Source organism: Lycium barbarum, chromosome 5 (assembly GCF_019175385.1).
Source record: "Lycium barbarum isolate Lr01 chromosome 5, ASM1917538v2, whole genome shotgun sequence".
NCBI classification, from domain to species: Eukaryota; Viridiplantae; Streptophyta; class Magnoliopsida; order Solanales; family Solanaceae; genus Lycium; species Lycium barbarum.
In genome coordinates this window covers 22,615,633-22,687,721 of record NC_083341.1, presented here as the reverse complement: position 1 = coordinate 22,687,721, position 72,089 = coordinate 22,615,633, and the positions used below count along the sequence as shown (strand labels likewise).

Below are 72,089 nucleotides of genomic sequence, written 5' to 3'. Positions count from 1 at the left end.
TATGGACAGTAGTTCCACCTCTATTTCTACTTCTCCACCTTCTTCCCCATCACCATCTTTACATCAACCTATATCAACTCTTCCTTCACCTGCTCTCCCAGATCCTATCCCCCCCAATTCCCCTCCTATTGAACAGCCTCTAAGCAGATCTAATAGATAGAACAAAGGGGTCCTACCTAGTCACATACATGACTTCATTTGCAATAATGTTTTTGTCACTGATGTTACTTCCACATTTCTAATAGTTTCTTCTTCTCCTCCTACACATCCTTTTACCTCTCTTTCCATTCACAACTAGGCCTTAATGCATTTCATATCTCAGATTTCAGAACCTACTCATTACTCCTAGGCCTGTCAACACCTAGGATGGCAAAATGCCATTAATTCTGAACCTGCAGGCTTTATTAATCACTAATCAAACTTGGGATGTGGTACTTCTACCTCATGGAAGAAATTCTTACCTTGTACATGGATCTACAAGGTTAAGAAAAATACTGATGAGACTAGGAAAAGACTTAAAGTTGGACTGCTTATAAGAGGTGATATACAAAAAAAGGGAATAGACTATACTGAAACTTTTTCCTTTGTTGTTAAAATGACAACCATTAGATGTTTGTTATCCTTTGCAGTAAAAAACAATTGGCTAGTTTCTCAGCTTGATGTAAGCAATGCTTTTCTTCATGGAGACCGCTACATGAAATTTCCTAAAGGAATGACACCACTCAGGTCCTCAAGGAAATGGTATGCAAGGTTGGCAGGGGCTCTCAATTTTAAAGTTTTCTCTTCCTCCCTTAATGATTATTCATTATTTTTTAAGACAACTGAGACTTCTATATCAATTGTAGCAGTTTATGTTGATTATCTACTATTATCTGGTGGCAATGCACAACAACTTGATGATCTAAAGTCATTCATACATTCAGAATTTAAAATAAAGGATCTTGGATAGATTCATTATTTTTTAGGAATGGAAATCATGAGGGAACAAGCTAGTTTGACTATCATACAAAGCAAGTTTACAAGGGATTTACTTACAGAATTTGATTGCTCAAAGTTTCAAAGGTTTCTTCTCCACTCGACCCATCCATCAAATTAACTGCTGATTCAGGTACTACCTTGCTTAATCGTAATATATATCATCGTTTGATTGGCAAATTAAACTACTTAACCCATACCATACCCAATCTATCATTCACAGTTTTGACCTTTTAGCCAATACATTCAAAACCCAAACCTTTCACATTTCACTGGAGCTCTTCGAGTCCTTCATTATCTTTGATCCAATCCCATACAAGGTCTCTTCCTCAATTCAACCCCAAATTTCTCTCTTTTATCATTTTGCGATGCCGAGTAGGTGGCTTGTCAAGATTTCCGTAAATCTGTGAGTCGTTTCTCCATCAGTTTGGGAGGCTTTCCCATTAGTTGGAAGTCGAAAAAACAAGATTCCGTCTCTCTTTCTTCGGCAGAGGCTGAGTACCGTTCCATGGGTCACCTTGTTTTTGAGCTTACTTGGCTCACCCATCTTCTCACTGATTGATCCGTTGAACCATCAATTTTCATACGAACTTACTCCGGCAATCAAGCTGTGATTCACATTGCTTGGAATCCAGTATTCCACTAACGGACAAAGCACGTCAAACTTGACCGTCACTTTGTTCGTCAACAATTTCTTTCTGGCCTGATTTCCCTCTCTTTTGTTCCTTCAAATTCTCAGCTCGCCGACCTCTTCACCAAACCATTATCTGGTCTTTCTTTCCAATCGATTCTTGGCAAGTTGGGTATCCCTTCCTTCCCCTCCACCTTGAGAGGTAATGTTAGAGAAAAGATGTTTATCTCACACAAAGAAGAACAATCGAAGAAGAAAGCCAAGTCTGCCATTGATATTATCGACCAAAGCAACACACACAAGTCGATGCCTTAAAAGAAAGGAATGGGCCAGTCTGTTTATGACAACTTAGGCCAAACCGTGTTGGACTTAATTGATATGCAAAGGAATTCTGATAGTGGAGTATCAAATTAGGTAGGACATTATACACTAGGTTGGTTTTCATTGGTACAAGTGTAAATACATTAGTTTTATTTACAATATATTTCCAGCTATATACATGTATAAATAGTGGTAGGAATCTGTAAATTGTTGACCAAGAAATACAGAAAATTCTCCAAACATTCTTTCTTGTATTACATCATAATATAGGTTGCATATGCGATATATATATATATATATATATATATATATATATATATATATATATATATATATATATATATATATATATATATATTTATATTTATATATATATATGTGTGATGAATGATACAAAGTAGGCCCAACCATCCGTTTGAGAATACTTAGTTATTATTTCAAAATAAAAATTCATTTACTTGATGAAATTAAAAAGGGTGAATGACATATAAATAAATACATAATAAGAAAAGTATATATGGAATATGACGAAACTTTTTTAATTTACAAGACATAATGAATTTTCATATTTCATACAAACGGATACTACCTTGCTACATTCTTTTGAGTGCATACTGTGATCCAGAGACATCTACCAGACCTCATATTTAGTGTGAGGCCTGCTGTAACACCTCGTAAATTTGGGTTAGGTGTGAATGTGTAAAACTAGTGTTAAGATGATATTATATCTATATGAAGATCATAAGGGCTCTTAAACTCGCCTAAGTTTCGGTAGTTCTGTCTTCTGGGCCATTTTCGTGAAAATTTATTAAGAATTTGAGAAAACTTAAAACATAAACGTTGTATCCCTTTGAAATAGATTTCCAACGTTATATTGTGGATCCCAAACAGAGCTTTGTGCAAGAAGTTATGCCCATTTTACTGAACGCTGTCGACTGAGTATAAAAGTGACAGGGGAGCTTGCCGAGCTCGCCCCAAAGAGAGGCAACGGCTCACCTTGGACCGCACTCAGCGAGGAAGGGGTCCAAACGTGGGAAAAATTAATGAAAATCGTCTAAGTGTAAAATGGACAAGGGAGCTCGCCGAGCTCGCCCCAAAGCGAGGCAGGGGCAAGCCATAGACCGCGCTCGGCGAGCTAGGGGGTCCAAAATGCCCCATGCTATAAATTCAACACTTAACTCAAAATTTTAGTTATGAAACCTTACAACTTCATTCTAAAGCGCTAACTAGTCGTTTTCCTCCTCTCCTCATCCTCCCACGTCAAGGTAAAATCGCTCTAACGATTCCTAAGTAATTCCAACAATTATTCATGATTAGTAACATGATTCTTCGACAAATCATAGGATTTCCAAGGTACATCCTACCGAAGTGATTCAAAGCTAGGGTTTTGGGTATTCTTCGCTAAGAAGGTGAATTGTTAAGATACGTAAAGCATAATTAAGGTATGTCTCTTTTGGAAACATTGTTTTGAATGTATAGACCTTTTAAAATTTCTTCATTGAATAAAAAGGTGAACTTTCAGGCTTTTGAACTCTATTTCATGCTTTGATTGTGGTTGATGTGTGTCAGGGAACAAACCCACATTAAACCTTGATTGTATTGTCCTCTATATACATATATGAAATCATAATCAATTCTTTCATAAGAGATGATCAATAATGATGGTTAATTATTGGTACTGACGTTTTATAATGAACTATGAAAATGGAATCTCGTTTAAAGAAGTGGAAACGTTTTCAAGATTATCTATGAAATTATGTATCTTTGTAATGGCATAATGAACCTTGATGCTAATGGTTGATGTGACTACCTTGAGGTGAATTGTGATTCGACTTCTATGCTATGAACTATGTTGTTGTGTTTGGCCTAGCTACTCGGGAGGAAGGGTAGTCACTATGTATTCTAGTGTGGTAATGCCTAGCCATTTGGGGAGGAAGAGTGGCCACTGCCGAGTTCGCCACCCGGGGTGCGGTTTATGCCTAGCTATTCGGGAGGAAGGATAGCTATCAAGAATTGCATATTTCGGTGTGGTGCGCTGTGTTTAGGGAACCTCTAAGGTCATCCCTTCGATGCTATTGATTCTCGGGCTTGTATTGGAAAGTGTGATATCCTTATCCTTTTATGGAACTGTTGTTGATAATCATGATCAATTTAAAAAGCATATTGGAAAGTTGTAACTCGATAAAAGGATTTATAATCAGTTTTGATAATTCTTATTGAGATACACAAGCTGAATATCTGATTTCACATTGTTTCATACTATCCTCAGAACTGATTACTTTAACTATTTTTCTACTTTATTTTCATATTACTTTTTGTCCCCAGGGCACTCACTGCGTACAAAGTACTCAGGCATACCATTGTTGTTTTTGATGGTATGTTAGGTAATGGAGAAGAGCAGGTTCTTGATACTCAAAACGCTTAGGAAGGAATTGTTGTTGCTGCTGACTTGGTAAGCCCACATGTTCATTCGTGGGACACCCCTTATCATACTTATTTACTATTCTAGTTTTTTTTTCCGGGTTTTGTGTCCCGATGTGTCAGACAATTACTCTCTTATCTTAGAAGCTCCATAGTACACATGCTTGTGGGTAGTTTTTGTGTTTTGTTTAACTCTTGGGCGTTCGTCACATTTTGATTAAGTTTTATAATATTAAAGACTTCCCCTGATTTAATTCATATATCATGATTTGGTTGTATTTATTTTATAAACCGTTGGAGGTGAATATTGTACTTGGCTGGTTCAAGTGTTGTTATTGCATCTTTTAGGTTCTTCCGATGTTGTTCGTGACGTCGGATGCCGTTCACGTCTAAGGTGGATTTTGGGGTGTGCCAAGCTTGGTATCAGAGCCTAGGTTTATACGTTTCCTAGGATGTGTCTGTGTCTGTGGAGCTGTGTCTAGTGAAGTCTTCATTATATAAACTGGCCACCTGTATAGATGAATGACTACCAAGACATTTTAGGTGTTTCTCATTCTTCTTGATTCTAGATTGTGATATAAAGCTTGAACTTCTTTTAGGATCATTCTGACGTGTTTGTTACTCGTGCTTTATAAAGATAACTTTAACTCATGTTGCAGATGCTAACCAAGTGAACAATGGTGTTACGGAATGCACATTGTTATGATATGTAATTTGACGGATGGTACAAAGTCGCTGAAACTGTATTGTAGGAGTTCTGTGTATATGGTCATTGTAGGGTTTGGTTGTTGATAAATTGAGACAGGTATAAAAACAAAAGTAGTCCTGGTTACAGGGGAAACTCTGCCAAAATCTTATTACACTGAAAGGAATAATTATGGTGTGATATGTTTCAAGTACTGGAGGTTAGGGTAAAGGGAACAATTGAGGGTCTCTTGTAGTGAATTAAGAATTATCGTACATTGAGGTTATATTCTTATTTGGTTAGAAGATCTGTACTATCTTGATGTTTAGTGGAAGAACTCTATTTTAGGCTTGAAACTCGAAAACAACCGCTTGTGGAATAATGATTTAAGAAGATGATATAGTTGATTTTGGCTTTAATATGTTATTTTTATTTTTGGCATGAGATAAGTTAAGCTTGAATCATGTGTTGTTGAATTAGCCTCCTTGTCGGAGTATATTGTCTAGATTGATATATTGTGCTCTTCCTAGTCAAAGCATATACGTGTTGAACCTTTGAGTATCTAACTCTTGGGAAAGTGAGATGAAGGTAGAAACCCCTTTACTTCGTTTGAGACTTGAGTATTCTAGTCCTTAGAATCCCCGTGAGGACTATATTGTTCTTATTTGGGTGTTAGTTGTATTTTTGTCTTTCCGAGGTCATTTAGTACAAAGGAAGCTCGACTTCATGAATTGGCTCGTATAGAGGTGGCTGAAGCCTCAGATGTTGTGGTCATAGGTATTCTCACTATTTGGTCTCTTGATGCGTATTCGTCGATCGATCTAGGTTCGAAATCTTTCTGATGTGACTTCGTACTTTACCCTTGATTTTGGTAGGGAACCCGAACAATTGTTGGAAACTTTTTTTCTTCTATGATTACCCCTGCTAGTGTCCTTGTCGCTTCTAGAATATATAGAGACTGCGTCGTTGTAGTTAAGGTTCATGAGACTACTTTTGATGTGTTTGAATTAAAAATAGCGAACCTTGATGTGATTAGGGGAATATACTGGCCTTCTGAGTGTTATGAAACTCTGGATTGCCAATCAGAAATAGTTAGGCTTGAATTTTCCTGGTGGACCCGTTATAGAGTGAAAAAGTGATTTTGCTAAAACCTCAAGGTAGATTTATGTCGTATCTTAAGACTTACGGGGTGAACTCGAAGGGGCGTAGTTATATCTAGTTGTTGTAGTGTCACTCAAGCTGTGTTACCTTCATTTATTCCCTACTGCAGGTATGTGTTGAACCTTTCGATTGTGTATTCCCTGTGAAAGTTTAGATTAGAGGTACGAATCCCTCGTCCATGTGTTTAGGATTGAATGATGCATTAATTATGTGGTTAGTCATATGTCATCTCTAAGAATGATCCTCTTCACTAAAGAAATCTAGAAATTCTGAAATTTGAGGTTTAGTGAAAAATCTTAGGCCATGACTTTCTTTTGGGGACGAATGATCCTAAGGGGGGGATAATGTTACACTCCGTAAATTTGGATTAGGTGTGAATGTGTAAAACTAGTGTTAAGATGATGTTCTATCTATATGAATCCATTCGAGATGAATCCGGGTGGAAGGTAGTTGTTTTGAAGTCAAACCAACTAGTGAAGTTCTTAAGGGCTCTTAAACTCTCCTAAGTTTCGGTAGGTCTGTCGTCTGGGCCATTTTCGTGAAATTATGTTACGAATTTGAGAAAACTTAAAACATAAAAATTGTAGCCCTTTGAAATAGATTTCCAAAGGTATATTGTAGAGCCCGAACGGAGCTCTGTGCTAGAAGTTATGCTGATTTTACTAAACGTTGTCGACTGAGTGTAAAAGTGACAGAGGAGCTCCCCGAGCTCGCCCCAAAGCGAGGCAAGGGCTCGCCTTGGACCGCGCTCAGTGAGGTAGGGTTCCAAAAGTGGGAAACATTCAAGAAAATTGTTTAAGTGTAAAACGGACAAGGGAGCTCGCCGAGCTCGCCCCAAAGCGAGGCTGGGGCAAACCTTAGACTGCGCTCGGCGAGCTAAGGGGTCCAAAATGCCCCATGCTATAAATTCAACACTTAACTCGAAATTTCAGTTATTAGACATTACAACTTCATTCTAAATCCCTAAGCAGCCATTTTCCTCCTCTCCTCATCCTCCTACGTCAAGGTAAGATCGCTCTAACGATTCCTAAGTAATTCCAACAATTATTCATGATTAGTAACATGATTCTTCGACAAAGCATAGGATTTCCAAGGTAAATCCTACCTAAGTGATTCAAAGCTAGGGTTTTCGGTGTTCTTCGCTAAGAAGGTGAATTGTTACGATACGTAAAGCATAATTAAGGTATGCCTCTTTTGAAATCCTTGTTTTGAATGAATATCTCCTTTTAAAAGTTCTTCATTGAATAAAAAAGTGAACTTTTCAGGCTTTTGAACTCTATTTCATGCTTTGATTGTGGTTGATGTGTGTGAGGGGACAAACCCACATTTAATCTTGATTGTATTATCCTCTATATACGTATATGAAATCATAATCATTTTCATCCACAAGAGATGATCAATAATGATGGTTAATTATTGGTACTGATGTTTTATAATGAACTACGAAAATGGAATCTTGTTTAAAGAAGTGGAAACATTTTCAAGATTATCTATGAAATTATGTATCTTTGTAATGGCATAATCAACCTTAATGCTAATGGTTGATGTGACTACCTTGAGGTGAATTGTGATTCGGATTTTGTGCTATGAACTATGTTGTTGTATTTGGCCTAGCTACTCGGGAAGAAGGGTGGTCACTTTGTATTCTAGTGTGGTAATGCCTAGCCATTTGGGAGGAAGAGTGGCCACTGCCGGGTTCGCCACCCGGGGTGCGGTTTATGCCTAGCTATTCGGGAGGAAGGATAGCCATCGAGAATTACATATTTTGGTGTGGTGCGCTGTGTTTAGGGAACCTCTAAGGTCATCCCTTCGATGCTATTGATTCTTGGGCCTGTATTGGCAAGTGTGATATCCTTATCCTTTTGTAGAACTGTTGTTGATAGTCATGATCAATTTAAAAAGCATATTGGAAAGTTGTAACTCGACAAAAGGCTTTATAATATGTTTTGATAATTCTTATTAAGATACACAAGCTGAATAACTGATTTCACGTTGTTTCATACTATCCTCAGAACTGATTACTTTAACTATTATTGAACTTTATTTTCATATTACTTTTTGTCCCCAAGGCACTCACTGGGTACGAAGTGCTCATGCATATCATTGTTGTTTTTTATGGTATGTTAAGTAACGGAGAAGAGCACGTTCTTGATACTCAAAACGCTTAGGAAGGAATTGTTGTTGCTGCTGACTTGGTGAGCCCACATGTTCATTCGTGGGACACCCCTTATCATACTTATTTACTATTCTAGTTTTTTTTCCGGGCTGTGCCCCGATGTGTCAGACAATTACTCTCTTATCTTAGAAGCTCCATAGTACACATGCTTGTGGGTAGTTGTTGAGTTTGGTTTATTAAGTTTTATAATGTTAAAGACTTCCGCTGATTTAACTCATATATCATGATTTGATTGTATTCATTTTATAATCTGTTGGAGGTGAATATTGAACCTGGCGGGTTCAAGTGTTGTTATTGCATCTTTTAGGTTCTTCCAATATTGTTCATGACGTTGGATGCCGGTCACGTCTAGGGTGAGTTTTGGGGCGTGACATTCGCTTCCGACAGATTAGGGGGTGAGTTTCTATCCATGCCAGGCCTTCCGATGTTCTTCTCTTATTGATGTCTACTTTCAGTCCAAACATTACTTATGTGATTTCAGACAGTTGTTATTTCCTTAGACAATTTAGGTTTTAATGTCCTTGTACGATGACTTTCGGATCTTTAGGGATGTAATAGTTAGATTTTCGCACTTTTATTTATTGATGGTATGACTAGACAGTTTTATGATTTAATTCTGGTTATCAATTTATAATTGTTTAAAATGATTTGATAATTGGGTAAGGGTTTGGTTCGCCCAACTAGGGGATTTATGTGGGTGCCACTCACGGCTACTTGGGTCGTGACATATACTCAAACAACTGATATATGCAAAAAGAAGCTGTCCATCCCAAGTTATTTAAACAAAGAAGGGTTTTATAACTAACAGGGCTCATTTTGAAAAGAATAACAAAAGAAAAGGCCTAAACAGAAACCAACTCATAACACATACAGAAGAAAAGCTCAAAGAAGCAAACCAATAAGAACCAGGCCCAACTTAAACCATTATGATGCACAATTAACAATTCTAAGGCCACATAAATGATACACCTCATGTATTCTTCGATATACAAGCTCATGTATGCCAGAGGTATACTGGAACTGTATACATCTAGTATACTTAGGTATATCTCCTATATACTCAAACAAAAATCAACACTTGGATTCAGGCAAAACAGGTTCCAATCCATTTGGCATGCCATGACACTATCTTAAGATGTACAAAGATGAATATCGTAGAAGGAAGCATAATATTCAGAAAATCATATGCGCATAAAGGGGTTCACACTTAGTCAAAGTTGTACATTAATCATGCTCAGATTTACCAACAGAAAGTCTCAAAGAGAAGGGGAATAGATGCAGTATGACATAAGTAAAACACCTACAGATACAAGTATTAGGCAGAACCAGTTTAATCTGAGCAGCCAATTATAAGACAAGTTCTTTTAATCTTTTTCTTAACACATAGGCATACATATCAAGTGATTTACTCTTACGTGGTCACAAGAAGAACTAAGTAAGCATGGTTTCACATAAGAGACTAGCAAATACCAACATTCTTTCAGATTTAAACATGTACTTCTAGTGAATATACATGTAACAGGTTCATGTGATATTCTTAAAGGACAACAACTATATGCAGTAGTGAGTAAAACATGTTCAAATTCAACAGAGAATGCAAATCTTGACATACAACTGACATTTTTAGCATTAACTTATAAGTCATTTAGAACCCTAAGGAGAACATAATAAGCTAAGTATAGATGTGCTAATGATGCAGACATGGCTGTGCAGCTTGATATAAGTGAAATGGGACAGAGAACATGCTCATATGCTGGCCTCATGTGAGAAACTCAATTCCTTTTAAACTGTATAATCAAGTGATACATGATTTAGCCCAAATGAAGGTCACAGTATAGTTAAGCAAGTTACAAACCTTAAATATGCATAACTAATAATTATAAACATGCAAATCACATTTAAGCAGCCATAGACATGCATTTTAATTCATACAACAACTTCACAAGTTAATTTAAATTCTGCTAACCACAAAAGAACTAAAATTTGTAAGCAGGTCTGCCTTAGACGTGTGATTGATCATATACAGAGAAAACAGAAGGAATCTTAAGTCAAAACAGGCCTACTTTAGATTAGGTATGATATGTGCATAGTTAGGCAACTACTAATTAGTTAGGCATAATCAACAGACCATACATTCATACTAAACCAATGTGATTAACTGAAGCTAAACATGATTCACAAATTACTAAAATGTAAACTAATCACATATCTTGACATGACAAACAGATTATACATCTTGGACCAATCAAATAGTTAATCAAAGCAAAATTTAAACATTTTACTAAACACGCAATTAACTAAGGTGGGATTGATCACTAAAACAGGATCATGAACTAATCATATACTTAAGATAGAGCATTGAACTAACAATATATACTAATTACATGATTAACATGATTATAAACTAAATTAAACTTGACGGATTTGGCCTTTAATTTAGTAATCATATTAAATTGGCCTTTAATTTAGTACGTCACCTCTATGGAGGACTTTCAGGAAATATCAAAGGTTCATTCTGTTATACCCCATTTTAACCGGGTTGAAACGAAGTACAACATATTGGAGATTCCTGTATTGCTTCGATTAAAGAGTCGCCACCTAATTGATTTTACGGTGAATTAGGACACCTAATCATTAACTAAGGTAAAGTTAAAACTAAACCTCCGTTAATGGTCTGCTTAACCAATGTGATTCTGGGTAAGGGTTCTATATCATTCTAAAGGGAAGGGGTTAGGCATCCTTTAGAATCCATTAAATACGGTTATCCGGCCAAACTTAGGTTAATTAATTAAGATTTAAAATTTAAGAAAATAGCCTTGAAAAAATAAAAAGAAAAAGGATAACTTATAATTAACAAAATTTAAAATACTATTATGTGAATGATGCACTCTATATGGTGAAACTAAGTACTTAATGTTCAGAGCGGTAATCCTAAATGATAGAATCTACCCCTTTCTAATCCTACATGAATCGTAGGTTCTCCACCTAATTTTAAACTGCACACAATCCAAAACACAGACAAATTAGCAATCATAAAGATGGATGAGAGGAAATGAATGATAAGAAAAAGAGAATAAAATGTTGCAGGAGATCTCTGACGAGTTTCGCCTGCCCGAGGTGATTTAAGAATTGCGACACGAGATGACTCTATGGATGGGTGTGCCGAGTCTCATCTTGAGACTTTATTTTGATAAAGTCCCGAATTAAGACTCCGTTTGCTCCGATGTGTACATGTAAGAGAAAGGGGAAAAGAGATAAAGATTAGCATCCGATTATGACAAAGCTATTATTGTTCTAAGAAAAGTAACAGATTAATTAGGTACAAATGAACAGACTCTTTGGTGCACAATATACCATCAGCTCTTATCTAAGGGAAATAACAATCAGCACAGCAACTATGGCATAATCAACTTTAAGAAGCCATGGTATTATGCCAGACATCCTGAACATTTAATACAACATATTGAAATCCTTACTAGCTCGCTTGATCAAACAACATCTAAATCCGCCTACTTAATCAATTCTAACAAAAACAACCTGTAAATCATGATTAACTAGAACACGACCAATATATATAGTGCACACCCAGCATAAACAGCCTAGACCAAATGACTTCTAAAGCATGTTTATACGAGCAGACTAAACATAGTATACTGTCCAATGAATGCAACAACAAACTAATCACCACTATTAAATTAGTTCACATAATCACTAATTAAGTTACTAGTTAAATTGATTCATATAATATTTACTCCTTTTCAATCTAAAATCAAGATTGAACACGAATACGACTCAACACGGACCAACTATTCTAACACATATACATATGTTTAGACTACGTACACAAATCACACAGAAACAGTAAAATGAACTAACACCGAAAAAAAAAATATTTAGCTAATTAACTCATCACATGAACATCCTTAATCACAAAAAAAAATGGCAAATTTAAGCTAACACATAGCAACTAAAGAAACGAGAAAAATGCAAAAAAATAGATGAAAAGGGGAATTACCTGCTTCGGGTGCAGCGAAGTGAGGCGCGGGGTCTCCGATTCACACTCGAATATTATCAAATCCGAGCTCGCGGTGCTCGAATTCACAGCGACGACAAGACAAGCAAATGCAAATTGGATCTAGTATTTTGACCCAATATTAGAACAAGATTTCGGCTGCTAAAGAAACTGATTTTAAGGAATTCTACGCGGCTAAAAGGACTTGTATTTTAGAGATTTTTTGGGATTTCGAAGAAAACAAAAGAAAACTCGTTTCGGAACTTGATTTTCAAGGGGGCTTTCTATTCCAGCTCTAATTCTTGGGGAATTTCGTGACTCCAAAAAACCTCCCCTTTTGCAATTCAACTAACCACTATTTATAGGGTTTTTGCTCTTTTGGCGTTGAAGAAAGAGGGAGGAGCGGGAGAGAGAGAAGAGTGGGGGACAAGCGGGGAACAGGGACAAGTGGAGGAAGCGGAGAAGAAGGAGGAAAAGGGGGGGAAGTGGGAGCGGCGGCGAGGGAGCGGGAAAGGAGAAGAGGCGGCTAGGGTTTTTTTTGGGGGGTGAAGGGAGGCGGAGATGAAGGAGAAAGGAAAAAGGGGGCGGAAATGAAGATAAGGGAACGTTTCCCTTATTTTGCTGAGAAATGAATTGGACCCGGTCCATTTGTGGACCGGGTCAAATTTTAGACTGGGTATTTCAAAGAACGGACTATTAAATTAAACATGGACTGATCTAAAAATTGAGATAAAAAGTATGGTCTAGTCCAAAAAATATTAGGAATTAATCGGACTTTGGTTTGGGGTCCGGTAAGTCAATATACGGACTAAGTGCAAGAAATAGTTTGGCCTCTAAATTTGAATAAAAGACCCATTTTGATTAACGATGTACTAAGGGTGCCAGAATATCACCTGGTACGAAAAAATGTGTAATTGTAAAAGACCCGGATAATAAAGTTATATCATGTCGCAAAGACCGCGCAATAATATTTTAACAATAAATAAAGCTATCATTTTAAATGTGCGAAAAAAATAAAATGCGATGCGTACGCGGGAATTGATAAAATGTCGATAAATGCCAGTTCAATAATACTAAATAACAGCAGCAAATAAATAGCGGTAGTGATACTGTTAATAACAATAATGATAATGGTAATAATGACAACGTTGATGATAAATGGTGATAAAAAACAATAATAGATATAATAACAATAGTAAATAACAAATATTGATAATAAAAAATGATAATAATTAATAAAGCTAATAAAGATGATAGTAATTAATAATAAATAATAAATAACAATTATTGAAAATAACAAAAATGATAATAAATTAACAATAATAGGGGTAATAATAAAATAATAATGATGATAATAATAAGAGAGATAATGATGATAATAATAATAATAATAATAGATAACAATTATTGATAAAATAATGATAATAATTAATAATGAAAATAACGATGATAATGATGATTAATAAATTGATAACAAATAACGCTGATAATAATGATTAGTAATAATAATAATAATAATAATAATAATAATAATAATAATAATAATAATAATAATAATGAAAATTGAAATAACAAAAATAATAATAATTAATGACAATTAGTAATAATGGTAATTTAAGAATAATAATAATAATAGTAATTATTATTAATAATAATAATAATAGTGATAATAATAATAGTTGCAACAGAATAATGAAACGCTGTTATTGATAGGGACTAATAACTATAGTAAACATAATATATATTATTATTATTATTATTTTTTATTTAAAATATTAGAAGCGCAAATATATATTTTGGAGGAGAGGCGGGACAAAATTGGGTGTCAACAACTTGTCCCTCTTTGCCTGATAATGATGAAAGAATTTTCGGGCAAAGACGTTGACTTAGTAGCCTATTTTGTCCCGGCTAGAGGATTATGAAGGACTAAGGGTAAAGAAAATTACGGCCGAACTCTGGTCTCTGAATCGCCTACATATCTCGGGCTGCACGAGAATCAGGCTGTGTGTAGTTCTGGATGACTACGACACCTATGACTGGCAAATCACGATTGGTGCGAATCTTTGCAAAATATTGTCCCAGTGTCGAATTATGATGACACTGAGTATTGTGATAGAACTCTGAAAATTGAGTGTGCTCGAACGCGAACGGGATATTTGGAATTGGAGCTGAGTGTTCGAGGTAGATCTTTGACCCTTGTCGGGAAGTCTGCTTATCCTTCCCGACGTATTGCCCCAGTTCGCTGCCGAAGAAATAGTTCCACGTTGCTCTAAAGCTCCTGCGAAACTTTAAACTAGAAAAAAATAGTCAGTAAAAATAAATATTGAAGTAAAGCGATGCAAGTGCGGTGCAATGCGGCTACGAGCATACGCAGAGGCATTTGAAAATAAATAAGCGAGGCAGGTGGGGTGCGATGCCTTATGCGGAAATTTTCAAAGGGCGGTGCGAATTCCAAAAGGCGGTGCATGGCCCATGTAACATATGAAAAGCGGTGCTCAGCCTTATGCAGAAATTTAAATGGGCGTTGCATGGCCCAAGCAATATATGAAAGCGATGCAAAGGGCGGTGCGCAGCCCATGCATCATATGAAAGGCGGTGCACAGCCTTACGCAGAAATTTAAAAGGGCGGTGCATGGCCCATGTAATATATGAAAGGCGGTGCACAGCCTTATGCAGAAATTTAAAAGGGCGGTGCATGGCCCAGGCAATATATGAAAGCGATGCAAAGGGCGGTGCGCGGCCCATGCATCATATGAAAGGCGGTGCACAGCCTTACGCAGAAATTTAAAAGGGCGGTGCATGGCCCATGTAATATATGAAAGGCGGTGCACAGCCTTATGCAGAAATTTAAAAGGGCGGTGCATGACCCAGGCAATATATGAAAGCGATGCAAAGGGCGGTGCGCGGCCCATGCATCACATGAAAGGCGGCGCACAGCCTTATGCAGAAAATTAAAAAGGGCGGTGCATGGCCCATGTAATATATGAAAGGCGGTGCTCAGCCTTATGCAGAAATTTACAAAGGGCGGTGCATGGCCCATGTAATATATGAAAGCGATGCAAAGGGTGATGCGCAGCCCATGCATCATGTGAAAGGCGGTGCATGGCCCAGGCAATATATAAAAGCGATGCAAAGGGCGGTGCGCAGCCCATGCATCATGTGAAAGGCGATGCACGACCTTATGCAGAAATTTAAAAGGGCGGTGCACAGCCCATGCGACATATAAAAGGCGGACGAGCTTAAAATGTCCTATTAAAGGCGGACTAGCCTAAAATGTCCAATTAAAGGCGGACAAGCCTAATGTCATATTAAAGGCGGACAAGCCCAAATGTCCAATTAAAGGCGGACAAGCCTAAATGTCAAATTGAAAGCGGACGAGCCTAAAATGTCCTATTAAAGGCGGACGAGCCTAAATGTGGTGCTTTTGCGAACAATGATGATGTGCCTTTGCAGGGCATTTGAAAGTAATAATGTAATGTAGGTGCGGTTGCTTTTGCAGTACGGGGCATTTGAAAACAGTAGTGCGTATGCAGTGCATGGTATTTTAAAATAGTAGTGCATGCAGTGCGGGGAGTTTAAAGCAATAGTGCATATGCAGTGCGTGGTATTAAAAATAATAGTGCATGCAGTGCGGGGAATTTAAAGCAGCAGTGCGTGGTACTTAAAATAGTAGTGCATGCGCAGTGCATTTGAGAGCATTTGAAAGCAATAATATTTGTGCGTCGACACGTTTGAAAAATCATTTGCAAGACTCAAGCATTAATTTGTTGCGAATCTCGCAAATTATTGATACTCGAGAGGCATAATTGTTATAATAAAGATCAAACCGTTCGACGTGCAATCCTTGCAAGGCTGCGAACATTATATGTTTTGGCTTCTGCAACTTGGGAACGTGAAACAAAGCGAGTGTCCTTTCTCCCAAGTCTTCTTTTTGCCTGATGACTCTGTTGGCCATATTCTCTTTCCTGTTTCTCGATGTCGCTTGCGATGATGCCCTTAAAAATTGTCCAGTTACTCGCATAAGAGGGTGTCGTTTTGCGATGATGCCCCTTAAAACGGTCCCAGTTTCTGGTATAGGAGGATATTAAGCTTTTGCGGTGATGCCCTTAAAATTTGTCCCAGTTTCTGGTACAGGAGGATGTTGCTTTTGCGAATGACGAGACCGAGCCTGACATAGGCTGCCTATGTATCCCACTAAGGGAATCAGGTCAAGCGTAGTTCAAATTTCAAAGCAGAATAAAATTGAGATAGAAGGCGGTGCTCGGTCTTATGCTAAAATTTCAAAGGGGCGGTGCACAGCCCACGCAACATATAAAAGGCGGTGCTCAGCCTTATGCAGAAATTTCAAAGGGGTGGTGCACAACCCATGCGATATATAAAAGGCGGTCAAGCCCAAAATGTCCTATTAAAGGCGGACGAGCCTAAAAATGTCCTATTAAAGGCGGACGAGCCTAAAATGTCCTATTAAAGGCGGACGAGCCTAAAATGTCCTATTAAAGGCGGACGAGCCTAAAATGTCCTGTTAAAGGCGGACGAGCCTAATGCAGTGCTTGATTTATGATTACTAAAATTAGTGCAGAGCGAATGGCTTTTCCGATGCTTTGATTCATATGCGGTGAGACGAGTTTGACGCAGTGCGAAATTTACAGCAGCAAATATTCATGATGCAGTGCCGAAGATTTGGGGACCTTCTATCCCGCCAAAATTTGCATCTAAAAGTTCCTGCACTCAAATAAATTTGTAAGTTTCAAATTTAGTCAGTATTAAGTTGACTTTGCCCTTTGCTTTATCTGAATCTTGCAATTCCCGACTTTGATATTGTGCGATATCCTTCAAGAATAGCTAAAATATGCCCCTGCGTTACTCAAAGAAAATTTGTTAGTGTAAAATAACATGGTTGTCTTGCATTGAACACCAAAGCTTTGGCGTTGAATCTGCATTTCTCGTGGTGATAGCATTGCAACAATTTGGTGACGCTAATATATTGCTCGAGATTTCGATTCATGCTTTTGTCGAATAATGATAGTCCATTTGCAAAGCTGCCTCAGTGTTGCTTCGTAGGAAAATGAAATTTTCACTATATTAAGACCGAACCCACCATAGGCGCCTACGTATCCCGCTACCAACAGGAATCAAGTCGAACGTAGTTCATAATACAAAGCTTTAGCAAAAATTACAAGAAGGAAAGTTGATCATGAGGCAAGTGGGTGGAGAATGCTAGTGACAGTAGATCCTTTCAATCATCTTACTTAGTTCCACGCTTCCTTTTCAAATGTCTCGGTGCTAATTTTGATGGATCACCGGTAACAATAATTGCATTTACAACTAGAGGGCCCTCGTTGTCGCACAATTTATTTTGTTGCACACTTATCTTATCCTTTTCGATCATGTTCTGGATCTTATGCTTAAGTGCCGGGCAATTTTCTGTGTCATGACCTGGAATATTAGAGTGGTAAGCACAACTCTTGGACCAATCGAAATCTGGCGGTAGGCTTTTAGGGATCCAGGCTTCAGGAGTCCTTTGGCTTTCATTCTCTCAAATATGCTGGTTAATGACTCTTCAAGAGGAGTAAAAGTGCGGAGTCTTGCGTGCTCTGACTGTCGTAAGCTAGACTGTGTTTGATCGGGTTGATATCGAAAGCCTCGTTGATGAAGGTATACATGATCATGCGAACATTGATGGTTCTGCCGTGATTGCGGCGGACGTGTAGACCTGACAGTTGAGTCGGTCTCTCTGTTTTTGCCTTGCAAGTTGTTGAATGTCTCGGCTTGAAAAGTTTCTTGTACTGATGAAGTGTCAACAATTTTTCCTGCTCGAATGCCCGCTTCTACTTGCTTTCCAACTTGAATTAAATCAGAAAAGTCGCGTAACCGCGCACATAACAACTTTTCATAATATATGCCCTTTTGCATTTGGATGAAAGTTGAAATTAGCTCATTCTCGGGCAACGGAGGGTGTATTTTTGAAGCTTCCAATCTCCACCGGATGGCATATTCCTGAAAAGACTCATGTGGCATTCTTTCTATCTCAAGCATATCATACAGATTTGGACTAACCCCGATGTTAAATTTGAAATGTTCTACAAAGTCACGGGCCATGTCCTCCCATGTGTACCATTTGCGAAAGTCTTGTTCCGTGTACCAATCTAACGCCAACCCTGATAGGCTCTGAATGAACAATTTCATTCTTATGGCTTCATTTTGTCCAATTCCCATTAATCTGCTACAATAGTCCTTCAAGTGCGTAACAGGATTTCCTCTGCCATTAAAGGTGTTGAATTTTGGCATTTTGAATCCGGGCTGCAAATCAACATTCGGAAGCATGCACAAACTTTCATATCTTAAACTTTGGACATTTCTTGCCCGCATCTCTTCTTCGATAATTCTCCTTAAATTGTGAAGCTCTCTATTCGAGTTATTCTGATTGATTGCATTCATTTCATTTCTCAATCTCTTGTATGGGCATACCGCTAGCTGATTTTGCTGGTTTTCTGTGAAGGGCGCCGCAAGTGCAGGCTTTTGGACATTAGGCGTCAACGTGACTTGCAAAATTTCTGGTTTAACAGAGTATCTTGGCGACACATATGTAGGAGCTGAGGGAGGAGAAATAGTGAAGGAAATGTTTTGGGTTGAGCGGGAAGCTGAACTTGTGTTAGGAAGCAGGCTAAAGGTATTTCCCAAATTGACCAACACGCTTCTTTGTACCACATTCTTCTCGCTATTCTCATTTTGCGCTTGCACCAATCCCACACCGATGTTGAATGATTCAAATCTTTTTGCCATTGTATCTTGTCCTTAACGCAGATTCGCAGCCAACCCAATGTTCAATGCTAGGCAACCTCTAAAGAATTAAAACTAAACAAATAGAGAATAAATTCAAATAATTCTCTTGGCATCAAGTAATCGCAAATAAATTCGAAAGCGAGCATATTACAAATAAATCTCAGTAAATCACTTAGCAAGTAAGCCAGCAAATGATTTACAAAGTTTATAACACAAACAGTAATAGCACGTCCTAATATGCAGGGACCTCTTTGTGCCAGAGGTAGGCCTAACGCTAAATATTCGAGATTATGATAGAGTGATCCAAGCCCTTTAATTGAGACACTTAAGTTTGGAAATAAAAGGCCAAGTTTCATTGAAATAAATAAAAACGAGTGTGTTGATGAGGCAAGTGACTAAAATACATAAAAGATGATATAATGTAAAAACAATCTTAAGACTTGGCCTAAATCTTTTGCACTTGATCACGCTTCAAAGATGACAATGTAGCATACTAGACTACAAATTCCCACGTTCCGACTTTTCGGTCTCCACAGTATCATTCGTCCCGCCAAGCACGAATGCTTCTCACCTTAGGACAGCAGGATCACCACCATTAGTTTGGAAAGTTAAAAGTCAATAAAGCTATTTCCTGCTCAACACAAATTATCATATCAAGCAATACAAATAAAGCCTAACATCAATTCTCTTGCAATCACTCATATGCATCAAAAGGATATGTATCACCTACTGAATGATTCACAAACACATAATCAAACATATCAAAGCATAGGTCCCTAAAGAAACTACAACTCAACTGATAAATATCAATTAAAACAATATGAAAGCTTAAGTAGCAAATTCCAATCTTCTAAAGATAGGCAAGGAAGATTGACATTACAAACACCTAAGACGAGAGATTGTATTAGGAATAAAAAATTAACTAATTCACTGATTGCCGATTATTAAATGAAAAAGCACTTGAGATTTCTTTATTACACTCCCACACCCAAACTGTGACTACTTTTAACTCTTCCCTTCTATAGATTTCTTTTCCACCAATAAATTCAACTTCTCACTTCTGTGATATTGACCAACCGCATATAAATTGGACAACACTTAAATTAACATGTTCTTTATCCTCTCTATCACTCGTCTTCCATGCGAAAGTGATTCATATGGGTATTTTAAACATTCTTGTGTGCTTAAGGTTGCACATGTTCACCATCCTTGAAGGATTTTTGCTCAATGCTCAACGGACAATGAATAGTGAACAAAGGTGATTTCACACACTATGGGACACCACATATAACTTTTCCCTGGGAAAAATACCAAACGAGATCAGAAAGCGTCATTTCGAATAGATGATGAAAGCAGTTTGCTCAAGGTATTGCATTTCGGACTTCAGCAAAAGCAAAATAATATTTAGCCTCCAAACTCATATATTTACTAAAGATGCAGCCCATAGAATACAACGACAAACTCATTGAAGTGCAACAATAGTCTATCAAATATAACAGCTTAAATGAAGCGTCTGTTTGTTTTAAAGTGCAGCAGTTGTTGCCTTTTAAAGTGCAGCATTGGGACACCAATTCAGCATCTGTTTATTTTGAGGCAAACAACTTAGCCACCCACATGATTGCAGCTCAATCACAAAATGTGAGCGTGAGCTCAAGTAAGTATTCTTTCTCCTAGAATCGAAGACAGCAGTTGATGATTAACATACAACAAACAGACTACAACAGACAATAGCGATAAATAGCCATCAGTAGCAAATTGGTCCAGAACTAGATCAATTATAACATTAGTTCCCAAAAACTAAGTGTAGCAATCTGCTCTTTAAAATAGTATAGCAGCAGCAGCAGTTTTTTTTTTTTAATCAAGAAAACATCGTAGCAATTGGCTCTAGGAATGCAGCAACAGTAACCTCAAAGCTCAAATAAAGCAGCAACAGTTTTGCGCAAGGTCCAACACTTGTATCTAGTGTAGTAGCAGCAAATTTACTCAAAATAGTGGCAATTTTCAGCCTCAAATACGCAGGAACCATTCAGACAAGATGCAGCAGTTACAAACCAAATGGAAACATCAAATTGACACAAAAGATGGCACCTTTTAGCCCCGAAATACAACAAATATTCAGCCCCACCACAGCAACAGGAGAACTTAGTTCAAATACAGAAATAACGAACCAAACATAGTGACATTCACTCAGAAGTTGCAGTAACAAAATGATTTAAAAGCCTTCCTCTGTTAGCTTCATCAAAATACTCCCAGGGCAGGGATCAACAATAAAAGCACCTTAAGATCGTTTGAGATTTGAAACTCCCCCAAGTCATGCATAGAAGAAAAGTGTGAAGGATGAGTATTTGTGCATAGAGAAACTGTAACAAGATAATATCACATCTTGGTTTAAAATGTTTGAAGAAGGATCCTGGCGACAACTGCAGCCACAGTATTCAGAACAAACTCAATGAGTAAGACCTTAGCTACAAATGAAACATAACTCAATATAGTATATGCCTCCAAGACAGATAAACACTAACACTATGACAGAATCTTAAACTCAAAGGCCTAAATAGCAAAAGGGAATTATCACCTTCCATATTCGATGTTGTACAAGATCCGAAGGTTTCTAGAACCTTAGGCATGGAAGGCTATCGAAGAGACTTAACCAAACCCAAACTTGCCTTAGCTTACAACCAACCAGATGACAATAGTAGCGGAGGAATCACTTAATAGAGATTTTTACACCTTTTTGAAATTGCAGCTTTTCATCCAAGAAACCAATAAATTAGCCTAAAGAGTTGCAACAATTCCCACCCTTATTTAGGATACTAAGGAAACATCAATAGGCTAGAGGTTTAATATCTCAACAAGATAACCATTAGTTTATTCAAGGTGCAACACTTCAAACCTCAAATTATCCAAGATGCAACAACAAGCAGTCAAGTTTTCTCAGAAAATACAACTTATGTAAACAGTTTCAACCCCATATGTAGTAGGGTAATCAAGTGTAGTGATCTGTTCTGCTTGTTTTTTGTATGACAAGAACAATAATTCTTAAGGGCAGGGATCAAAGGAAATGGTGTGGCAGTAATTGATTAATAGCAGCACCAAGGCATTACATTGAAGCATAGCAGGGAATTTAACAACCAAACAACCTTTAAGAAGCAACCATATTTGACCTCAAAGATGTAGGGTTAACCTAATCAATTTGCAGCATAGCAGTAGCAGTTCAATCACTTTTTGGCCTCATTTACAATCAAGAGTTCATGCCAGGACATGGTAACAAATAGCCTTACAACGGATGATTCTTATACCTCATAATACCATTTCAAGGAGTGAAGCAGAGTGCTGAAAAGCAACCTCTTGACACAGCAGACAGTTTATGGACTTGCAACAAGAATCATGGTGTATTTATTCACATGAGTAGCAGTGATAGCAGAAACTTGCCTCTCAATAAGTCATGATAGCAATCAATATAAAGGACTAAAGGGATTAGCAAACTTATCTGATAGTACAACAAGCTCCAAGGAACTCTAGTATAGGCTCAATAAAATGCAGCAAAGCCCCAGATGTGCAGCAGCTTACGAGCAGTTGGGGGATTTGCAAATTTCCCCAAGTCATGCAAAGAAAACAAAAGGGGAAAGGAGAGTATCCAACAACAGTTTTCACAACAAACGATAGCCAAATGAAATAAAGATTCTTCTCTTAGTTTAATAAATATCACCACTTAATCTAGGTTTGAAAAAATAACAACTCAAGGAGACAGAGGATTCAAGTTTTAAGGCCTTTTAAAATAGTTTCATCAACATAATCTCATAACTTAATCAAGAGTTTACATGAATCGTCACATGCTAGTCCTTAAGGTAGATTTCTTATTGAAATGAGATACATGCTATTGAGAGGGCACATACTCAAACTTAATTGTTTGCAAAGAACATAATGAGATAACCTTGAAACATATCCTACCCTCAGAAGGCCATAACAAAACCTAAACAGTGATGAACTTTTTATGACTTCAAACACCTAAACTTGACTCAAAATATTAGCTGAGGGAGGGAACTCATGTAACAGATATTTGAGCTGCTTTGCCCTCAAAACTAGTAGGCTAAAATCTGAATCTAAATACAGCACACAAGTCATTGATATTCAGGAAACTTATAGTTCTCATGATATGCAATTAATTTAGTATGTTCATAATCAGTTTCTTTATAATATATCTCAACAAAAAGAGAAATAAGCTTCCAACAAGATTAGTGAATCCTTATCCAATGTGAAAGATCATTTACCATACACCAGATTTATGCTTAGCATGGTCAAGCCCTTAATTCATTTAAAGAAAATGTTTAATAATTGATTAAGCCTAGGATAGCCTCCTAATCATCTTGATTTAACTAAATCAATCTTTGGTTTCAAGTGAGAATACACAAACATGATATACATCAAATAATGATTCAATTTGTAAGCTAATTCTTAACTAAATAGCCAGACAACTTCAAAAGTCTAGACGTGGTGAACACTCAAAACTTCATAGATAGACACTTAAACTAAGGCACTCAAATGAAATGCAAACAGAATGAACAAACGTTTACTGGACTGAACAGCTGAACAAAGCATATATGCGACAAAAACTGACATAGACTGACTGACAAAGCCAATGAGCACACCAATTCGAGTCTGGTTTATACTAGATAGGTCTGTTACGATTGGAAAAAATGAACTAAACAATCCCTATTAGCTGAGTACTCATCTAGACAGATCAAATGTTTCAATTGTAACAGCTGAGTACTCATTAAGATATTGCTAATCTTCACAGCTTTAAAACTAAAGAAGCCTCGATACTATGTTGAATATTGTTTCAGACATATAAACCTAATCTAATTAAAAATATTTTAAACAAAGCACATAAAGAACACATAATGCAACATTATGGTAGAACTATCCTACAAAAAGAAATGATTCCCAAACTTGGCATGTCGTGGTTAGACTTGGATCCTTCTCTCATTATCACGTTACACATAATATGCTTGTTGGTCGTTGGGTTATGAAACCCGTCGACAATTTGGTAGATTTTCTAATTGTGGAGTCGATACCAAGGACCGACCCACCTAAGGCTTATGCATGCATGACTTAAATAGAATTGGTGGCATAGCTCTATCTTAAGTTTTCTAAGATTTGGCTTACTAGACACAAGGCTCCCCCAAGCGGACAACTTGGGAGTGGAAAGTCTGTGGCCGTCGACTGCACCGCCGATCGACTAAATCCACAAGATCGATCCAACTAGAAGGGTAATTTAGTAGTGCACGGGCGCGAACCGCGAAGCCGCTTTAAGTGTGTGAATATGTGTGAGTTTTCCAGGAGTGGAAGAAATATGAACGGAATGCCAATTAAAGAAAGCAGTAACATATTATTACATAGAAAATTTCACATAATAAAACAATTACTTAAAACATAAGAGAAACAAATAAGGCAACAATAAAGGCAAAAAATAAAATAAAAAACCAAACATACAACAAATCAATTATTAACCTAAGTTGTTATGGTCAAGAACCTAATTAATCCCCAGCAGAGTCGCCAAGCTGTTATACCCCATTTTAACCGGGTTGAAACGAAGTACAACATATTGGAGATTCCTGTATTGCTTCGATTAAAGAGTCGCCACCTAATTGATTTTACGGTGAATTAGGACACCTAATCATTAACTAAGGTAAAGTTAAAACTAAACCTCCGTTAATGGTCTGCTTAACCAATGTGATTCTGGGTAAGGGTTCTATATCATTCTAAAGGGAAGGGGTTAGGCATCCTTTAGAATCCATTAAATATGGTTATCCGGCCAAACTTAGGTTAATTAATTAAGATTTAAAATTTAAGAAAATAGCCTTGAAAAAATAAAAAGAAAAAGGATAACTTATAATTAACAAAATTTAAAATACTATTATGTGAATGATGCACTCTATATGGTGAAACTAAGTACTTAATGTTCAGAGCGGTAATCCTAAATGATAGAATCTACCCCTTTCTAATCCTACATGAATCGTAGGTTCTCCACCTAATTTTAAACTGCACACAATCCAAAACACAGACAAATTAGCAATCATAAAGATGGATGAGAGGAAATGAATGATAAGAAAAAGAGAATAAAATGTTGCAGGAGATCTCTGACGAGTTTCGCCTGCCCGAGGTGATTTAAGAATTGCGACACGAGATGACTCTATGGATGGGTGTGCCGAGTCTCATCTTGAGACTTTATTTTGATAAAGTCCCGAATTAAGACTCCGTTTGCTCCGATGTGTACATGTAAGAGAAAGGGGAAAAGAGATAAAGATTAGCATCCGATTATGACAAAGCTATTATTGTTCTAAGAAAAGTAACAGATTAATTAGGTACAAATGAACAGACTCTTTGGTGCACAATATACCATCAGCTCTTATCTAAGGGAAATAACAATCAGCACAGCAACTATGGCATAATCAACTTTAAGAAGCCATGGTATTATGCCAGACATCCTGAACATTTAATACAACATATTGAAATCCTTACTAGCTCGCTTGATCAAACAACATCTAAATCCGCCTACTTAATCAATTCTAACAAAAACAACCTGTAAATCATGATTAACTAGAACACGACCAATATATATAGTGCACACCCAGCATAAACAGCCTAGACCAAATGACTTCTAAAGCATGTTTATACGAGCAGACTAAACATAGTATACTGTCCAATGAATGCAACAACAAACTAATCACCACTATTAAATTAGTTCACATAATCACTAATTAAGTTACTAGTTAAATTGATTCATATAATATTTACTCCTTTTCAATCTAAAATCAAGATTGAACACGAATACGACTCAACACGGACCAACTATTCTAACACATATACATATGTTTAGACTACGTACACAAATCACACAGAAACAGTAAAATGAACTAACACCGAAAAAAAAAATATTTAGCTAATTAACTCATCACATGAACATCCTTAATCACAAAAAAAAATGGCAAATTTAAGCTAACACATAGCAACTAAAGAAACGAGAAAAATGCAAAAAAATAGATGAAAAGGGGAATTACCTGCTTCGGGTGCAGCGAAGTGAGGCGCGGGGTCTCCGATTCACACTCGAATATTATCAAATCCGAGCTCGCGGTGCTCGAATTCACAGCGACGACAAGACAAGCAAATGCAAATTGGATCTAGTATTTTGACCCAATATTAGAACAAGATTTCGGCTGCTAAAGAAACTGATTTTAAGGAATTCTACGCGGCTAAAAGGACTTGTATTTTAGAGATTTTTTGGGATTTCGAAGAAAACAAAAGAAAACTCGTTTCGGAACTTGATTTTCAAGGGGGCTTTCTATTCCAGCTCTAATTCTTGGGGAATTTCGTGACTCCAAAAAACCTCCCCTTTTGCAATTCAACTAACCACTATTTATAGGGTTTTTGCTCTTTTGGCGTTGAAGAAAGAGGGAGGAGCGGGAGAGAGAGAAGAGTGGGGGACAAGCGGGGAACAGGGACAAGTGGAGGAAGCGGAGAAGAAGGAGGAAAAGGGGGGGAAGTGGGAGCGGCGGCGAGGGAGCGGGAAAGGAGAAGAGGCGGCTAGGGTTTTTTTTGGGGGTGAAGGGAGGCGGAGATGAAGGAGAAAGGAAAAAGGGGGCGGAAATGAAGATAAGGGAACGTTTCCCTTATTTTGCTGAGAAATGAATTGGACCCGGTCCATTTGTGGACCGGGTCAAATTTTAGACTGGGTATTTCAAAGAACGGACTATTAAATTAAACATGGACTGATCTAAAAATTGAGATAAAAAGTATGGTCTAGTCCAAAAAATATTAGGAATTAATCGGACTTTGGTTTGGGGTCCGGTAAGTCAATATACGGACTAAGTGCAAGAAATAGTTTGGCCTCTAAATTTGAATAAAAGACCCATTTTGATTAACGATGTACTAAGGGTGCCAGAATATCACCTGGTACGAAAAAATGTGTAATTGTAAAAGACCCGGATAATAAAGTTATATCATGTCGCAAAGACCGCGCAATAATATTTTAACAATAAATAAAGCTATCATTTTAAATGTGCGAAAAAAATAAAATGCGATGCGTACGCGGGAATTGATAAAATGTCGATAAATGCCAGTTCAATAATACTAAATAACAGCAGCAAATAAATAGCGGTAGTGATACTGTTAATAACAATAATGATAATGGTAATAATGACAACGTTGATGATAAATGGTGATAAAAAACAATAATAGATATAATAACAATAGTAAATAACAAATATTGATAATAAAAAATGATAATAATTAATAAAGCTAATAAAGATGATAGTAATTAATAATAAATAATAAATAACAATTATTGAAAATAACAAAAATGATAATAAATTAACAATAATAGGGGTAATAATAAAATAATAATGATGATAATAATAAGAGAGATAATGATGATAATAATAATAATAGATAACAATTATTGATAAAATAATGATAATAATTAATAATGAAAATAACGATGATAATGATGATTAATAAATTGATAACAAATAACGCTGATAATAATGATTAGTAATAATAATAATAATAATAATAATAATAATAATAATAATAATAATAATAATAATAATAATAATAATAATGAAAATTGAAATAACAAAAATAATAATAATTAATGACAATTAGTAATAATGGTAATTTAAGAATAATAATAATAATAGTAATTATTATTAATAATAATAATAATAGTGATAATAATAATAGTTGCAACAGAATAATGAAACGCTGTTATTGATAGGGACTAATAACTATAGTAAACATAATATATATTATTATTATTATTATTTTTTATTTAAAATATTAGAAGCGCAAATATATATTTTGGAGGAGAGGCGGGACAAAATTGGGTGTCAACACATTCTACATGGATATTTGGCAGCTTCCAAGCCTAAGGAGCAAAGCGGATAAAGCTATTTTTCTTGTTAGTTAGAATCTTCTACATAAACATGAAGGGCTTCATATTTTGTACAATGAGTTGTTTGTCCCCTTCAAGTTATTTCTTGACATGTTGTTCGCTCAACCTTATGTATTTCTGGAGGTCTTAGTCCTTGTACCCCTCCATTTCTATTGTTGGTTTTATGAAATATACAAGGTAGGGGTCATGCCAAACCCCCAGCATTCTATGATCATTGATTAGAGGATGGCCGGCTTAAAACAATAAAAAAATTAAAATTAAAAAAAAAAAACAAAAACAAAACCAAACTAAAACTTGGAATAGCACTTGCTTGATTACTCTAAAGTTATTTCTCATTCAATAAATGCTTTGTCATGGATTTGAGAAATATTTTGCATTTGACTTCATTCGAATGACTTAGATTGGCTATGAACATCACCATGATGTGATAAAAATAGATATTTTGAGCTATAAATGTTATGTGATTTATTTTTGGAAGTTCTTTGTGACGATCAGATTGGCATTCAGATAATTGTGTTCATTACCATGCAACTACATGTGCATGTGTAGCGACGTAGACTAAGCTAAGGCTAAAGCTGAGGTTTGCGGGCTAAAGTCCCTTAAATTTGGGTAATTGATTGATACTACTAGTAGAAAGGCTAAGTCGACTCATACAACACTACTTGAAGCCTCCTAAGAAAACAAGGCAAAGGAAACTGTTAGGTTACATATGCTATATATTATATATATTGGAAAAATAACAATTTTAGTGCATGTGTTCACTACAGGAAAAAACTTTTTCCCAGCAGTTTGTTCCTCTATTTTGCGACGGTTCAAACTATCGTAGTATAAAATTAGCAGCAGTTTAGATCTGTCGCCTGATATGGGGTCATAAAACTTTTTTCCGGCGATTTAGATGAACCACTGGAATAACCGCAACAAATTACTAAACAACAGCGGTTTGGTTTGGTTTAGCAGCGGTTTGTAACTGATGTAAGATTCTCGACGGTTTATATTCATTTTTACAGCAGTTTGACCTATAAAAATAAAAATACAATAGCAGCATTTTCCAATTCAATTTGTGGCGGTTTGACAACATTTTTCTGTAGAATTTGCCCAATATTTTTACATATTCCAACCTATAACAACGTAGCAATTCTATAGAAAAAGTACTTTAGAGAATTCTGAACAAAACAATTTGCACTACTAAATACAAAGGCACATGGACAAAAAACCCTCAAATAACTAGAATAATAGGTTCAAAAACAAAGCAACATAGCTCCAATTTGGAGAATTCTTCACAGAACAATTTCTATTTGTCCAACTATAAGACCCAAAATCTGATAAACTGGTGCAAAATCCACAGTTCCAGAAAAACAAAGTTCATTGCTAACAAAATTAGAACTGGAATTCATCACAAGCTAAATCCAGGTTGAACATAGCATGATTAGCATCGCGGTGGGTTTCAAAATTTGGATGAGGAAGATGGTCTTGGCCTGTTTGAAGCCTGAAAATATAAACATAAAAAACAAATAAGAACAATAAGGAATAACACTTTTCAGATAAAGAATAACCTACTACTTGAGTACCACAAAGTTTAAGACTTTTCTCTTGAGGAGAATTTATTCAAGTATTGTGTAGAAGGATTCCAACATGAAGAAACCTATTAGTCTTTCTTCAAACAACAGCCCCATTGGGATTTCATCGAACTTGGAGAAATTAACTTCATAGAGAAATACTACTAAATATTTTTGGCCATTAACGCATACCGCAAGATCAATGCTAATTAAACTTTGGGAAAAATAATGAAGCTTTCACGAGTCTTTCTGGTAGAAGATTTTGTTGATTATAGATATTACATAACGTTCATCTGACATAAACAAATTTACAGCTAGATTCTAGATGTTGGTCATTAGAATTTGCCAAAAAACTAGAAAAATCAAATTTCCACAAGCACAAAGTTCTCTGCATCGATGCAAAGAAACATTTGAGTAGTTCAAACTAGTGTCTTAACAATGAAAAATGCCTATGCCAATAAGCAGGAAACTAAATATCGTGCTGTAAATTTCTTCTGGAATTTTTATGTGAGATACCACTAGACTACATGCCTTGGTAATCTTGGATTACTAATTGGTGGAATACCAGACCATCTACGAAGTTTGAGTGTGAACCAAAAGCATACTAAATACTTTGTTGATTAAAGTTATGACTACTGTGACCTACAAGGGAATCTTTTTCTTTAAAGCCAACAAAAGTCAAGATATATTCACAGCATGGACTCTCCATTAGGCTGACATGGAATTTCAATCAGGCTGTGCTGGTAGAGCAGCCAACTATCTCTTGTGGTAAGCTGTTTCCATATGATAAATACCAAGAACCTTCCTACTACTATAATCTACACCATAAAGAGCAACTAACAAAAATGGAAACCTGCATTATAGTCCTATAAACGAACCCCCTTTTATTCTTCTGATTATGCCCAACATTGCCACAAACTCATTACCAAAAATGGAAAAGATAGAAACCATGTAGGAAAAAGTATGCCATCTTTTTTCTCTTAAAAATTAGTGGGTGGTTATAAGACTAAAACAATGAAATGAAAAGGAAAAAAAAAAACAGTAGCACAAGCTTTACATGAAAAGTCTCCCTTCCCTGTGCTTGGAAACAAAAAAAATATGTATTGCTACCAAAAATCCATCAGTTTAAGGAAGGCCAAAAAGCAGATAAAGATAAAAACCACCACATTTCAGCACCCAAAAACTAATCTTGATTCCAAAACAGAGAGTGAGATAGAGATAGAGAGTGAGATAGACAGAGAGAGAAGGTAAAACATACCGTCGCAGCACTACCCATATCAGTCAACTCAGCCGGCAATTCCATTCCTTGTTGGACTATATATCTTGTTAGAAAGTTCTCAAGAGCTCGCCTTCTAGATCTCTCACTTTCGACCACTGATTGAAGCTCCTGCATCTTCAACTTCATCTCCTCCATTTCATGATCTCGATTAGCTTGTGTTGAAGATACACCATTAAATTGATAGGCTGTTTGGCCAAACACTTGAGTAGGTGTCGGCCCAAAACCCACTCCTCGAACCCGACCAGCGTGTTCCTTTCCTAACACTTGTGCAAGTGAATCAAATTCTGAAATTTTCTTTGACACGCCATCCTGACTTTCAATCCTCTCTATTTGCTCCTACATAAATTTAGTATCAACCATTAAATAAGAATTTTTATTTTAGGTATATAAAGAAAATTGATCAATTATTGCTTACACCAATAAGCTTGGCTGCTTCATTCATATATGTCTAGTCTTTTCGTTTGTGAGTCAAAGGCCACAACTCTCCTCTACTCATTGGTCTCCCACGTTTACGCTCCTACATTATTATGACCACAATCATATATTTAAAACTATAAGACCATGAAAAATTTGAAGAACAGGAAACAAATAACTTGAGCTTTTTAATTGACAAACCTCTTCAGCCTTTCTCCTAGGTAAGCTTTTTGAATCATTAGTGTGTGTGTAAGTTTGCTTCCGTCGATTTTCAGCATTCTGCTTGCACATCTTCTGCACTTGCATTAACCAAGAATTAATAAAAGCCATAGTTGAATTTTTTTAAAATAGTAAACAGACTTTAAAAATCAGTTGCTAAGGTATATAATAAAGATTAGAAAACGGCAAGCATCAGAGAAAATAGTGCTCTCTTCTAAAAATAGGTAACTAAAACAGTTTAAATCAGAGATATGTTCTCTTCTAACAATAGTGTTCTATTTACAAGCTGAAGTAAATAAATTAGCTAATCCAGGTAATTGAGGGGGAACTCAGCTCTATTTGGCTCTTAAAACCATTTGCAAAGCTCTATTAGTTTGAGATTTGAAGCTTAAAGAACCCACCAAATAATATGTTACTTGTGTTTTCTTATCCTTGCGGTATTGAAGAAACCATGTCCACTAGTCAAGATCAATTCCACCAGGACGTCTTGCAACATTTTCCTCAAAAGTCAGTGACTCTTTATAAAAGCGATGATAGAGAGAACATCTAGTATTTTTCCATGTCTTTCCAATACTCTTCATCATATAGTCTCTTAATCGACCATCCTCCACAAGAATCTTCTTCTGCATGAGACAAGATATCATTAAACAAGTTAGACATCTATCTTCATGTTTGGGTGCTCCTTGATTTATCATGTATCTCTCTAACATTGTATTTATCTTTAATTGGCGTACTTATTTACGATGTTGTTCATAGATAATTGGGAGGATCATCCACACTATCTTTTAGAAAAAACTTGAAAACAAATTCAGTCAATAAAGGATGTTAATATGTTTCCAGAACAACAAACACAGGATAATATATGGGAAAAAAAAGATAATATATGGACAATATCAGGAGTTTGGTATCAATCTTATTTTGTTTGAATATAGAAGTTACGTTAGAGCTGCACATGTATATACCTTAAAATTTCTCAACTTTCATGTTTATGGAATAGGATTAAAATGAAAGACACAGAGTCAAGCACTTGATGGAGGAGATAGAGCAATAGTGAAGTCACAGGAAAAACATGCAGAAATCATGATCCATATTTACTACATGACATTGAACAACTTCACATTCTTTTTCTAAAGCAGCATATCAAGATCCACTGTCTATACACAGCAGTGCCAAGTTAAACAATTTCCAAGTATATCATACAAGCAGATCTTTTTCCACTTCCTTGTGGACTCAAATAAAACTGTTTCTGAATTCTATAATCTAATATTTGAAACATTGAGCGAAGAGAACTTGGGTTCATTTAGTTACCGCAGTATCGAAAATGTAAGACGATATCAATTTTCTATTCAGACATTCCATATTTCAACAGAAAAATACAAAAATATAATAATAGTGCACCTGTATAATGTCGTCATATACGCTATTCTTGTAGTTAACTGGAACCTTACGCCATGACTTGTAACACATAGGAAATTTAGAAAAGTCAAACCCTAAATCTCCCATGAAGCCACCCAAGAGACCACCTACATCATCTATTGGTTGGCCAAGCTCATTGCACAGGATGATAATTCTTTTACCCGTAGGAAGTGACCAAATATCTCGCAGCTTCAGTCTTCCTTCTGTAATGGTACCACCCTCATCTAGAACAAAAATGGTTATATTTTAAATAATATCGTTGTCAAGCAAATCGAAAGTACAAGAGTAATAATGATGCTTACCAATAAGACTGCCAATCCAATATCTCTTCTTCTTACTTGCAGTAGTCTCACTAGAAGTAGGAGGGACATCATCATCATCCGATGAATCAGATTCAGATGAAGCATGCTCAGGCCCATGTGTCGGTGGCATGCTAACATGATCACTACCATTAGACAAAGTTTGTGATGCAGAACTAGCTTCAGGTGGTGCAACCTTAAAGCGTTTACACCTAACCTCATGAGAATTTGCAGAAGTGATCTCTGTATCAAGTGGTGTAGCCTTGAACCTTCTTGGCCTAGCCATTGCTGCAAATATAGGTAGAAAGTTAGTAACACATAATTTTAGCAACAACCAATTAAAAAGCAGAGGCTTTAATAGAGAAAATTGAAGTCAAAATTAACATCAAGTGTCCAGATAGAAGTCTGTTATACAGGTAGAGGAACTCTAATTAAATGTGCAACAACCAGTTTGGATGAAGCAGTGTTCATTTAAAACTTTTAAAATCTGGTAATCATATTTCTAAATAATATTTATCTTCATCTTCTATTTTCATCCCTTGTCAATCGTAAATCTTGATCGCCATTAGGAAACCGACTACCCAGATCTTCTTGTGAAGAAGAAATGATATCATAAATGAACTCTTCTTCTGTTTCTTCTCCCATGTCATACAAGTCTCTTGGTTTTAGATGAACAACAACACTCCATTGTTTTTCCTTTTCATCATCAACATAATATACAAGTTGGGCTTGTGATGCCAATATATATGGCTCATGCTCTTCCCGATCACCAAAATGTATCAAACGGGAAAAATTAACACTCGTAAATCCCAACTCATCTTTTTTTATGCCTTTATCAGTAGTGGTATTAGCCCATTGACACTTGAACAAGGTAACTGTAAATTGACCATTGTAGTTCAATTCTATTATGTCCACCAATTTTTCGTAATATGGAACACCTCCAACTACCATATTGTTATCACGGTTGCTTGCATAACTTCTAGTATCAAATGTACTAAATACTCCACAGTTTTGAGTTTTCAGCCCCTGCTCTCGTGATAGAGTTCTAAATTTGAATCCATTGACATTGTATGAAGTAAATCTCTTAGCTTCTTCATGTGGTCCAACTGCAAGCCACCTAAGTTCCCTGGAATGCTCGTTGACGTCATTCAAAATCTGACATTGAGAATGAGCCATATAAATTCATAATTGATTAAATCTCCAAAGTAGGAAGAAAATATGACATAACTTTCACTTACTCGCTTTTGAAACCAGGAAACAAATTCTTTGTGCACAATTTTATCTATCGTAGATTCCGATCGAGTTCGACTCCTTAACCTTCTCTTTGTTTCTGTCCTAAATTCCCTGTGTAGAAAATAAGTTAACAAAATATGGAGTACAATTGTAATCGCACTTCTGTAATTAGCCGGTTAGTTTGATTAATTTCCGGTGAATTAAATAGCACAAATCAAAGCAACAGTAATGAGTGGGTAGGAAAAACAGTTAGCAGCAACAGCAGCTATAAGAATCAGTGATAAGAAAATAATGAGCAGAGAGAAATCAAAGCCAAAAATCAAGAAAACTAAGACTTGAACAGACCAAATAATTTTTTTATAATTTACTTACTGGATAAATGGGTCAACTGCTGGACAATTAATTAACACATGACGATGTGCTTGTTGCTTCTGCATTGGTGGTAGCTTAAAATATGAACTCGCTACTGATTTGCCAATTTTTGGGAACATAGTTTCCTTTTCATGATATCCAACATCATCAGGTTTATCATCCACACGCCTCGGCCTATTCATTCTTGTCTTAACATCTTCAAAATATCTTGAGCAGAATGTTAAAATTTCATCTACCAAATAACCTTCAGCAATTGAGCCTTCAGGTTGCGCCATATTACGTACAAAAGACTTCAAATGCCCCAAGAACCTGTGTGATTAAACAATTACTGATTTAGACAATGCAACTTATTTAGCTAAACAAAGTGGATAAACAACTTAGCAAAATAAGGTTACCTTTCAATAGGATACATCCATCGATAATGTACCGGGCCACCATGTCTCACTTCATCAACTAAATGAACAACTAAGTGAACCATGACAGTAAAGAAAGATGGAGGAAATATCATTTCTAAATGACACAAAGTGAGAGTGATTTGATTCTGGAGGTTATCAAGGTCCATGGGATTCAACACTTTAGAACATAACTGCCGAAAAAATGATGAAAGATCAGCTAAAACTGCAGACACTAAGCCATGTAATGCATTCCTCAACGCTATCGGCAATAGTTGCTGCATAAGAATGTGGCAATCATGACTTTTCAACCCAAATAATCTTCGTTGCTTCACATCAACACATCTCAAGATATTGCTTGAGTAACCATCTGGAACAACCACATTCATTAAAGTCCTTAAAAAATGTCTTTCTGTTCATTTGTCATAGTAAAAATAGCAGAGGGATAACCTCTATGCTCATCAGGCCAAAGATCAGATTTTATGCCCATTGATTGTAGGTCTTTTCGAGCATTAACGTGATCATTTGACTTTCCAATTTCATTGAGCAAAGTATTTATCACATTGTCACACACATTTTTCTCAATATGCATTACATCAAGATTGTGACGCAATGAGTTAAACTCCCAATACGGAAGTTCAAAGAATATACTTTTTTTTTCCACTGTGGATAATCACTTTGGATATTCTGTTTCCCACGTCTTCTTTTTTTCCTATTAACTTCAATTATTGGCGTTTTTCCAAAGGAAACATGCAGATTCTCAACTTGTCTTGAAATGTCTGAGCCTGATAACTGTACAGGTGGATTTCATTTGTCAACTGTACCATCAAATCGGACCTTGGCCAATCTAAACTTGTGACTAGCATTTAGAAACCGACGATGGCCCATAAAGCACCATTTTCTACTATGTTGAAGTCGACAGGGTATGGTATCGATATTACACGTGGGACAAGCAAACTTACCATACGTGCTCCACCCAGACAAAATACCATATCCTGGAAAATCACTAATTGTCCACATCAATGCTGCTCTCATTTTGAAAGTTTCAGTTGACAAAGCACCAAAGGTCTGAACACCATCCCACAACTCCTTCAATTCATCAATCAAAGGTTATAAGTAAACATCAATATCATTCCCTGACATTCTCTTACCTGGAATTATCATTGAGAGAATGAAGTTAGACTGTTTCATGCATACCCAAGGAGGGGTGTTGTACGGAATGAGAACCACTGGCCAAATGCTATGATTAGCGCTCATATGTCCAAAAGGATTGAACCCACCACTCGCTAAGGCAAGACGAACATTACGTGGATCTTGAGAAAATTCAGGAAATGTGAAGTCAAAAAATTTAAATGCTTCAGCATCTCTTGGATGCCTCAATAAGCCATCCTTATGGCAATCAACACTATGCCATCTCATATCAGTAGACGTCTTACTAGACATGAACAACCTTTGCAGTCATGGAATTAGAGGAAAATAACGAAGAACTTTTGCAGGTTGCAGTGTCTTTTTTTTTATTTGCTTCAAGATCACTGGAAAAATTTTTCTTAGCATTAACCTTCCATCTAGATGTGCCACATCGCTTGCATTCTTGTCTTTCTTTATCTTCTCCCCTATATAACATGCAATCATTTGGACATGTATGTATTTTCTTATAACTAAGACCAAGTTTTTTAATAGTCTTCTTGGCCTCATAGAATGACTTGGGGATCTTTGCATTCTCAAAGGCATCATGTAACAACTCTATTATCATCGTCATGGCCTTATCACTCATCCCACACATGCACTTAATGTGATAAAGTCTCACTAGAAAAGACAACTTTGAGTACTTCACACACCCTTGATAAAGTTCTTGTTCCCCATCCCTCATTAACTCATAAAACTCTTTAGCTTTATCATTTGGACCATCAGATAAAGGCAACATGTCATTTTCGCCTTCGGTTACTGGTCCATGCGATGTGTCATGTTCTTGGTTTGCAGGTTGTCCATAGAAATTGAAAACATCATTAACCATGTCTTGCATTGGATTATCACGAGCGTTAATATGTTGACTTTCATGTCTAGTGGTTGAAGTTTCTCCTACATCCTTCTCACCATGTAATAACCAAACAGTGTAACCTGTCGGAAAAGGGCTGAACAACAGATGATCGAACACCTCTGCTCTTGTCTGATATAGTCTAAACCCACAACTAGAACAAGGACACTTAATCCTATTATCAAATGACACATTAGAAAATGCAAAGTCTAAAAATATTTGTAGCCCTTTCTTATACTCAAGTGTAGTACGAGGCTTCAGTATCCAACTCTTATCCATCCTAAATAAAGGAGAGATTAAATATTCAAACTTAAAATCGGATTTCCTTGACAAATGTTCAAACAATTCAGCTAGCACAAATTCAATCACATGTATGAAAATACTCAAAATGTTACTACATTATAACAGTTAGAACCTTAAAAATCACAGAGATTGAAATTTCCAGAAGAAAAACAGTTTTCTACCAAAATTTCCTTGACAGTTATCTTAATTTAAAGTTTTCCGCCAATCGAGTGTTGACAGAAAATAATTTTCCACCAATTTTACCAACTCAGTCCCAATTTGGCCATGCATGAATCGAGTGAAAACAATCAAAATTAGAACTAAAATTAGAACATTAGGGAAAACAATCAAAATTAAAACCCTAGAAAACAAGTTAGCAGATTTCACACGAGCAAATGCAAACTGATTGTTTAGCAGATTTCAAAATTATTCGTTCGTTTTGAGAATTAGGGAAAACAATCAAAATTAAAAGGCCATTTCCCACGAGCAAATACACATTAATCGATCTACCTAAACAATCAAAATTAGGGAAAACAATCAAAGTTTTGAGAAACAATATACCTAAACAATTTCACACGAGCAAATGCAAACTGATTTCAGATTTTGAGAATTTTTTTAGAGTGAGAGAGTGTGTGAAAGTTATGGAGTGAGAATTTTTTTTTAGAGTGAGAGAGTGTGTGAAAGTTATGGAGTGAGAATTATGAGTGTGAGAGTATATTTCATTCCCTGTGTGTCACTGTTTTACTTTTGTGTTTTAGTTGTGGGCTCCACCGTTATATTTGTTAAATATTTTAAAAGGCCAAACCGCCACAAATCCAAATGAACTGCTGCGAAAAAATATAATTTACGTAAACCGTCGAAAAATTAAAATAAAACTGCCGGGAAATTATGCAATTTATGACTGTTGTTGAACTGCCACGTCAAACGACGGGAAATTAATATCTAGCAGCAGTTTAGCTAAACTGTCACAAAGAAACCGCCGGTAAGACCCGCTTTTTTTGTAGTGGTTATCGTGTTATTCCTTTTTTAATGCATATATTATTTAACTAAGTACATTTAACTTTTAATTAAATAAAATTTGCTACTTTTTCCCTTAAGCTAACAGTGTTAACTTTTCAAATTTTATTTTCTTTATCTATTCCGCTAGAAAAAATGAAATAAAACAATAAAGACAATTACGGGCAGGGGAAAGGACTTGATGAAGGGTATCTTCTTCTCCTTTTCCAAATGAAAATACAAAAGGCAAATAATTGCAGCACTAATGGAATTGTGGTCTTTTATTTTCCCCTTTAGAAGTGTAGATGTGAGCTTCGTTAGTGTTTTATCCAAATACTATTCTTTCTGGGCAACAACTCAAGAGCAAGGGCGGATCAGAGCTAGAGTGTAGAAAGCAAGGTCGGTAAAATTTAGTAATTTTGGTTTAAATTATATGCTTCCTTCGTTTCAATTTATGTGAATCTTTTCGGAGTACATGGGTCAAACTTTATAACTTTGACCATAATTTGACATAGATTTATCAAGTTTGTAAACATAAACCTACATAGTTAGAAACTACATATAAGTACTATAAGTAATGATAATTTATAATTCAAATAATTTGGAAAAAATGTAAGGAAAACATGGTCAAAGAACCACCTCATAGACTCCACAAATAGTAATAGGTTCATATAAACTGAAACAGAGAGAGTACTTGTCTTGAGAAATTCAAATTATTAATTTAGAATCCAATAACTTAAAAAAAAAAAAATCAAACTCATAAATTTAAAATTCTGATTCTGTCTCTGCTCAATAATCAAACACAACCTTATGTTCTTCGCTCATCAGTAACTCTGTTTTAGCAGCTAAAAGAATGAGGGATGAGATAAATATTAGTATATAAGCTAAAGCTAAGCATGATAGTCTAATTCTGAAAGAAAAGAAAAAGGGAACATATCAAAAGCTATTATAACGTCCATTAGGTTGAGGAATTGAAATCACATACTTAAATCTGCTTAGATACAAGGATTAAAAAATCCTAATTTTAATGTGCTGACTTGCTTCAGCGATCCACTATTTTCGTAAGGTGCATGTGCAAAGAAAAAAAAAATTGAAACCCTATCCAGAGCATTTACGATATGTGTGTGCTTACTAAGATTTTGGGGTTTGGATCACCACCTCTAGTACATCTCAATGCAAGTCTGGATTGCTGCCACGTACTCTTATAAAATTTTAATTGCATCTTTTGCAATTTACCCATCTCGTAAAACTCATTTTCTCTCAGAACACACAAAACACGAATAATTCCTCAACAAAGAACTTTTATCATTCCATTTCTTTCTCTCCATCCAGAGAGAAACTTTTCTGAATTATGCACAATCATTTTCTTGTACCCAATTCCACCGTAAAAACCCAACTTATTTTCCTTGGAGAAACTAAAATAATCTATTTTTTACTGTTGGATAAATCAAATAATGAGTTTAGTTTTGCTGGAATAAATAGAATTAATGTAATTTAAAACGCAAATGGAAGCCATTGGAAAATTTGTTGCTTCCATTTGTTGAAAATGCTCCTTAGCCTTCTTCTGAAGCTGCAGCTAAGGGTGAGAGAGATGTTTGGGACATACTCCCCCGTCTCAAATTATTTGTTGTTTTTTTTATATGCTCCTTAAAAAATATTAATTAGGGGATATTTAATTAACTTTACCCTTATTTATTTCTAAATTATAATTTCTTCCCATTAAATGTTTACTCTATTTATATATATCTCTATTTATGGAGATAGAGGTAAAATGGAGAAAAAAAATTAATTGTGCCTTGAACTTTTAAAATGACAAATAGATTGAGACAACTATTTTTAGTAACCATAACAAATAATTTGAAACGGAGGGAGTAAGAAGTTGAGACGATGTAATGAAGAAAGACCAAACATAAAAAGATAGATGCTGATTCTATTGGATCCGACTCCTCTCCATTACCCTTTCTCTCCATTTCGTCAAGTACACATCTAGATGAGAGACATGTATTCTATTTTATTTTAAAAGTCAAGATTTAATTACACTAACAAGTATAATAACCATAGTTAAGTGAATAAATTTTAGAAAACTACTTTCCAACTTTGATAAGAAAAAGATATTCCCACAGACTTTGTTACCCATTAATATTATTAATTTCATCTTATATATTAATAAATGTTAACTATGCGACATTTAAGCTTAGGTTCGAACAACTTTCTGTAATTTATTTTTGAAATATTATGTTGAGAAACAAAACAAGGGAAGGATTATCAATGTTGATAAAAAACCATAAAATAAAAGAACTGGAAAAAGAAAAGGCGAGAGGGCATAGAATTACAAATGTGAAATACCCAAATTCTAAAATTCAAGGAGAAATTGATTGCTGCACATGCGCGGTGGCTACTGTAACTGACGGGAAAAAAAAGAAGAAATATGTTCTTTTAAAAAAAATACTCTTTTATCTTCTTCTTTTTTGTGAAATAAAAGAAAATATTCTTCTAAATCCAAAATGTTATCGAAGACTACTGTTTATCAGGCTAAACAAACACGTTGTTAAGTTCATCTTCTATATTTTAATATTTGAATATAAAAATATAATATGAATTAATGATATTAATGTGTACCAAAATTTGTGGGAAATTTATTTTAATATCAAATCTGAAGAGTAGTTTTTCAAAACTTATTCACGTAACTATGGTTATAATACTTGTCAATGTAATTAAATCTTGACCTTTAAAAATTAGATAGGACACATGTCTCTCATCTAAATGTGTACTCGACGAAATGGTGAGAAAGGATAATGGAGAGGAGCCAGATCTGATTCTTTCCCAAGAACGAAAAGTTTAATATGACACGTGGCTTAAATCTAAAGTACCATTGAGAAGTACCGGAGGAATTGGTACTGGAGGGGATCTTTACCCAAGATTTTGTATTAAACTATACATTGTAACTCCCTTGATAAGGAAATTGTACAATTTTTCTTTCATAATTGTACATATGTTGGTGATCGGATTTTTGTTTATAGTTGAAAGTTAAAATTGGGCGACAAATAACTTGTTTGGTCAAGCTTCTGAAGCGAAAAGTGCTTAATTTTTTCTTAAAGTGCTTATTTCGAGAGAGCTGAGATGTTTGATCAAATTTTTAAGGGAAAAAAAAATGTACCAGTAGTATAACTGTTTTTTAGAAGTTGAAAAATGTAGCTTCTCCTCATAAGTAGTTCTCAAAACATTTCGGCTAGCACAAATTGCTTCTCTAAATTGACAAAAATAAATTTATCAAATTATTTAGCCAGACACAAATTTTTACTTTCCAAAAGTGCTTTCTCTAAAGAACTTTTGACAAAGAGTATTTTTCAAAATAAGCTGATCGTTAAAACTTGACCAAAGACACTATCAAACAGTTTATTACTTCAGTGATTCAAAAGTTACACATGCCATACCTATAATAATTGCTTGCTTATAATTAACTTATCATATTTATAGAATTCACATCTGATATGATGATTAACAACACTCATTGTTTTCAAGAAACTATCTGGGATATGGAAAATAATTGCAATCACAAAATTAATATGAAGAAACATAATTTTATTAATAAACAATGTGGGTACAATTCTGTTTGTTTCCTTGATTCTTCTCTCTTGATTATCTTCGTGATTCGAGGGCCATTAATATCATATTTCTCGAACGTAGGATGATTTGAACTTCCTTGTGATGTATTTGATCGCCAAGAATGTCGGGCAACACTTTGATATTTTGAGTTGATTTTGAGGAAAATCGCCTTTTGTCACGATATCTTGATCTCTTTTTGAATACCCAAGAATTTATGGGATATTTAAGATCTTGATCTCTTTGTAAATACCTATGAGTTAATTATGAGATATTCGAGATGCTTTTTCAAGGGAATGTTTCCCTTTATATATATATATATAGATGTAACCTAGGGTATAGGGTAGAGTAGCCTCTAAAAAATCCTAACGAACCTTAGAATTTAACGATGGATTGGTCTCGTCTTGTAAAATCCTATTTAAAATCTGGTAAAATTTCAATGTATACACTCATCCATTAGCTAGGTTAACCAATTCCATAGGTTTTTCCTTTTTTTTATCTAGCTCATGAGTCGAGGGTTGTCCTTGCCTAATGTCGATAGAGCAAAAGCTTTGATTTATCCCTACCGTAGCTCTATAAAATCGATCGTCTTGCTCCCTTCCTGAAAGTCCTCCATAGAGGTGACGTACTAAAACGCAAAATCATAGTAAATTTAACTTGACGGATTTGGCCTTTAATTTAGTAATCATATTAAATTGCAAATATTGTGTATCTATTACATCTTTAATTCTCACATGTGCTATTCATAACAATTGATCATGTTAGATCAAGTCAACACATTATATAACTAATTTAATTAATGTACAAGCAAATTTTGTGTATCAATATAAAGTGTAAAGAATATTCATGTAATTGTAAAGAGCATTTATTTAACTTAATAGAAATGAACTACCAAGATTGATGAGATACAATCAAATAACGTTTGTGTACTTTCGGTTTAGTTTATTTTACTTGTCATGTTGTCTTTTGCATGGTTTTTTAAGGACACGTGAATTAGAATTATAATTTGACTAATTTACCTTATTCATTATTTGATCTCCATTTGATATTAATCTCTTTTCACATTTATTAGAGTAAGAATAAAAATGAAAAAGTAATTAAATTCTATCTTATTTTAAAATATAAATATTTTAAGTATATTTATTTTAGTAATCATAATAAATAAATGACATGGCGGAATAGAAAATACAACAATTAAATATCTAGATTAGATCTCAGGCTAATATAAGAAAAAGAAAGAAATTGTATGTATTTGCCTACTAAACCTTTTGAAGAAAGTAGAAATTTGATTTTCTATTTAAATGAAGAACTATTATTTTAATTTTTGGTAAATATTTTTGGTTTAACTCATTTTACTTGTCATGTTTTCTTTTGCACGGTTTTTTAAGAAAAAGTCAATTAGAATTATAATTTCACTAATTTACCTTATTAATTATTTGATCTCCATTTAATATTATTTTTTATTTTATGACATTAATCTCTTTTCACATTTATTAGAGTAAGGAAAAAATGAAAAAGTAATTAATTCTATCTTATTTTAATATATAAGTATTTTAAGTATGTTGTTGTACAATAATTTTATTTGCTCCCACTAATGGATTGATACACATGTGGCAATGAATCCATCATTATTGATTTAATGAGATACTTTGGAAATTACATAAATATTGTTTGATTTTTTAATATGAGATGCACTTTTTTTGTTTTGACATTGTTTGTTTTTTTAATATGGGATTCATTTTTTTAATATTGCTTGATCTTGTTAATATGGAGTCCACTTTTTTAATCCACCATTATTGATTTAATGAGATACTTTAGAAATTAATTGTTTGTTTTTTTAATATGGGATTCATTTTTTTAATATTGCTTGATTTTGTTAATTTGGGATCCACTTTTTTAATCCATCATTATTGATTTAATGAGATACTTTAGAAATTACATAAATATTGTTTGATTTTTTAATATGGGATGCACTTTTATTTTTTGACATTGTTTGTTTTTTAATATGGAATTCATTTTTTTAGTATTGCTTGATTTTGTTAATATGGGGTCCACTTTTTTTTTGTGAGTTTGGAGATGGCGGTTCAAATTTTTTTTCTTCTTTTTTTTTAAAAAAAATTGGTTGGTATTTAGTTGGGGCCCACACTTTTTTTAATATTGGTTGATGTTTAGGTGGGGCCCACACTTTTTTTTTCCGGGGGAAACGACGACGAAGCATGGGTGGTCTATGCCCGTGCTGCGCACGGGCCCAACACTTTAGATTATAGTGTATCTATGTTTATGTAGTTGTATTTGGATAGTGATAATATATATATATACACGAAGCATGGGTTTTGTGCTCCGTATCTAAAACTTTATTATATTCGTGTTTACTACGAAAATTTATTAATACTTTTTAAAAGAGAAGACTTTTTTAAAAGAAAACTATTTTCCTCTCTTTGAGATAAAACAATAGCAATATTTAAGCATCAATTGATACTTTCAATTTTAATTCGATTAATTTAAAGGTGTAAAATACTTATTATTTTTTGTCAAATTTTTATTTGGATAATTCTAATTCAAATTATTAAATTAATTTTACATGTTTGAAACGAAACAAAGTAGAAATTGATTTTCTATTTAAACGAAGAAATGCTATTTTTAAATATTTGGTAAATATTCTCGGTTTAGTTCATTTTACTTGTCATGTTGTCTATTGCATGGTTTTTTTTAAGGAAACGTGAATTAGAATTATAATTTGACTAATTTACCTTATTCATTATTTGATCTCCATTTGATATTAATCTCTTTTCACATTTATTAGAGTAAGGATAAAAATGAAAAAGTAATTAAATTATATCTTATTTTAATATATAAGTATTTTAAGTATGTTGCTGTACAATAATTTCATTTGCTCCCACTAATGGATTGATACGCATGTGGCAATAAATCCATCATTATTGATTTAATGAGATACTTTGGAAATTACATAAATATTGTTTGATTTTTTAATATGAGATTGATTTTTTTTTTTGACATTGTTTGTTTTTTTAATATAGGATTCATTTTTTTAATATTGCTTGATTTAGTTGGGGCCCACACTTTTTTAAATATTGGTTGATGTTTAGGTGGGGCCCACACTTTTTTAAAGATCTTTCTTTTCTTTTTTAAACTTCGTGCCTAGTCAAATTATATCACATAAATTAGGACAAAGAGAGTACCTCTTAGTAATATGATTATGGAATTTTTATTATAGAAAGTATTATAATTCAATTCATTGAAAATATCAATAAATTAGTTTACTTAGTCTGCTTCTCCCATATATGACTTTCTTAGTTTGGTTATGCAATTGAAAGATTTGAAATACACCTTCTCCTACCGAGTTTCATGCCATCATCTCTTTCTAAATTCAATTATTTATAAGTACGAATTTGAAATAAATAAAAAGGATTTACTAAATAGATATTGTTAATGTAGAACTAAATTTTGCCCAATGAAAAAGGAACACTGTGTAGCCCTTGCATAAAGCAAATTAACAGTTAAAAGAGGAAGCACCAAAATGATATAAAATAAAACAAAGTAGTAATTTATTTGAACTGTAATCCGTATATTTCTGTGACACCCCAGCTTAGGAGGAAAAGTCCCACATCGGCATAACACAGGAGAGGTGCTGGGTATATAAGTAAGCATGCCTTACCTCCTAGTGACGCGTTTTAAAGCCGTGCGGGCCTAGGCCCAAAGCGGACAATATCACTAGTGGGCTGGGCTGTTACAGATGGTATCAGAGCCACTCCTGTGTCAGCCTTGTCGATGGGGGGCTAGAGTTCAACTGAGTTTAGGCAAATCCCGGGTAGGCGGGGCAAACCTCAGTGTTGAGTCTAGGCAAATCCCATGCGGTGGGGCAAACCTCAGCGAGGACGCTGAGTCCATAAGAGGGGGTGTATGTGACACCCCAGCTTAGGAAGAAAAGTCCCACATCGCCATAACACAGGAGAGGTGCTGGGTATATAAATAAGCATGCCTTACCTCCTAGTGACGCGTTTTAAAGCCGTGCGGGCCTAGGCCCAAAGCGGACAATATCACTTGTGTCAGCCTTGTCGATGGGGGGCTAGAGTTCAACTGAGTTTAGGCAAATCCCGGGTAGGCGGGGCAAACCTCAGAGCTGAGTCTAGGCAAATCCCATGCGGTGGGGCAAACCTCAACGAGGACGCTGAGTCCATAAGAGGGGGTGTATGTGACACCCCAGCTTAGGAGGAAAGTCCCACATCGACATAACACAGGAGAGGTGTTGGGTATATAAGTAAACACGCCTTACCTCCTAGTGACGCGTTTTAAAGCCGTGCGGGCCTAGGTCCAAAGCGGACAATATCACTAGTGGGCTGGGCTGTTACAGATGGTATCAGAGCCACTCATGTGTCAGCCTTGTCGATGGGGGGCTAAAGTTCAACTGAGTTTAGGCAAATGTCACGCCCCGAACCATGGCCTGGATGTAACACGGCACTCGGTGCCTGACTGCATGTGACCGAGCGAACCACATGGCTTGCTGAATTATCATGATACATGACATAAGCGGAATATAACGTGAACGCATGATGAGCCTTTATAAAACATGGTAAGTCATAATGCTTAATAGAATACTTGTTTAAACATGAGTGAGCCAAAATGGCTATACGACTCCAAATGTCTGACATGACATAACTGACTTGTCTAGTCTATGAAACCTCTATCATGAGTCTGACTGGAAAACATACCTACTGGGACAAGGCCCCCAGCATACCTTGGATGCATAACTAATCATAAAACCAAAAGTTAACTAAACCCCGAATGAGATGGGGCTCACCAATAAGCTGGTACGTGCAGATCCTAATGAGCGGAGGTGTCGTCCTGTAAGTTCGTACCTGCATCGTGAAATGCAGGCCCCCGGGCAATAAAAAGGGGACGTCAGCACATTGAATGTACTGGTATGTAAAACAACTGAAAGAAATAACATGGGACATGGAATAACATGATAAGAACTGAAACTGAAAACCTGGACATGAACATGAGTGCATACATGTATATATATATAACATGGTAAAAATATCATAAGTAGGGAGAGCAATAACTTATAACCGATCCATGGTCTGGTGCTTGCGTCCCGCCAGCAGAACACTCAGTCCTTGCCAGGGAACATGAGATTTAATAAAATATGAAAGGATCCAGTCATTATGAGAGATCGTCCGGGACATGGGTGGAGCGATCCTCATCCTACGGTGGCTACGTAGTTTCAGGCTATCTGAAGCCCTCCTCGGTAATTAATGCAACTCCCAAAACATGAACATGTAAAATAGTGGCACTTGCTGCCCATGGTATATCATGAATCGTAACTTGCTTGTACATAGTATTCATGATCATAACTTGCTTGTACATGGTTTTCATGAATCATAACTTGCTTGTACATGATTTTCATAAATCATAACTTGCTTGTACATGGTTTTCATAAATCATAACTTGTAAATATAGTTTCATAAGATAACTTGTCATAGTCTTGCAAAACATGTTTTTGATGCATGAGTAATAACAATAGTTCATAATCATATATATATATATATACTTGATTTGAAAACATGCTTGTAACTTGCTGGATAAAATCATAAAGTTTCATATAAACATAATGAGAACACATGAGGAAGAATTCATGATTCATGGATTGAGCTAGGATTCCTAATAACCGTAATAGAAGATTAGGAATACAACAACGAATATAGATACAAAATTCATGTACATAAATACGGGCTACCAATATGTTGGGTTTAATGCCCTAAGATTTGAACTTCATGAATATCAAGGAAACGAAGCATGGGGAAGAACATAGAGATTCCCATATGTGGATCGAAGTTCTACATACCTTAATTGCTCCAAAACTTGAATTAAAGACTTGGATTTTGGAGAAGATTTCCTAAATCTTGATTCTTGAATCTTGAGATGGGTTTTCTTGAAATCCCTAGATTAGGATTGATGATTTCTTGTTTAGATTACAAGGATATATGTTAGAATTGAGTTGGAATAATTAGAATGGACTTACCTTGGTGTTCTAGATGTTGGAGGAGAGTAGGAGGTCGTTCTAGGGTTTGAAGGAATGAAAAATAATGAGTTGAACTGATATGGATGAATATATACTGTCCTGTGAAATTGCAATTTACGTTCTGAACAGTGCTGGTCGTAAATTCAGTTTACGGGTCGTAAACTGCAATACGGGCCGTATTTTGCAATACGGACTGCACTGCGTCTCTTCAGTAAAATGATCATAACTCTTTGTACAGATGTCCGTTTGACCCCCGTAAGATACCGTTGGAAAGGTATTTCAAGTATATACAACTTTCATCAAGGAAGTTTTCCCAAATTCCAAACACGTTTTGAAATACAGGCCGTAAAGTAAAATACGGTCCGTATTTAACCATATGACCTCAAAATGTCAAATTCCAGAATGTTCATAAATTCTTGGTTTTAGTTTACGGGCACTGTTCATGGTCGTAAATTGGAATACGACCACTGTTCATGGGCGTAAACCACCATATCACAACTGAACGGAAAAATTTCAATTCCCACATTCTTTATCTGATGTTCTAAGTCTAGGATCGTGGTCAAAACTTTCGTTAAAGGTACGGGGTGTTACAATATCTCCCCCTTGGGATCATTCGTCCTCGAATGATGGGTCATGGTTAAGGATATAGATGGACATGGCTTGAATACATGGACTTGAAGAAACATGACATGGAACATGGAAAACTGACATGACATAGTTTCATGAAAACATGAGTGCTAAAACGTGAGACATGAATAGAGAATACATGAACTTGGACGTGAAACGTGAGGCATGAATACATAAGGGACATTATAACTCTTCTCCAAAATGTCATTAAGCCATCATTAATTCGATACTTGTAATTCTTGCCCGACACACAACATATACCTTGATTTCCTTAACAACTTTCGTCTCTTACCTCAATTGTCTTTTAAATCTCATTAGAATCATTAAATATTACTTCTTACTCGTCAACATATCGTATACTTCATACCATTTGTGGTTCTATTCGCGGTACGCTAACGGGGAAATTTCCAAGGTGTAACATTCTCCCCCCTTTTTGGAGCATTCGTCCTCGAATGTTAAACATTCGGGATTCTACGAAAATTTCTCCAGAGTTTCCCCTGTAATATGGCACTACCAACCTGTCACAACAACCCATAATATCATTGCCTCACAGGGCTACATCACAATAGCACTATAAATCGGCCACACACGACCAAAAACATGAAAAGAAAGCTTACATACCTCAAAATCTTGGTGCTTCATCATAAATCTCTTCTGCGGGCTGAAACAAATGCGGGTACATGGATTTCATATCCTCCTCGGCTTCCCATGTAGCTTCCTCAACTTTCTGACTTCTCCACAGGACTTTCACTGAGGCTACTTCCTTAGTTCTCAACTTGCGAACTTGACGGTCAAGAATGGCTACGGGGATCTCCTCATAGGTGAGGCCATCCTTAACTGTTATAGTATTAGCAGGAACAACCAACGATGGGTCTCCTATATATTTCCTCAACATGGATACATGAAACACTGGGTGTACAACAACCAAATCTTGTGGCAACTCAAGTTCATAGGCTACTAGACCAACCTTTCGTAGAATTCTGTAAGGTCCAATATATCTGGGACTGAGCTTCCCTTTCTTGCCAAATCTCATAACACCCTTCATGGGTGAGACTTTAAGGAACACCCAATCGTCCACTGAAAATTCTAAATCCCTTCGTCTCATATCTGTATAAGACTTCTGGCGACTCTGAGCCGTTTTCAAACGCTCCTGTATTAACTTGACTTTCTCCATAGCCTGATAAACCAAATCTGGTCCTAACAACTCTGCTTCACCTACTTCGAACCAACCAATTGGTGATCTGCACCTTCGCCCATACAGAGCTTCAAATGGTGCCATCCCAATACTAGCATGATAACTGTTATTATAAGAAAACTCAATGAGAGGCAAGTGATCATCCCAATTACCTTTGAAATCCAAGACGCATGCTCTCAACATATCCTCCAGAGTCTGAATAGTACGCTCTGCCTGGCCATCTGTTTGTGGATGAAAAGCTGTGCTGAGGTTCACCTTGGTACCTAATCCTTTCTGAAAGGATTTCCAGAAGTTCGCGGTAAACTGAGTACCACGGTCTGAAATAATGGACACTGGGGTCCCATGCAATCTGACAATTTCATTAACATACAATTTGGCATAATCTTCTGCTGAATATGTGGTCTTGACTGGTAAAAAGTGCGCCGACTTGGTAAGTCGGTCAACGATCACCCAAATAGAGTCATGTCTCTTAGCTGAACGAGGTAGACCTGATACAAAGTCCATATTGATCATTTCCCATTTCCAGACAGGAATATCAATATTCTGAGCCAAGCCACCAGGCCTCTGGTGTTCGGCTTTCACTTGCTGACAATTCGGGCACTTAGCTACAAAATCTGCCACATTCCTCTTCATATCGTTCCACCAGTAAATCTCCTTAAGATCATGATACATCTTAGTGGAACCTGGGTGAATGGAATACCTGGAATTGTGAGCTTCTGACATGATTCGTTCTCTGAGCCCATCTATATCTGGAACACACAATCTACCTCGGTACCTCAAGGTACAATCATCTCCCCCCCCCCCCCCCCCCCCCCCGTTCGAAAGCCATCGTCTTATGCTTGTGAATCCCCTCTTTCAGCTGCAACAAGTAGGGATCATTAAACTGTTTTTCCTTGACTTCCACGACTAAAGAGGAAAGAACCCTATTCTGAACAACCACACCACCATTCTCGGAGTCCAAAAGTCGAACTCCAAGATTGGCCAAACGGTGAACTTCCTTTGTCATAACCCTCTTATCCACGTCCATGTGGGCTAAACTTCCCATGGAACGCCGACTAAGAGCATCAGCTACAACATTCGTTTTCCCCGGATGATAGAGAATATCTACATCATAATCCTTAAGCAATTCGAGCCATCTCCTCTGTCTAAGATTTAGCTCCCTTTGCTTGAAGATGTACTGTAGACTTTTATGATCTGTGAAAATATCAATGTGCACTCCTTATAAATAATGACGCCATATCTTAAGTGCAAAAACTACAGCTGCCAACTCTAAGTCATGAGTCGGATAATTCTTTTCGTGAACTTTGAGCTGATGAGATGCATAAGCTACAACCTTTCCATGCTGCATTAAGACACATCCGAGACCAACTCCCGAAGCATCACAATAAACCACGAACCCTTCAATTCCCTCTGGCAAAGTCAAAATTGGAGCAGAAGTCAATCTCTTCTTCAACTTTTCAAAGCTTCGCTCACAAGCATCTGACCATTGGAACTTAACTTTCTTCTGAGTCAACTTAGTCAATGGAGCAGAGATAGAAGAAAATCCTTCTACGAAGCGTCGATAATAGCCTGCCAGACCCAAGAAACTTCTTATATCAGAAACTGAGGTGGGTCTGGGCCAACTCTTTACGGCGTCAATCTTCTGAGAATCAACTTTAACACCTTCACCCGAGATCACATGGCCTAAGAATGCTACTGATTTAAGCCAAAACTCACACTTTGAGAATTTTGCAAAAAGTTCGCGATCTTTAAGAGTCTGCAACACAATTCTGAGATGTTCTGCATGATCGGCCTCATTACGGGAATACACCAAAATATCATCAATGAAGACAATGACGAATAAATTGAGATAAGGTTTGAAGACCCTGTTCATAAGATCCATGAAAGCAGCTAGCGCATTTGTCAACCCAAATGACATAACAAGAAATTCAAAATGGCCATAACGGGTCCTGAAAGCTGTCTTCGGAATATCAACTTCCTTAACCTTCAACTGATGATAGCCTGTTCTGAGGTCAATCTTGGAATAACATTGGGCACCCTGCAGTTGGTCAAATAAGTCATCTATTCTAGGAAGAGGGTACCTGTTCTTAATGGTGACCTTGTTCAGCTGACGGTAGTCTATACACATACATAAGGAACCATCCTTCTTCCGGACAAATAAGACTGGCGCACCCCAAGGCGAAACGCTGGGCCTAATAAACCCCTTATCAAGAAGATCTTTCAACTGGGCTTTTAACTCTTTTAACTCTGCTGGGGCCATTCTGTATGGCGGAATAGATATCGGCTGAGTATCGGGAAGTAGATCAATTCCAAATTCAATCTCCCTGTCAGGAGGGACTCCTGGAAGATCTTCGGGAAAGACCTCTGGAAATTCATTTACAACTGGTACGGACTGGAGAGTTGGAGTCTGGGCATCTGAATCCTTGACTCGAACTAGGTGATAGATATAACCCTTGGAAATCATTTTTCTGGCTTTTAGATAAGAAACAAATCTACCCCTGGGTACTACTGAATTACCCTCCCATTCTATGACTGGCTCATTAGGAAACTCGAATCTTACCACTTTAGTTCTACAACATACTGTGGCATAACATGAAGCTAACCAGTCCATACCCATAATCACATCGAAGTCTACCTTTTCTAATTCCGCTAAATCAGCTATGGTTCTGTGGTGATAGACTAAAACTGGGCAACCCCTATACATACGTCTAGCTATGACTGATTCCCCAACTGGGGTGGACACCTCAAAGGGTTCATACAATTTTTCAGGTTCAATACCAAACTTCTTAGCAACAAAAGGGGTTACATAAGATAGGGTGGACCCTGGGTCAATAAGGGCATATACTTCCAAAGTGAAAACTGTGAGTGTACCTGTGACAACATCTGCTCTAGCCTCTGTATCCTGACGACCTGTCAATGCATACAAACGGTTCTGACCACCGCCTGTATTGCCGGACCTCGATAGGCATGAAGTGGCCAAGGAAAGCGTCAACGAACTCATCCCAAGTAGCAGAAGATGCATCCTCCCCTCGAGATTGTTCCCATGTCTCATACCAAATTTGAGCAACATCCTGCAGTTGAAAAGCACCAAACTCTGCTGCCTCAGTCTCAGTGACATGCATAATACGAAACACTTTCTGTAGGCCATCAATATAGTTCTGCGAATCCTCCTCAGCCTTAGTCCCTGTGAAAGTTGGAGGTTTCATTCGCAAGAATTCCTGAGTTCTTGAACTATTTGACCCAACACTAGCACTTAAGCTAGGGGCTGATTCTTGTCGCTGCGCCTGGTTGGCAACGATCTGAGTAAGTAGCTGGATGGCTCCTCTCATATCCATGTCCGAAGTGTTAGGAGGTGTAGCTGTAGGAGCCGTGGGGACTGCTGTTTGAGTTGGAACAGTCTCTTCGTGAGCTACTTCCGCGGCAGCCCTTTGGCTGGTGGTTGTGTTTCTCTTCTTGTAATTTCTTTTGTAAGGCATTTTCTGAAAACACGTACACGCACGAATTAGGAAGCCATCCTAAAAATACTGCTCTAACTGCACGATCTAGAATATGAAAGAAATGAGACAATCCTGAATGTCTTGGTGGTCAACTATTTATATGTATGGGGCCCTCACACATATAAAAGTGACCCCACTGGACACGGTTTCATAGACTCCCTAAGGACACTTGAACCTAGGCTCTGATACCAAGCTTTGTCACGCCCCGAACCATGGCCTGGACGTAACACGGCACTCGGTGCCTGACTGCATGTGACCGAGCGAACCACATGGATTGCTGAATTATCATGATACATGACATAAGCGGAATATAACGTGAACGCATGATGAGCCTTTATAACACATGGTAAGTCATAATACTTAATAGAATACTTGTTTAAACATGAGTGAGCCAAAATGGCTATACGACTCCAAATGTCTGACATGACATAACTGACTTATCTAGTCTATGAAACCTCTATCATGAGTCTGACTGGAAAACATACCTACTGGGACAAGGCCCCCAGCATACCTTGGATGCATAACTAATCATAAAACCAAAAGTTAACTACACCCCGAATGAGATGGGGCTCACCAATAAGCTGGTACGTGCAGATCCTAATGAGCGGAGGCGTCGTCCTGTAAGTTCGTACCTGCATCGTGAAATGCAGGCCCCCGGGCAATAAAAAGAGGACGTCAGCACATTGAATGTACTGGTATGTAAAACAACTAAAAGAAATAACATGGGACATGGAATAACATGATAAGAACTGAAACTGAAAACCTGGACATGAACATGAGTGCATACATGTATATATATAAAACATGGTAAAAATATCATAAGTAGGGAGAGCAATAACTTATAACCGATCCATGGTCTGGTGCTTGCGTCCCGCCAGCAGAACACTCAGTCCTTGCCAGGGAACATGAGATTTAATAAAATATGAAAGGATCCAGTCATTATGAGAGATCGTCCGGGACATGGGTGGAGCGATCCTCATCCTATGGTGGCTATGTAGTTTCAGGCTATCTGAAGCCCTCCTCGGCAATTAATGCATCTCCCAAAACATGAACATGTAAAATAGTGGCACTTGCTGCCCATGGTATATCATGAATCGTAACTTGCTTGTACATAGTATTCATGATCATAACTTGCTTGTACATGGTTTTCATGAATCATAACTTGCTTGTACATGATTTTCATAAATCATAACTTGCTTGTACATGGTTTTCATAAATCATAACTTGTAAATATAGTTTCATAAGATAACTTGTCATAGTCTTGCAAAACATGTTTTTGATGCATGAGTAATAACAATAGTTCATAATCATATATATATACTTGACTTGAAAACATGCTTGTAACTTGCTGGATGAAATCATAAAGTTTCATATAAACATAATGAGAACACATGAGGAAGAATTCATGATTCATGGATTAAGCTAGGATTCCTAATAACCGTAATAGAAGATTAGGAATACAACAACGAATATAGATACAAAATTCATGTACATAAATACGGGCTACCAATATGTTGGGTTTAATGCCCTAAGATTTGAACTTCATGAATATCAAGGAAACGAAGCATGGGGAAGAACATAGAGATTCCCATATGTGGATAGAAGTTCTACATACCTTAATTGCTCCAAAACTTGTATTAAAGACTTGGATTTTGGAGAAGATTTCCTAAATCTTGATTCTTGAATCTTGAGATGGGTTTTCTTGAAAACCCTAGATTAGGATTGATGATTTCTTGTTTAGATTACAAGGATATATGTTAGAATTGAGTTGGAATAATTAGAATGGACTTACCTTGGTGTTCTTGATGTTGGAGGAGAGTAGGAGGTCGTTCTAGGGTTTGAAGGAATGAAAAATAATGAGTTGAACTGATATGGATGAATATATACTGTCCTGTGAAATTGCAATTTACGTTCTGAACAGTGCTGGTCGTAAATTCAGTTTACGGGTCGTAAACTGCAATACGGGCCATATTTTGCAATACGGACTGCACTGCGTCTCTTCAGTAAAATGGCTATAACTCTTTGCACAGATGTCCGTTTGACCCCCGTAAGATACCGTTGGAAAGGTATTTCAATGATCTACAACTTTTATCAAGAAAGTTTTCCCAAATTCCAAACAAGTTTGGAAATACTGGCCGTAAAGTAAAATACAGTCCGTATTTAACCATATGACCTCAAAATGTCAAATTCCAGAATGTTCAGAAATTCTTGGTTTCAGTTTACGGGCACTATTCATGGTCGTAAATTAGAATACGACCACTGTTCATGGGCGTAAACCACCATATCACAACTGAACGGAAAAATTTCAATTCCCACATTCTTTATCTGATGTTCTAAGTCTAGGATCGTGGTCAAAACTTTCGTTAAAGGTACGGGGTGTTACAGCAAATCCCGGGTAGGCGGGGCAAACCTCAGAGCTGAGTCTAGGAAAATCCCATGCGGTGGGGCAAACCTCAGCGAGGACGCTGAGTCCATAAGAGGGGGTGTATGTGACACCCCAGCTTAGGAGGAAAGTCCCACATCGACATAACACAGGAGAGTTGTTGGGTATATAAGTAAACATGCCTTGCCTCCTAATGACGCGTTTTAAAGCCGTGCAGGCCTAGGCCCAAAGCGGACAATATCACTAGTGGGTTGGGCTGTTACACCCCTCAATAAAAATACTAACTCCTAGACAAAAATATATAACTTAACTAAATTACCCCTAATTAAAAATAGACATTGGGACTTAATCATATAACATTTAAGAAGGGCAAATGTGGGAAAACAAGATTAAGAGCCCGTTTGGATTGGCTTATAAGTTGCTTATAAGTTGTTTTCAGCTTTTTTGAGTGTTTGGCTGGCCAGCTTAAAGTCATTTTGTGCTTAAAATAAGGTCAAAAAAAAATTAGGCCCATTTGACTTAGCTTATCTAAAGCAGCTTATAAGCTGAAAACAACTTATAAGCCAAAAAAAAAAAAAAGTTAGACTACCCCAATTTATTTTTTGTAACTTATAAGCTGCAACTTTATTAATAGATAATTTAAGCGAAAATTTCAATTGTCGAAGCATAATGGAGACCTACGCTAGCTGAACCCCGGAGTTGCCCTAAAGCCCTTATATATCGCTCAAGCAATTGCTGTGTAGCCGATGTGGTACTGGGATCCACTACCATCATTTTCCCTAAGATATTTCCATTCATATTTCTTTTTGAATTCTTCTTAAGGTACTGATAACGTCCAAATCCACCCTATTAATTAGAATGAGCATGGTCGTATGCAAATATAATTTACCCAATTATGAGTCGGGGTCGAATCCCACAGAGAACAATATATAGGCGATTAGGAAAAGTAGGAATTATCACCAATAATAGCTATGCCAAACAATAGATAATATTTTGGTTTTTGGAGAAAAGTATAACTAATGCAAAAATGTAAACTAACCTAGAAAGCAAGTAAAATGATCAATGGCCACAAGCATGGATACAAGAGAAACTACGCTCAAGTAACGATCCAATGTACTTCATGATTTACAAATAATGGTGAGTTTATATTACTTAGCCTCGGATAATGACTCTAAATTAGCTTCTTCCGAAGACTAACTAGACTACCTAATTGAATATCCCTAAAGCAATTAGGAGCATTAAGAACACCCGAATATGGCTACAAGTGGTGACGCCTATCCCTAGGTCGATTTCCATTAGATGAGGGTTAACGCCCCAAATTCTTGTTAATTAATCTTTCCCAATCCCGAGTTTGCCTCTTCCAAGTTTAAATCGAAATAAATGGGCAAGTCTTAGGGTTAGCTACTCCCTTAAGAATCATTCAAAATGAGATTAATTAAGCAAAACAAGAGATTCAATCCAAACTTAAACAATGTTTACTTCCATAAACAAGGTTCAAGTATTGAAATGAAATACTACACACATAAATATTCAATACAAAACAAGGAATTGAAGAAAGGATTAAGAAATATCTCATTAAAGTGCTTCTAATCTTCTCCTCCAATGGTGTTGGTGATGAAACCCTAGCCTCCAAGTTTATGTGTTATGTCAAAGATGATAATATTTTTGCCCTAAGCCTCTCTTTTATGCCCCATATTTCAGATTTGCAATTCTGCCCGTTTTTGCGAATCTGTCCCTTTTTGCAAAACTGTCCAGTTTTGACAGTTTTGCAAATCTGTCCAATTTGGCCTCTTTTGACTTTATTTTCACTTGGTTTCTTCCGATCACTTCTAAATCATATAAAACCTGTAAAATAGATGTAAATGATATTAAATGCACTATTTTCTCAAGCAAACATAGCAAAAATATAAGATTAAAGAAGAGATAAGTTGGTATTTTACCAACTTATCAGGTACTAGACGGCCTATGCTCATGCTGCGCACGGGCCCAACACTTTAGATTATAATATATCTCTGTATGTGTAGTTGTGTTTAGATAGTGATAATATATATATATATATATATATATATATATATATATATATATATATATTATGTTCAAAACATGATTAATATAACATTGTAGTTTGTGCTTCGTATCTAAAACTTTATTATATTAGTGTTTGCTACGAATACAAAATCGGCAAAAATTTATTAATATTTTTTAAAAGAGAAGACTTGTTTAAAAGGAAACTATTTTTCTCTTTTTGAGATAAAACAATAGCAATATTTAAGCATCAGTTGATACTTTCAATTTTAATTCGATTAATTTAAAGATGTAAAATACTTATTATTTTTTTATCAAATTTTGATTTGGATAATTCTAATTCAAATTATTAAATTAATTTTACATGTTTAAAACGAAACAAAGTAGAAATTGATTTTCTATTTAAACGAAGAAATACTATTTTTTAATTTTTGGTAAATATTCTTGGTTTAGCTCATTTTACTTGTCATGTTGTCTTTTGCATGGTTTTTTTAAGAAAACGTCGATTAGAATTATAATTTAACTAATTTACCTTATTCATTATTTGATCTCCATTTGATATATTTGTTTTACGACATGAATCTCTTTTCACATTTATTAGAGTAAGAATAAAAATGAAAAAATAATTAAATTCTCTCTTATTTTAAAATATAAATATTTTAAGTATATTTATTTTAGTAAACATAACAAATAAATGACATGGCGGAATAGCAAACCATACAATTTTTTATTTTTTTTATATTAGCCTGAGATCTAATCTAAATATTAAACTGTTGTATTTGCTCCCACTAATGGATTGATACGCATGTGGCAATGAATCCATCATTATTGATTTAATGGGATACTTTGGAAATTACATGAATATTGTTTGATTTTTTAATATGGAGTGCACTTTTCATTTTGGACATTATTAATTTGCACTATTTTTATGCATATATATATATATATATATATATATATATATATATACACACACATTATGTTCAAAACACGATTAATATAACATTGTAGTTTGTACTCCGTATCTAAAACTTTAGTATATTAGTGTTTACTACGAATACAAAGTCTGCATTTGTTTTTACATTATTTTTTTTTTAATATGGGATTCACTTTTTTTTTTATATTGCTTGATTTTGTTAATATGGGGTCCACTTTTTTTTTACAGTGAGTTTGGAGATGGTGGGTTCCACTTTATATATATATATATATATATATATATATATATATATATATATATTGCTTGATGTTGTTTAGTATGAGGTCCACCCTTTATGGGGTGCACTTTTTTTTTTGGACATTATTAGTTTGTACTATTTTTATGCATATAATATATATACATATACTATGTTCAAAACACGATTAATATAACATTGTAGTTTGTGCTCCGTATCTAAAACTTTATTATATTAGTCTTTGCTACGAATACAAAGTCAGCACTTTTTTTTTTAACATTATATTTTTTTAATATGGGGTTCACTTTTTTTTGTTTTTTTTTTATATTGCTTGATTTTGATAATATAGGGTCCACTTTTTTTTTTCCCATGAGTTTGGAGATGGTGAGTTTCACTTTTTTTTCTTCCTTTTTTTTTTATTGCTTGGTGTTATTTAGTGTGGGGCCCACCCTTTTTTTTAAGGGACAACGGATGACGAAGCATGGGTCTAAACCCATGCTTTATATAGTTTTTTTTTATATTGCTTGGTGTTGTTTAGTATGGGGCCCACCTTTTTTGGACATGATTAGTTTGCACTATTTTTATGCATATAATATACATATATACTATGTTGAAGATACGATTGATATAACATTTTAATTTGTGCTCCGTATCTAAAACTTTATTATATTAGTGTTTGCTACGAATAATAAGTCTGCACTGTTTTTTTTTTTTTTTTGACATTGTTTATTTTTTTAATATGGGATTCACTTTTTTTTATTTTATATATATTGCTTGATTTTGTCAATATGGATACTATGTTCAAAACACGATTAATATAATATTGTAGTTTATGCTCCGTATTTAAAACTTTATTATATTAGTGTTTGCTACGAATACGCACGTGGCAATGAATCCATCATTATTGACTTAATGAGATACTTTGAAAATTACATGAATATTGTTTGATTTTTTAATACGGGGTGCACTTTTTTTTTGGACATTATTAATTTGCTCTATTTTTATGCATATATATATATATATATATATTTGAATTATGGGGCCCACAATTTGTTTTTGCACTTTTTTTTGACATTATTTGTTTTTTAATATCGGATTCACTTTTTTTTTTTTTTTTATATATATATATTGCTTGATTTTTTCAATATGGGATACTATGTTCAAAACACGATTAATATAACATTGTAGTTTGTGCTCCGTATTTAAAACTTTATTATATTAGTGTTTGCTACGAATACACACGTGGCAATGAATCCATCCTTATTGACTTAATGAGATACTTTGGAAATTACATGAATATTGTTTGATTTTTTAATATGGGGTGCACTTTTTTTTGGACATTATTAATTTGCAAAATATGGAGTGCACTTTTTTTTTGACATTATTAATTTTCACTATTTTTTTAATATTAGTTGTTGTTTAATATATATGGGGCCCACATTTTTTTTTTATTAAATTGGAACGGATATATATATATATATATATATATATATATATATATATATATATATATATATTTGAATTATGGGGCCCACAATTTTTTATTAGTTGTTGTTTAATATATATGGGGCCCACAATGTTTTTTGTAATTAAATTGGAAACGGATGACGAGAAAGTGAGCCCCAACCGGCCTTTCTATATAGTAGAAATATTTTTAACAAGTTTCATTTATATGCCTTGAATAGCACATTGAAAATTTCTTTTATATAAGACATATCTTAGTTAAATATATTATACCTTGTTAAGTATTCTCTCCGTTTCAATTTATGTGAACGTATTTTCTTATTAGTTCGTGCAAAAAAGAATGACCACTTTATATATTTTGAAACAATTTACCTTTATGCAATGATTTATAGCCACACAAAATATATGTCACTCATTTAACATCACAAGTATAAGAGTCTTCTCTTCTTTCTTGACTTCGTGCCCAGTCAAATGGGTTCACATAAATTGAAACGGATGGAGTAATTGATAATATTGTTTCCCAATTATAACAATGAATACAGGATCAAGGTATTGTAATAATATTAATTAGGTGTTAATTAAGATGGTGTTTGAAAATAGAATCAGGATATTACTTGATACTTAAGTGATATTTATTTGTAAATGTTACTTAATATATAAACTTAAATAACATATTATAATTAAATTACATCACTTTAATGCATATAAAAAATTAACATATACAAAGTAGGAAATACGATTAAAAATTAGTTACATCATTTTATTAATAATAAATGCAGCTTAATATTTTCTTGATTTAAAAATTAAATGTAAAACAATAATACACGATTTAGTATGTTTCACCTCTCAATGTGTGGGTACGATCTGCGTGCACTCTAACCTTCTCAGACCCCACTTGTGGGACTACACTAGGTATGTTGTTGTCGTTGTATACAACTTAGTATATTTTCTAATGATATTAGCCGAAAAATGCCAGATGCTATAATTTCTTAGCTTTGTTCTATCATTTTATATTAATCATATAAATTTTTTAATTATCAAAAAAATTATGACAATTATTTTGTTAATGAATTACTCCCTTTCCAGAATTTATGTGGCTAAAAAATCGTTTCATTAAGGATAAAGTGAGAAGTTCAAAACGAAATAGTTTTTAAAATATAGAAAGGTGACATTTTTTTGGGACACACAAAATGTGTGCCACATAAAAATAGGACAGAAAAAGTAGTACCGAACGTCCAAAAAATATTAATGCCAACCGTTCCATGCCTAATGACATGAATATTCAATCCAAACAAATTTCCATCATTGATTTTTATATGGAATCAACATTTTAACTAAATTTACCTATAAGTAATCAATAAATATAAAATACATAAAATCAACATTGAAGGAAGTTATTTTAATATTAACTTTTATTATTTGGGGGTTAATTGTAAATTATCTAATTTGTATACAATCACTAGTTTTAACTTGTAAAAAAAATATTGTTTTTTATATAACTAATAAATAATTCTCAGTTAAATTCACAATAATAAAATCCCCAAGTAATTTCTTAGGTAATAAAAATTCCAGGTAAATTCCCAAGAAATAATCCTCAGCTAAAATCGCAACAACAAAATCCCCAAGTAATTCCTTAGGTAATAAAATCCCCAGGTAAATTCCCAAGAACTAATCCCCAACTAAATTCGCAACAACAAAATCCCCATGTAATTTCCTAGGTAATAAAATCCCCAAATAAATTCTCAAGAAATAATCCCCAGCTAAATTCGCAGGAACAAAATCCCCAAGTAAGGTGATAAAATCCCCAGGTAAGTCCCCAGAAAATAATCCCCAGCTACATCCGCAAGAAATATTACCTGGGGATTTTTCTACGAATTCACAAAGGCAATCATTTTTTAATATTTTTGGTTGTTTACCTGTGGAATTACCCAGGAAAATGATATTGGGGATAATTTTTCCAAATAAATCCCCAAGTAATAATTTGGCGCTAAATCTACCTGCAAATTTATCTGGGAAAATCATATCCGCAGGTAAATATTCTAGAAATTAGGAATTTTTAGATTTTCGCATGAAAATCCGCAGGAATTACATGCAGAAAAAATCCCAATGTAGAATCCCCATGTAATTCGAGTTTTTCTAGTAGTGAAAGTAAATATTGTTGGTCAAATGATCAAGAAAGAACCACAAAATAGCTAGGTTAAATTTTTTCTAAATCACAAAATAGGAAGACGAAAAGCATGAGAAGCGTACCTCAAGGGATTCTCTGATGTTGTTTTATGCCTTAAAATTAAATCATGTATTGAAAGTATTCGTTCAAATAGAATGAATAGAAAATTAGTACCTTCAAGTTAATTAGTATTCCAAAAATTGCTTGAAGCTACCTGAAGAATAAATGTTTGAAGAACTTTTCTCCCAACACATAATGTATCTTACATTATGTAACTTAAATATTATGTATAAGCAACAATAGAAGAATTAAAAAAAATACTAAATAACAAACAATAATTTGAGAATATTGAGAAACAAAGAGAAAACAAACATGTTAAATACCTATGAATATAACAAATAATACATCAAACTAAAGATATAGGATGGAAAATATAAAGCAAACGAAGAAAATTCATACGTATCTAGCAGAAAGCGAATAGGAGTTATCCTACAAATCCTTTTGCAGACCAATGATCGATGCTGGAGCAGGTTAATCATCCCTTGCCAATTTTGACGATTTAATTATAATAAATATGGCAAGTTGAAGACTCCTCTTCACTTTTAATTTCAAGAAGGAATAAAATCATTTAAGGCACTGTTTCTAAAGTAAAAAAGGACTCTAAAATTAGTGGTGATTTTTTTTTACTTTTCCGAAAAATGAAATAGATGAAATATTATAAAGATAATTAAATATTAATTTGAGGAAACAATAAATGAATTTTGTCTACTGTAGAGCCTTTTAATAAAGAACAAAAGGTTCAATCAACATTTCTAAGATCTTCGTACTTTTAATATAATATAAATTAATGGGGGCAACACGGAAGCAAAAGAGGGACATGATTTTATGCATTGTCTTTTAAGGGTTTTCGCTATGAGTAAATAATAAAATAAGTGGGTTTCTTACTTATTTTCTTGTGTTTGTTATGTAAGAAAATAATATTATCCTAAAAGCATTTATTATATAATCTAGAAAACACTATGGGAGGTTGGGTGGGGGTTAGGGGTGAAGATGAGGTGTCTTGAAGGATGATGTCGCTTACACGGCCTTTACCATCGAACCAACGGATACTTGCTGTCATTGATATTGGTTTTGACCATTTATTATCGTTTTTGCAAATTATTTTTACATATATTTATTGTTTTTGCAAATTATTTTTACATATATTTAATATTTTTTTCCCGACGAATTGGTGTCGGGGGACACACCTTAACACAAGGTGCGCGTCCGCCCCTTGGGAGCACACAATCAATGTGGAATGCCACTTTTGAACTTGTTTTCCCTACTTCCACTAGGTAATTTTTTTACCAACCGAACATTGGAAAATTGAAAAATATTTTCTGAAAAATATCTTTCTCCATACGGAACACACCTTTAATTACTCCCTCCATCCCAATTTAAGTGTTTTAGTTTAACTAGGCAAGGATTTTAAGAAATAAGGAGAAACTTTTGAATCATGTGGTCTTAAATTAAATAGGTGTATAATGTACTAAAATGTGATTTGAATCTTGTGGTTATAAACTTCCCATGTAAGATGTTTGAATTGTCAACTTGCTAAATACAGAAAGAGACACTTTAGACAGACAAAAAAGGAAAGTAAGACACTTAGATTGAGATGGAGGAAGTAATATTTTTTTAATTTCAGGTTAAGCAGGACTAAAACAGAGTACCTGAAGTGCAAGTTCAGTGATGTAACACATAATCCAAAGGTGGAAGTGAAGATCGAAGACCTAGTCATACCCAAGAGAGGAAGCTTGAAATATCATGGGTCCATAATCCAAGGAGACGGGAAGATTGACGATGATGTCGTACATCATATTGGAGCTGGGTGGGTGAAATTGAGGCTCGCCTACGGGGTGCTGTGCGATAAGAATGTGTCGCCTAGGCTTAAAGGTATGTTTTATAGAGCGGTGTTTAGACGAACATTGTTGTATGGGGTGGAGTGCTGGCCAGTAAAGAACTCTTAGGTTCAGAAGATGAAGGTAGCGGAGATGAGGATGCTCAGATGGATGTGTGGGCATACCCGGAGAGATATGGTTAGGAATGAAGTTATACGGGATAAGGTAGGAGTGGCATCAGTGGCTGATAAGATGAGGGAAGCGAGACTGAGATGGTTCGATCATGTGAAGAGGAGGAGTGAGAATGCGCTAGTAAAGAGGTGCGAGAGGTTAGCAATAGCAGGAATTAGGAGAGGTAGAGGTAGGCCGAAGAAGAATTGGGGGGTGGGGGAGGTGATTAGACAAGACATGACACAACTTCAGCTGAGTGAGGACATGACCTTAGATAGGAAGGACTAGAGGTCGAAGATTAGGGTAGAAGGTTAGTAGGTAGTGGGATTCAGTAGTCGCATAGTCTCTTATGCTTCGATGTGTATTACTATTTATTCCTGCATTTGTTTTGCCTCTTGTTATTAGCAATATTATCTAGTACTCACATAGTTTACTCTTCGATGTGCATTAACATTTGTTGAAACATTTGCGTGGTATCTTGGTATTTTACTGCTATACTTTTTGTATCTGCTTCGAAGTATTTTTCTGTTCATTCCACTTTCGTTTTTCTTCTTTCCTTCTCTTTTTCTTTTTTGAGCTGAAGGTCTTTTGAAAATAGCCTCTCTGCCCCATAAAGGCAGAGATAAGGTCTGCGTACATTCTACCCTTCCCATATCTCACTTATAGAATCACACTGAGTATGTTGTTATTGTTGTAATGTACACGAAGAAATCTAGGAGGTGTACGGAGATAAAGGAGCCCTGAATTTATTGATTGCATTATTTAAAAATGGAGGCGGCTAACCTGTCCTTGACCATATTAACGAGCTAGAAATGATAATTAAAAATATAAAAATATTCCCTTGTAATTAATGCTCGAGTGAGAGTCTATTGAGTGAGAGATCTATAAATTAGCCTCTGAAAATCAACAAGATACTCGCACAAGACTTCCATAAAGCGTGAAGAGCTAAGGCGGTTTGGCCGAGCCGATTTTTGAAAAAACGCCTTTTATCCCATTCAATTTTGAAAGTAAAGCTGACTAATTTTACCGTTTTTCGGACTCCGGACTCTATAACAAATACCCCCCCCCCCACCCCACCCTTTTTTTTTAACCATTTTTCTGCTCTCCATATCGCTATGGTTTTAATTTTATTTTTTTGTTCATTTCTATTGGTTCAATCAGTTTCAGACGAGCATTGACTAGTTGTCAAAATAATATCTTTTACATTTCGTGACTTAATTTGTGAAATTTTTTACTTTTCTCCGTTTATAAATATTGTCCTATCTTTACTTATGGTATATCCTTAGTCTTTCAATTTTCATTTATCCATCTCATATCTTTCATCTATTGTTTTTCTCTTATCTGTTTCATATCCTTCAACTTTTATTTTTTCTCTCATATATTTCATAAAAGATGACGGAAATATTTTCCTATTTCATTTTAATATAAATGAAATACAAAAAATCTATATATATTTATCCTATTTCATTGGTATATGAATGAAATACAAAAAATAAAATACATACATATATATATTTCGTTCATTAATTCACGAAATACAAAAAAAAAAAATCAATTTCGTCCACTAATTCACGAAATACAAAAAAAAAAATCAATTTCTTTCATTAATTTCATGAAATGCAAAAATAAAATAAAATAAGCCTATTACGTTGATCAATTCACGAAATGCAGAAAAAAATTAAAAAAAATTCAGTTTTGTTCATTAATTTCACGAATTCCCAAAAAAAAAAGCCTATTTCGTGAATTGCTGAACGAAATGTAAAAAAAAAAAATTGTTACATTTCGCTACACATGTAGCGAAATGCAAGTAATTCATTCGGCACCGGAACAGTGTTGTATGGGTATTTCGTTGGTTATCCAACGAAATACCCATTTTGATATATAAAAAAAACATACTATTTTGGGCTAATGACTGCAAAAATAAGCCATTTTGGCTCCGAGAATGCAAAATATTTGTAACACACAAAGATGGGTAGACTAAGATTGAGTGATAAAGTCAGAAACTATAGGAAAGTGAAGGTACATAAATGTTTAAAAGATTAAAAGAGGAATGAGGCGTCAAGATGGTAATGGACAGCACATGGTGGTTGCTAAAACAGTAGCAAAAAAATTGAGCACTTAGAACAAACAGAAAACAGATGGAAACAAGATATAACGAACGTGGATGCATACAATATATTTTACAAATATATGAAGGTATAACGTGGACATCACCACGTTATACAAAATATAAATATTTTGTATAACGTGGGCTGATCCACGTTATACAATAAATATTGTATAACGTGGTGATGTCCACGTTATACAATTTAATTTTTATTTTTTTTTAATTTTTCGTTGATGGCTTCTGACAACTGAAAAAAAATTGGGGGGTATAACGTGGATCAGCCCACGTTATACCCCTTTTGGTATGTAAATTTTTGGATATCCCTTTTTGGTTTATATCGTGTATTTTTATACCCTTTAGGATCCGGACTCTAATATTAACTATTGCTGGCATGGCAATGCTAAAGTTTGGTTTCATTCTTGCTATTTTTGTCATGGCTGCTACAGGTTAGTATTTGATTGGGCAAAAATTTAATATCTATTGAATTTGCATGTATATTTCTATGCATGTTATTTTGACGTGTATTTATTCATGTTAAACTAATCATAATTTGTTTATTGTGATGGTAAAATATTTCAGTCGATATTGTATGTGCTACTCGAGAGTCGAGACGTGGGTCCTAATCTCTTAGAATTTTAGAGAAGACTACTCCCTCAACTTAATGATTGGTTAACGTGTAATAGAAGTTGTGAAGCGCACGCAGATTGCTCTAATGGTTGGGTCTGCTACTTATGTCGTTTTTACGGGGTATTTATAAGTGTGGTAGAGCGTAGACTACATGGAAATAGTACATTATTGGTGTCCTTGCTATGCAATATTTGTGTTTTCAAGGTTTCCTTTCTATGTTTCTTTTTCTCTTTGTCTTTCTGTCTTTGTATGATACCCGGACCTTTGTGAGATTACACTGGGTATGCTGTTGTTTGTTATCTTTGTACGAATAATGGATAAAGTCAAGTGGATCATGACTTTATATTGAGATATAATGACTAATTTTACTATAAAAAAGCTAGCTGGCTTGCTTAATTTGTAGTACTTTTGGCTCATCATATGTAATCAACGTTAATTTAGTTTTTCTATTTCTTTTTTTAACCTCTGTCACCTTTTAGTTTTCTCTGATGTAGTATTGTTTCGACTATCGATGCATGTATATTTTCCTGTTATGTTCCGAATAAATCTTTCCTAGAGTGAACAGAAGCCATCTCTAATTAATTAGAAGTAAAGTTCTTTTATTTAAGAAATAAATGAAAGTAACATTCAAATGGGAATCACGTCACTACTCACTACTACCAACAACACGAGTAAAAATAACATCCACAATAATGGGGAGTGACAACCTTCCCATTTAAAAGTATACTTGCACAATACTTCTACTTAAAAGAAATCTGCACCAACAAAATAACATTTTATATAAGGAATTGCACTATTCCACAAAGAATAAGGAAAGAAAAACATCTTTAAAAGGGAAATACATCCCATAAGTAAAAATGACATTTTCAAGGATTATCACACCCTGCATATTAAATATACAAGAAAACAAATCGTGGAAATGAATAATCTTGTTATTTTTTTAATTACGTAAGTGCCAAATTTAAGCTTACATGGACAATTAATGGAAATGCAACACAATGAAAACAATGAATTCACATCCTTAGTACTCTAACCTGAATTAAAAATTCCTATTTATGCAAATGTTATTATTCTCTGGATCAAATATTTAGACAAAGTATACCATATATTATGTAGAACTAGATAACTATAAGTCTCGAAAAACAAAATCAGAAAATTCCCGTTTACTCTGGCAATGTGTACTAAAGTTTCATCACAATTTTAAAAACGTAGTCTCGTGATATCATAAACAAATCCAATGAGCCTCTTATTTGATCTCAATTCAAAATTTCAGATGAGACAAAAAATTCTAACTTAAGAAACTTGCAGGTTTGAAGTTAAGAGCCGTGGCTTTTATTCATGGAATTTGAATGTTTGGAGTTTCCTTCCTTCTTTTCTTTTGTGTGTATTCTCACTCGAATCTCAGACACAAAATAAATAAAATAGAGGTAGAAAAGGAAAATGCAAAAAAAAAAAAAAACGAAAAGAAAAAAAAGGGAAAACTAATTGAATTTACACGTTAATACTTCATAAGCTATTCCTATTGTTTTGTGACTTTCATACCTAAATTATTGGGTGTTCGCAGATCTCTCCGAACTATTTCCGAAGGATTATGACATGCTACATGAACATCACGCTCCAAAAGCTCTTCCAAACATTTCCAAGTGGTAGTACACGTACGTGGAATTTCTTTGAGTGAATAAGCAAATCTTTGGAGGCCTTATCGCTAGCGTAGGTTAGGTCAATGCTATTTCTCTCATTGTTCATATCTTTTACAATAGTCATATATTATTAAATAACAATTTTATAATTTTAATCGACATGGTTAACTTAATGAATACTTAACTAGGAGCCTGTTTGGATGGGCTTATGCCTATAAGCTGTTTGCAGCTTATAAGCTAAAAAAAATAAGTTGGGGTAGTCTAACTTTTTTTTTTTTTGGCTTATAAGCTGTTTTCAGCTTATAAGCTGCTTTAGATAAGCTAAGTCAAATGGACCCAATTATTTTTTTGAGCTTATTTTAAGCACAAAATGACTTTAAGTTGGCCAGCCAAACACTCAAAAAAGCTGAAAACAACTTATAAGCAACTTATAAGCCAATCCAAACGGGCTCTAGATATGTTGAGAAGTTGAATGGTAAAGCAAAATAAAAGAACAAGAAGAAGAAGAAGAGGAAGAAGAAGAAGAAGAAGAAGAATAAGAAGAAGAAGAAGAAGAAGAAAGCTTAATATGTTGGAGAAAAGATGTTGATCTCACACAAAGAAGAGCAATCGAAGAACAAAGCCAAGTCTGCCATTGATATTATCGACCAAAGCAACACACACAAGTCGGTGTCTAAAAAGAAAGGAATGGGCCAGTTTGTTTATGGCAACTTGGGCCAAACCATTTTGGGCTTAATTGATATGCAAAGAAATTCTAATAAGGGGAATAAGCTCAAGCCCAACCGAGATATTTCACAATCAACACAGCTGTACAAAGATTCTTGCACATAGTGGAAGATAAAATTAGTTAGGATATTATACACTAGGCTAGTTTTCATTGGTACAAGTGTAAATACATTAGGTTTATTTACAATTTATTTCCAGCAATATACATGTATAAATAGTGGTAGGAATCTGTAAATTATTGATCAAGAAATACAAAAAATTCTCCAAACATTCTTTCTTGTATTTCATCATGGTATCAGAGCAGTAAGATCTGCTTAGCTCAATTTCTTTTCGTTTTTCTTCATTTGCTAGCTCATCTTTCTTTGTTTTACTCAACTCTTCTTCTTCTTTCTCTAAAAATGCCTGATACACTGAAAATGGTCCTACTCCAACAGCTCAGGAAGGCAATGGAGTTGCCATTCACACTTCTCATCCCTCTTTCTTTATCTATCTGATGCCCCAGGTATGCTGCTGGTTAATACTCTTTTTGGTGGTAAAGGGTATCCGGGATAGAGGACATCCATTCCCATCTCCTTTTAGAAAAAAAACAAGTTGGGGTTTATAGATGAGTCATGCCCTAATCCAGCCTCAACTGATTCATCTTTCAAACATTGGAATCGTTCTAATGATATAGTAACATCTTGGATTTTGAATTCACTCTCTAAAGATATTGTTGACAATGTATTTTACTCCAGAATAGCTAAGGATCTTGGGCTGGATCTTTGGACAACCAAGTGGTGCCAAACTCTACCACCTGCAGAAACAGTTATCAAATTTAGTTCAAGAATCTAGTGATATTGCCAGTTATTTCACTAAGATGAAAAGGTTATTGGATGAGTTGGATACTTCTAGCTCTAATGTGTTGTGCTCCTATGTGTGCACCTGTGAAGGCAAGAAGAAGATTCAGTTTAAGGAGGATGAGAGACTCATTCATTTCCTCATGGGATTGAATGGCTTTATGCACAAGCTAAGAGCAATATCCTCGTGATTATCCCCTTACCTTATGTCAATCATGCATATTCTCTATCGTCGCAGGATGAAAATCAAAGAGAAACTCATGTCTCTTTACAGTTTTCTGGTGATGGTTCTTCTTTCATGGTAGGACACTCACCATATCAGGAACTACTCTCAACACTTAGAAAAAATCTAGATCTGGAGTTAACAATCAACTGAAGGGTGGAAACAATGGTTTCAGAGGAAACAACACTTACAAAGGAAAGTAAAACATTCTATTTTGCACCTATGGTAAGATGACTAACCATACTATAGAAAAGGGTTACAGGCTTGTGGGTTTTCCACTAGATTTCCAGTTTACTAGATCCAAGAAAATGTCAAGGAATGAGGAGCAACTCTGTAGTTCAACTGGATGATCATGAAGGAACTCGGTCTATTATTGCTACTTCTACTTCTGAGAACCCTAATTTTGCTTAACAAAGCAATCCAGGTTACCTTTTCCAATTAGCCACATTAAAAGTAAAGATGTATTTGATTTAATTCACGTTGATACTTAGGGTCCCTATAAGGTTCCTACTTACAATGGTTTTAAATACTTTCTCGCAATTGTGGATGATTATAGTAAAGGGACATGGACCTATTTGTTAAGTACCAAATCAAATGCATTTTCAATTCTAAAAGGCTTTTTATATATGGTGGAGAGAGAGTTAAATACTAAAGTGAAAGTGATGAGGTCTGATAATGCTATGGAACTGGGGAAAAGTGCAGAATCTTCTCTTTTTTTTACAATCAAAAGGAATATTACATCAAACTTCCTACACGACAAAACCACAATAAAATGATACTTTTGAAAGGAAACATAGGCACTTGTTGGAGATTTCAAGGGCCGTGATGTTTTAATCTAATATTCTTATCCCTTATTGGGGAGAATGTATTCTCACTGCCACACATTTAATAAATAGGTTTCCGTCAAGAGTTTTACAAGGTAAAACATCCTATGAACTTTTATTTCATCAGCAACTTGTTTATCAAAATTTGAGGAGCTTTGGTGTTTTTATGTTTTGCTTCTACTTTAGCCCATAATAGAGGTAAATTTCAGCCAAGGGTAGATCCTTATGTATTTTTAGGGTATCCTGCTGGTCAAAAGGGTTATAAAGTTCT

The 72,089-nt window shown here is 35.2% G+C and overlaps 1 protein-coding gene across 2 annotated transcripts; it reads right to left on the bottom strand.

The window, feature by feature from the left end:
• Positions 1 to 29,219: 29,219 nt before the first annotated feature.
• Positions 29,220 to 38,513, bottom strand: LOC132640717 (uncharacterized). Of its 2 annotated transcripts, XM_060357448.1 has the most exons (12): positions 38,177 to 38,334; positions 35,302 to 37,613; positions 34,907 to 35,215; positions 34,540 to 34,645; positions 33,519 to 33,589; positions 33,305 to 33,435; positions 32,985 to 33,226; positions 31,988 to 32,209; positions 31,569 to 31,661; positions 31,369 to 31,470; positions 30,933 to 31,289; positions 29,220 to 29,604 (listed from the first exon to the last, which is right to left on the bottom strand). In XM_060357448.1, the coding sequence occupies exons 2-8, from the start codon at positions 35,685 to 35,687 to the stop codon at positions 32,045 to 32,047; spliced, it is 1,410 nt and encodes a 469-aa protein (XP_060213431.1). In that variant the 5' UTR covers positions 35,688 to 37,613; positions 38,177 to 38,334; the 3' UTR covers positions 29,220 to 29,604; positions 30,933 to 31,289; positions 31,369 to 31,470; positions 31,569 to 31,661; positions 31,988 to 32,044. The 2 variants fall into 2 exon arrangements, with proteins under 2 accessions (XP_060213431.1, XP_060213430.1); XM_060357447.1 differs by lacking the exons at positions 29,220 to 29,604; positions 30,933 to 31,289; positions 31,369 to 31,470; ... (1 more) ...; positions 31,988 to 32,209; positions 32,985 to 33,226 and having other exon boundaries at positions 33,358 to 33,435; positions 33,519 to 34,456; positions 38,177 to 38,513.
• Positions 38,514 to 72,089: the final 33,576 nt, after the last annotated feature.

Excerpts from the sequence above, each read along its gene's own strand:
- LOC132640717 (XM_060357447.1), bottom strand. The coding sequence starts at position 35,687 with ATGAATGTGGTTGTTCCAGATGGTTACTCAAGCAATATCTTGAGATGT. Across the intron at positions 35,216-35,301 it reads TGGATGTATCCTATTGAAAG|GTTCTTGGGGCATTTGAAGT; the intron begins GTAACCTTATTT and ends TTAATCACACAG. Across the intron at positions 34,646-34,906 it reads GCAGTTGACCCATTTATCCA|GGAATTTAGGACAGAAACAA; the intron begins GTAAGTAAATTA and ends TTTTCTACACAG.